The sequence below is a fragment of the Anser cygnoides genome, chromosome Z (assembly GCF_040182565.1).
Source record: "Anser cygnoides isolate HZ-2024a breed goose chromosome Z, Taihu_goose_T2T_genome, whole genome shotgun sequence".
Lineage (NCBI taxonomy): Eukaryota > Metazoa > Chordata > Aves > Anseriformes > Anatidae > Anser > Anser cygnoides.
Genome location: NC_089912.1, coordinates 55,654,924 through 55,727,012, shown reverse-complemented (window position 1 = coordinate 55,727,012; position 72,089 = coordinate 55,654,924). Strand labels below are relative to the sequence as shown.

The 72,089-nt window shown below is 37.0% G+C and overlaps 1 protein-coding gene across 1 annotated transcript; it reads left to right on the top strand.

Moving 5' to 3' along the window:
* Positions 1 to 13,417: 13,417 nt before the first annotated feature.
* LOC136789125 (U1 small nuclear ribonucleoprotein 70 kDa-like) lies at positions 13,418 to 59,414 on the top strand. Its single transcript, XM_066988874.1, has 4 exons — positions 13,418 to 13,515; positions 42,931 to 43,654; positions 57,281 to 57,379; positions 58,921 to 59,414. Exons 1-4 carry the CDS (start codon positions 13,418 to 13,420, stop codon positions 58,942 to 58,944), a joined length of 945 nt encoding a protein of 314 aa, XP_066844975.1. The 3' UTR covers positions 58,945 to 59,414.
* Positions 59,415 to 72,089: the final 12,675 nt, after the last annotated feature.

The following is a 72,089-nucleotide window of genomic DNA, read 5'->3' as shown; positions in this document are numbered from 1 at the left end:
CGCACACTGGAACAGGCTCCCCAGTGAAGTAGTCACTGTACCAAGCCTGTCTTAATTTAAGAAGCGTTTGGACTGTGCACTTAGTCACATGGTCTAAAATTTTGGGTCGACCTGTGTGATTCCGGGAGTCAGACTCAATGATCCTTGTGGGTCCCTTCCAACTCAGGATATTCTATAATTCTATGATTCAATGACATCATATGCCACATTTCATTGTGTAAATGAGCACACAGAATTCTCAGACCTACATGGTGTTCATCTTTCTGTTGAGAGAAAAGAGGTAAAGTTTTCTCAATATTATTGATTTATTCCTAATTTTCATATTCCCTTATGTATAACCTAGTACTTAAAGCATTCACTTCAGAATTAGGCTTTTTGAACCTGAATGGATTTAAGTCTACAACTTCTGCTACACAAGGACAGGTGTTCTCCCCCAAATAAACATAAATTCATGACTCTTGTTGAGGCATTCCTGGCTATACACTGGTTCATCAATATTCATAGGAAAAGAGCATTAAAAAGAAAACATAATTTGGAAGCCTAATGCCTCTGATACTCCACTGAGAGAAAGGATGTCTGTGTTCTAATCCTTGTTTTCCTTATTTATCTCTTAAATTACCAGTCAAAAGGGAAATCTGGGTTTTTCTCATTTCACACTGGTATTTCTATTTCACTGTAGAAGAAAGCTTTTCAGTCTTCACCAAGAACATATTTATTCCTCACAGTCTCATGAATCTATTTGTGTTTGAAAGTGCTGCACTAAAAGGTGTCTGGTATTCCTTCCTTGAGAAAATCAGGGCCTTGCTTCTTGACTGGAGAAATTTTCCCTTTCAGAACTGTAACATTCAATCACAACTAAGCACACAGTCTGGTTTAATTACTTTTATTTTCTTCATTTTTCTTTGGTCAGTAGATCCGTTTTGATCCTGATATTAGGCATTCTGGGAAGCATGTGTGACATCTTGCCGTAAAAGGCTATTTTTTATGACACATATTGATTCTTAAGTGTTCCCCAACCAATGTTAAAGATGTTGAAAGCACCCATAGTCACTATTTGATTAACTTGTACATGTTTCTCTTTTACGTTTAATTTATGTTCCTTGTCCCTTTGGAAATGTCTCTGACATATTCCTCATGACCCCTTAGTGTAACACAGATCTTTGGAATAAATACATTAAAAACTTTTATCCTAAAGTAAATGGATATATCTTGCTCCGTTTCTATTTCCATACTTGGAGGGGTAGGGAAAACAAGTTCTGTATGCTTTTATCAGTCCAATTTGTTTAATTTCTAGTAGAAAGCAATATCTTCAGAACAGTAGCTCTAAATAAGACCTTCAGTTGCAGCTGAGATCATTCTCCAGACTTTTTCTAACACAATTAAAATTTAAGGTAATTAAATGTTGTTGTTGATTTTATATTTCATATATTATTATTAATACCACTACTATTACTTTTGCTTCTATATTTTGTGTTTTCTTTTCATTGTACAAATATCTCAAAGTCCCGTCCTGGAAAAGAAACTTGTGCTTGTCATACAATCACATATTCAAAAGAAAGGTGTGGGAAGATTTTCAGTGTACAGTATCAGTCTTTAAAAACTTTCCCCAGATTATCCAAAATATGAGGAAAGTCAGCAGAGCTAATAAAAAGATATAACAATTGTCCACAAGAAAATCTAGAAATGACTAGGCTGAAATATTCTACAGGAATGTGTCCGACAAATTTTCAACAGGGAGAAAAGATGTCATTGTATCATTTTAAATTATTTTTGGTATAATCTTAAACTGTCACATCATTTTGACATATTAAAAATATTCCTTTTTCTTTTTCTTCATTGCCCTTTATAAATACTTTCTTTTTAGACTTTTCTGTTACATTAAATTTATTAAAATTATATTTACAGGATTCTAAATTATTCTCTGATGAAGAAAGACTGATAGAGCTGGAGATGTTCATTCTGGAGAACAGAAAGCTCTGGAAAGACCTTATTGTGGCCTTTCAGTACCTAAAGGGGGCTTATAAAAAAGACGGAGCACAACTTTTTACATGGGCAGGTAGTGATAGGAGAAGAGGGAACAATTTTAAACTGAAAGAGGGGAGATTTATATTAGATGTCAGAAGAAAATTCTTCTTTCAGTGGGTGGTGAGACACTGGAACAGGTTGCCCAAAGAAGTTGTGGATGCCTCATCCCTGGAAGTGTTCAAGACCAGATTAGGTGGGGCTTTGAGGAACCTGGTCTGGTTCAAGGTGTCTCTGTCCATGGCAGGGGTTTTGGAACTAGTTGATCTTAATGGTCCCTTTCAAACCAAATCATTCCATGATTCTATGATATACAGTCAGTCTACCATTTCATAAATATTTTTGATTTTTTTATGCTATTATGATGCTTCAGTATAAAAGTTGATCAATTAGTGTAATTTTTTGATCCTTAATTTTTAAAAAGAATTGGTGGTGCTCAGACTCAATATCCAACGTCAAGTTTTCCTTTATCTTTGTGTCTTATTTTGTAATCAAAATTTATATTGAAATGTCATAACTTCCTGTAAAATAAATATCATTTTCTGAATGGCTCAAAAGGTAGAGAACTTCACAAAGGTAGTGAACATACTGTTCTTGGAAATTAAAAAAAAAGAAAAAAAAAAAAGATATCTTTCAAAAAAAAAATATTCTTCACTGCTCCTGGGAGAAATCTATGATTTTTGTGACACGGAAGAGAAAATTTTTAAGTTGAAAGACTATGAAGAGATTCTTCTACTATTATTATTTTTAATATATTGTTGAGCATATAAGAATGTCCATACAAAATGTCTGACCCTTTATCTGTCTTCTGGCCCAGGTTGTAGGTGCCCACAGAGCCTGAAATGTATTGAAGGTATGAAGTGATTTTTCCCCTGCCATATCATAGGTTTTCAATAGTCAGTAGTATTGGGATTTCTTGAACTACAGATTGTATACACCATATTCTTAATAACCTTTTCTGTTAAGTCTTGCTAGCTTATATGAGCAACAATTTTTAAAAGGCAGTTTGCCATCTTCTTCAGTGAAAAATGTGTCTTGGTAGGCACAGCTGTGCCTGGTCCTTATGAGGCTTTCATGACTAATTCATGGATGTCTATTTTATCCTATGTTAAACAGATCCTTTTTTGTTATTTAGGTATAGTTGGCAACTTCTAGTCATGCGTGAAGATCATCTCATCTAAATATAGCCATCTGGAAGCTAGGCATCCAGTTTCAAATAACAACATAGGTTCTTTCTGCAGTTAGATCGTTCTCTAGATATGTCTCTTTTTGGCTGAGTAGGGAGTCCAAATAAACAACTTAACCTGGATGCTCTGTTTTCATATGACTGTCTTTAAGAAGACTCTCACCTTTACTGAGAAGAGCAGCCTCTGTTAAGCAACTCTTTTCTCTCCTTACTTCAGTAATGTGACTTTAGTAACACAAGGTAAAAAGCGCACTGCCTTCTTTGTAGTACTTTAACAAATAGTGACTACAGTTATGCTCATAAATGAAATCAGAAGTGAATCAAATCCATCCTCACTTGCACCTACAGATATGAATTTTTCTATCAAAACAAACCATCTGTATCCAGGCTACACACTAGCTCACAATTCTACTAACCCCAGGCCATGTCAGAGTGTAGTCTGAGAGCTGAAAGCCTAGTCTGAGATGGTCTAGGCTGAACCTCACTTGATAATTTCATAGCATGAGTGACTGCAGAACATTTTTTTTTTTTTTTTGGCCTGCTGAATGAGTAACATTTCAAAATTATACTGTGTTTTTGGAATTCATTAGCATGCTAAAGAAGGCTTTGAAGCTCCCGTCTGTTGTGATCTTTACAAGAAAGTCAGCAACAGCTAGGCAGCTTTCATCTTATGACCACAGCTCACCATGCTGTTTCTAATCATTGCGCTCTTGTCTTGTACTCCTTCCATCTGTTTACTACATTCACCTGTTTTCACCTGCCTTAAACTTTATATCTATTTTACAAAATCTAAAGAACAGGAACATGTGTATGTGTGTGTATGTGTGTGTGTTGTGTAATCCCTTACAATGTCATCAAAGCTATTTATTTATTGCCAAAAGGTTGTACAGAGAACTTTAAAAATAAAATATAATAATAATAATAATAATAATAATAATAATAATAAAACATTTTAAAAACAAGCACACACACACACAAAAATCATCCACAGAAATTATTTACAAACAGGTTGGTTCCAAAATAATAAGAATTACTTTTTTTAATGATTTGGGCCATATTTCTGAGCTAGCAAATATTAACTAATAGTAATAATAAAGTTATTGATACATAGTTTTCAATAGCTATCTGAAATTACAGTATTTGAATGCAAAGTAATTTGTTTTCCATGGTTTTGTTCTATGGCCTTTTTATTTTATTTTTATTTTTTTCCAATTTCTAAGGTCAAACCAAAATTATTTTTTAAAATGAAAATAACAGCAACAGAAACAAACAAACAAATAAAAAAATGTTAAGAAAATAATAACATCAACATTTCTCTGGTTCATCAGGAACAAAGAATATTAACTTAAGCTTAGTGAAATGAATGTGGTCTTCACACTTGCTAAAATTAGTTCAAGATACTACTATAAAAGTGTGGAGATACTTTGCCAGGTATCTGAGTAAAAGTAAAACCAACCAACCAAACAAACAACAAAAAATATACTCTCACAAGAATATCTGAAAGAAAAAGGACACATTAGTCAGATGCACACCCTTCACCTCATACAGCAGAGTTCATTAGAAAACCAGAGTAATTTGGTTAGATGGCCCAGTAGAAGGAATATTCAACCTTTAAATAAATACACAATAAAAATAGCACACTGTTACTATAGGGTTACTGGACTGTAGCAGTAAATGAACTGAATAAAATTTTATGGCTTCTTAACATGCTGAGGTTTTGCAGTGTCGTCCATCTTGTAGCCTAACAACATTTCCCAGCCTGCTATCACTGAAAGTAATAGTGCGGATGGAAATTTTATGAAAAATGGGAAATCTACGTTGGTTTTATATTATGTCAGTAGAATGAATAAAGACCATATTTTGGCATTAATAGCTAATGGTGGAAAGAGCAGAGGGAGAGAAAAAGAAAGAACTGCTATATTTTCAGCTTTTGAATTGATGTTTTTTAAAGAGTTGGCTGTAATTATGATATTTGAATGTCATTATCATTAAGCTGATAAATTATTTAGTAAGAAGGTGAACAAGGCAAAGAGATAGTTGGTGTATTCAAGTATCCTAGTTGTATTCCATGCCTCCTTGTGACTCCAAGACTGCTGTATTAATCACGTGAATACCACAGATATGTTCTGTTATTATCTTTCACTGCAAGGTCAAAGTTTCATACTACATAACTTATGGGGTGGGGGCGGAGGGTGGGGAGAGAAGAAATATCAGAATTATTAATCATACTGCAGAACAATGATAAGACAGATTCTTTACTAGCTTAGAATGGATTCTTTAGCGCTTTTCTCAAGCAGAGATGTCATGATGACCTCTATATCACACCTCTTTAGACAACACAGATAACACACAAAGTGGACGAGCAGGAAACAGCAAGCACAACAGTAACAGACAGACACTCAGATGAGGCCTGCTTCCAAGAAGCCTGACGCCTAAGCATGGGAATGTGCTTCAGAAAGACAGCTTTTGTTCTCTTTTGTAAATAAATAAATAAATAATCCATCATGAAGCTGTTGACTTATGAGAAGGACATCAAACGTCATTGTTCCAACTTGTTGAATAAAGAGGAGAAAATGTGGATTTTTCAGAAGATAATCAAAGAGTTCAATATCAACCTCCAGAGTAAAAACAGCACAAACATCCTTTAGAAATCAGAATGACAGTCTTCTTTTAATGGACTATTTTTACCCACCAGATATTAATAAAACGATCAATATCTTCTACACCCCAGTGTTGATTCTTGTGTAGATGATATGCTTTTAAATCTGAAGAATGAATATAAGAATATTGGAAGCTTATACCATAGCAAAAACAAAAGACTGGTATTTTCTTTGTTAAACTTATCAAACACACACACTTAAGAATAATACAAGGTGCTTTTAACAGACCTTTATTAGTCTGAATGCTAGACAAGCATTTTAAGTAGTCGTATATATTCACTTTGTAGTGAAAAGAGAGAAAGAAGAAAAATGAAAGAGAGAGAAAAAGGGTAGGAAAGGGGAAAGGAGAGAAAACAATAGGCAGAAAGAGAGAGAAAGAAAGACGGAGTTAAAAAACAAGTCCAGTATATTACTAACATATATATATGTGTTCACATATACATATATAACATATGTAACATACATAACACACATATATATTTTTTTCACATATCAGTTGTTGAATTGTCATTTCCAGGTGTATCTTTCATCAATACCTATAGACAGAACTTCCATAATTTCTTTAAAATATTCAAATTATGAAATCAGTTGTAATTAAACCCATCTTTAGTGACTTAGCATTGAACTCATCAATCATAATATGATCTCAGGCATGACTACTTGTGAAAATATTACCCCATCCCCAAAACAACACAATTGTCAATACTAATTTCTGAAGAAACATCAGTTATAATGAAATACATATTTAAATATAATTTCCATGAAATCTACTTGATCTTCTGAATATATAAAATGAAGAATTTTGTCTCTGAAGTCTTAGCAAACTCTATGTTATGTCCTGGTTCTCTGCAATATTTTCAAATGTTTTCAAATGAGAACTAAACACCTAGACAGTTTTTACTTTTTTTTTATTTTTCCCCATTACTTTGCTCTTTTCTCAATCATTTTTTTTTCTTTCTGAAAAGACTTTAAAAAGTCAGAGAAATATTGTTAAATTATTTTCATATTTCCTTTATTCTTTAAGACTGGAAATGTCGCTCATATCAGATTCTTAGCATTATTTTCCTTTCTCAGTTCCCAAAAGAAATATCAGCTCAACATCCTCTCTCAGTCTCTCTTATTTTTTATGCTTCTTTATACCTTTAGACTTAAATATTGACAGAATAAAATAAGCAAAACAAATGCACAATTTTAGGTGAAATTCAAAGTGACCGTCATGCAGCATAACAGGCACATAGACCTTATTTTGGCCCAGGGAATAAGAATGACTCTTAGCCTTGAAGAATACAAAAGCAATACTCTTCTCCATATCACCAAAGATTATGCATAAAAGGTTAAAGGATCACTCTTGGGATATGTCAGGGTGTCATTTGGAGAGCTGGCATTATAATAAACTTATTTATCCAGTCATATTTCAATATTTATAATATTTCTTATTGCTATTCCTTTAAGTACTTATGCATACTTATACATTTAACCGTTTGTTATAAATTACTCTTTTAGCCAGAGAGAATTAGTTTATTGAGTAAGTGATCAGCAAGCAAAACAGCGCTGGGCGGCCGGGGAGTCCATGCTCCTCCAAACGGCGCGCGCCCCCCTCCTTTTGCAGTCCCCTTTTATCATCGAGTTCTTCCGAGGTTACGTAGCCCCCCTTCCTGGTACTGCGGCTACGTGGACTGTTGCTAGGTGGTCGTCTCCGGTCCCTCTGGTGGTCGCACGGATGAAGGCAGTAGTCTTCCTCTGCTTGGTATGTGGTGTTTTCACCTCCTTAATTGGTCATGTTGGTTTGTCTTAAGATAGGGCAGTGGGTTATCGGTTTTGCAATTATATTGTTTACATAAAGTTCTCTCAATCTTCTGTCCGAGACTGCAACAGGCAGGGTGCCTCAAGGTTCTTACTGCCACCTGGGTGACTCCCTTTGTTCCGTCTTAATATAGCCATGGGAAATAATGAACAAACATGCTTTATACATCACAATCCCTCCTTTTTCTTTTAGTTAGTTATTTTGTTCATTAATTCCTGGTATGCCCGACTACGGAGCATTAAAGTTTCAGCAGTTTCAGCATCCTCATCCGTGGTTATGGGTTCATATTTAGCACGGATATGCATCAAATGCACTGCCTCTAAACGGCTTTTTACAATTGCGATTACTTGGTTAAAAATACATGGTCCAAAGGTTAGCCCTAACACTAATAACAACAAAGGTCCTGCTATTGTTGACAGCAAAGTTGTAAGCCAAGGTGAATAATTAAACCAAGATTCGTACCAATTCTGCCTAGCCTCATTCTCTCGCTTTCTCTTTTCCAATCCTTCTCTGAGCTTCATCATTGTATCCCTCACTACTCCGGTGTGGTCTGCATATACACAGCATTCTTCTTTCAAGGCGGCACATAATCCACCCTGTTGCAAAAATATTAAATCTAGTCCCCTACAATTTTGCAAAACAACTTCCGATAGTGACCTTACCAATTTTTCCAGGGTTGTAATAGACTGTTCAACTCGAGTTAAGTCTTCATCTACAGCCACACGTAGGGAGGTGAACTCCTGACTTTGTCTGACCAGAGAGGCAACTCCAGTGCCCACCCCGGTACCTCCCAGAATTATCAACGTAGCCAACGTTACAGCCGTGATTGGTTCTCTTTTTGTTAGATGGTACTCTGCTACAGTGTGCCATGTATATACGTACTCTTCAGAATGGTATAGAATTCTTGGTACAATTATTACCTGTATACAGAAATCTTGAGACACATTAAAGAGTTTAAGTGATAAACAAGGGGTAACACCCGTCGATGAGCAGACCCATCTAGCGTTATTTGCGGGTATTAACCACTTTTCTTTACCTCCTGGTGTGACCTTCTCTGTAATACTGCATAGATGGAGCTTTTCACTAGGGACTGTACCTACACGCCTGCCATTCCCAGTTACTTCCGTCAATGTTATTCCTACATCCCTTCCCCAATTGCATTGTGGAGGGTTGGTGTTACTTGAACGGGTGGCCTCTCCCAGATCCCCAGTGGCGTCGTAATATGGAGGCCTTATATTAAGACATAACCAGCAAGGTCTAGGTACGTTTGGATTTGTCTGATTCAATAAGTAATAACTAGCATTCATGATTCTCCACGTGTTATTCTCAGTCATCCCTTCACTTTTAATTTCGTATTTTGACCCACTGATTTATTAATAACCTTTAGTGGTTTTGGGTTATTAGAAGTTTGTATTTCAAAAGCTTGTGTAGGTTGAATCCTTAAAATACTCCCTGATAGTTCTTGGTTTGGTCCAACCCGTTGGGGGTTCTTAGCCTCTTCTTTCTTTATATTTATTATACCTCCCCTATCAGCTCCAAATTCATAAAACCTGATTCCCCAACGTTGTCCTAGGGTCCATCTTTGATCATCCGGTTGGGTTACATTGATGTATGTGAATTTGCAATTCATGTGATCTGACCCGTAGTGCCGTAGACTTCCATCATAGAGGGTGGTTAGTCCGCCCTTATTCTTCCAGTTACATCCTGGTGGTCCGTGCCCCGCCTTCAAACATTTATCTGCTCCAGCCCCGGGATATCTGTGGCTACAGTCTCACAATTCCAATAAGCACAATAGTATTCATTTGGATAATTACAATACAGCCTTCCCGGGTTAGAACTTGGGCACATATAGAAGCTTAATTGGTTAGAACATGTTTGCTATATTTCGACCCCAGGTTACAAGGTCACACAGTAAGACCTTAAAGCTCGGGCCCCCAGCAGTAGTTATCTGCTGCACAACATGGTGATCTTCCCATCTAATTAGACTCCATGTAAAAAGTTTATGAGGGTGCACAGACCCAGGAACAATGAAAACAATCACACCTATTACTATGTATCGCAAAAAGTGGCTAGGGCTCATTTTCCGGAGTTCTTTACCTGGCCGCGCAGTTCCCCACTGTTTCACTCTCTGCCTCACTTGTCAGTTCGGTTGCGGCGAACTACAAGGTGCAGGTTCTTCTCGGCAGCAGTAGTGATCTTCAGGGGAGTTTCTCGGGTAGCTGCGACCTCTTGACCTGTCACCGATCACACAGGGTCCCCCTCCTCCCCCTTTTTACGATACATAGACAGTGACAGTATGTATTATACTTATCGAGTTCATTTCAACGTGAGCTTTAAGTCACCAGGGCCTGCGACCGCTTCCCATTCGCTTGTCTGGATTGGTCCTTTCACGCGACTGGCATGTGTCCACCCCTTCTCAGCCATCCGGATAGCTGTCTCTGTGGTAAGTAAAACAACATAGGGGCCTTCCCACCGTGGTGTTAAAGACATTTCCTTCCATGTCTTAATTAGAACCCTATCTCCAGGTCGTATTCTATGGATTGCTATATCTAACGGGGGACCCTGTGCCACCAAGCCTTTTGCTTGTACTCCCTCCGTCGGTTCATAAGCTGTATTAAATAAGGTGTTAATTGGATATCCTGTACCTGGGGGCGATCAGATGGCGTTTCTAAATCATAAGGCATACCATACAGCATTTCAAAAGGTGAAATTCCGACGTCGGCTCGGGGCTGTGTTCGGATGTTCAATAGTGCAAGCGGTAAACATTTCACCCAGGAGGTCTTTGTCTCCATCATAAGTTTTGTTAATTGTTTTTTAATTTCACCATTCATTCGTTCCACCTTTCCAGAGCTTTGAGGGTGCCACGGAGTATGATATTCCCAATTTGTCCCCAAAGCTTTCATAGTCTCTCGGGACACTTTCAACACAAAGCGCGGACCTTGGTCAGAATCAATTGTTTCTATAATCCCGTATCTCGGGATAATATCTTCTAATAGTACTTTCACCACGGCATGGGCCGTTGTCCTCGTTGTTGGGAAAGCTTCGACAAAATGCGTGAGATGGTCTACAATCACTAATAGGTATTTGTACCTTCCTACTTTTGGAAGCTCTGTGAAATCCAGCTGGATTTTAGCATAAGGCTGGTGCGCCAGTTCCCGACCTCCTAACACCCTTTTCCTCATTTGTCGGGCGTTTACTCTCCTACAGACAAGGCCATCATTCACAACTCATTTTGCTACATTGTATATTCCAATACACATATACCTGGTAGCAAATTGATTCACTAGTGCTTGAGCTCCCCAATGAGTGTTTTCATGAAACCTCCGTAGCACTCTTAAAGCTGCAGACTTAGGGAGCATTTCCCGTCCATCAGGCAATACCCTTTTACCCTCATCTGTCTCTTTTACACCCATTTGAGCCATTTTATCCTTTTCTGGTTGCGTAAAGCAGAGCAATGTATATATGGGCCCGTGTAAGTAGCAATGCGAATTTTTCCCTTCCTCCTCTTCCCAGAACGAGCAACTACATTGTATGGCATCAAAGCCGAAATCCTTCCAACAGGCATAACATGGAAATTCCTTTAAATCTTTTCCACAGTCTGGGCAATCTTTCCTCATTCTTATAATTCATATACTCATTAATGCTGCCCTCTTTGCCTCCTGATCCGCCAGGTTATTACCCCTAACCTGAGGGGTGAAGCCCTTTTGATGCCCTTTTATATGCACTACAGCAATTTCTTTAGGTTCCCTAATAGTTTGTAAAACCTGGGCAATCAATTTCTGATGTATTAAATCCTTTCCTTGTGAATTGATGAGCCCCCTTTCTTCCCATATTTTACCAAATGTATGTATTACCCCATAAGCATATTTCGAATCTGTATATATTGTACCACTTTTATTCTTCAACAGTTTTAGGGCCCGCAAGATGGCATATAGCTCACAAGCTTGGGTCGACCAGCTAGGACTCAGAGGTCCAGATTCTACTATCTCAAATGTTTTCCCATTTACCAGCGCATATCCTGATTTTCGTTTTCCTTCAACTATTCTTGAGGAACCATCCACGTATATTTGTTCACCGATGGGTAATTCCACCTCTTCTAGATCAGGTCTCAGCTTCGTTTGCTCTTCTATATTTCGGAGGCAATTATGTCCTAAGGACTCATTTGGTTCCCCATAAAGAAATTGAGCAGGGTTCTGTAGGGAGGTTGTTTCTAATGTTAATTTCGGAGAGGAAATCAAAATTCCTTCATACTTTAATAATCTGGCATCGGTAATCCATTTCTCTGCCTTTTGTTGCAATACCCCACGTATATTGTGTGGAGATATTACTTTGATTTCCCCCCCAAAAGTGATCTTTTGTGCTTCTTCTACTGACAAGGCAGCAGCCACCACTACCTGCAAGCAATTTGGCCAACCCCGGCTAACTGGGTCCAATAATTTAGACAAATAGGCCACAGGTTTTTTACTCCCTGCCCATTCTTGGGCCAGCACTCCGTATGCCATGCCTTCTGTACTGTTCACGAACAGAAAAAACGGCCTCCTCAAATCTGGCAAGCTTAACACTGGGGGGCGTGCTAGTTCCTCTTTTAACTTGTTCAGCCGTTCCTCACCTTCCCTAGTCCATTTCAGCAACCCGTCCCTAGTGAGTTTTTCATAGAGAAATTTTACCTTTCCACTATAATCTTCTACCCATTGTCTAAAATAGCCTATTAATCCCAGCAATTGCAGTGGGTTATCGGTTTTGCAATTATATTGTTTACATAAAGTTCTCTCAATCTTCTGTCCGAGACAGCAACAGGCAGGGTGCCTCAAGGTTCTTACAGCCACCTGGGTGACTCCCTTTGCTCCTTCTTAATATAGCCATGGGAAATAATGAACAAACATGCTTTATACATCACAATGTTTATATTTATTATGAAATAATATGCTGGTTTGTGGAATTAGTTTTATTAACTATAATCCTTTAAAAACGTTTCAATACATGATCACTGCAGATTATATAGCACTTAAATGAAAGGTGCTTCTCTGGTTTTTGTCTACATTTGCAGGTTTTTGTCAACATTAGCATTATTATATCTAACATAGTTTGGAAATTTTTGATTCTGCCTTTACATTGACTATATGACCTCTGGAGCTCCCTTCTAGTGTGATTTATGGGAATCCATGAATCATATTCTCAACTCTCATTAGGATTAGTAACCTAAAATATGTAATACCACAAACTAGGTCTTCTACATTTCTGCCGTATTTACCATTTTTTCCATTGGTCTGCTAATAATACATTCATTTTGTGAAGTTGTATCTCTACAAAAATCACATCTCTAAGTGTAAGATCCTGCATCTGGGTTGGGGCAATCCCAAGCACAAATACAGGCAGGATGGAGAAAGGATTGAAAGCAGCCCTGAAGAGAAGAACCTGGGGGTGCTGGTTGATGAGAATCTCAACATGAGCCAGCAATGTGCACTTGCAGCCCAGAAACCAACTGTATTCTAGGTTACATCAAAAGCACCGTGGCCAGCAGGTCAAGGAAGGGGATTCTGCCCCTCAGCTTAGCTCTCATGAGACCCCACCTGGAGACCCGCGTTCAGCTCTGGGGCCCCAGCATAGCCATCGGAGGGCCACAAGGGTGATCAGAGGGCTGGAGCTCCTCTCCTATGAAGACAGGGTGAGGCAGCTGGGGGAAGAGGAGGCTCATGGAAGACTTTATAGCAGTCTTCCAGTACTTAAAGGGGACCTACAGGAAAGATGGAGAGGAAATTCTTCACTCAGAAGGTGGTGAAGAACTGGCACAAGTTGCCCAGTGAAGATGTGGATGTCCCATCCCTGGAAGTGTTCAAGTCCAGGTTAGATGGGGCTCTGAGCAACCTGGTCTGGTTCAAGGTGTCCTTGTCCATGGCAGGGGCATTGAAATTAAATAATCTTTAATGTCCCTTTCACCCTAAAGCATGCTGTGATTCTATCATTCTAAATGCATTTCTGGCACAGTAACAAAAAAGAAAAAAGAAAAGAAAAGAAAAGAAAAGAAAAGAAAAGAAAAGAAAAGAAAAGAAAAGAAAAGAAAAGAAAAGAAAAGAAAAGAAAAGAAAAGAAAAGAAAAGAAAAGAAAAGAAAAGAAAAGAAAAGAAAAGAAAAGAAAAGAAAAGAAAAGAAAAGAAAAGAAAAGAAAAGAAAAGAAAAGAAAAGAAAAGAAAAGAAAAGAAAAGAAAAGAAAAGAAAAGAAAGAAAGAAAAGAAAAGAAAAGAAAAGAAAAGAAAAGAAAAGAAAAGAAAAGAAAAGAAAAGAAAAGAAAAGAAAAGAAAAGAAAAGAAAAGAAAAGAAAAGAAAAGAAAAGAAAAGAAAAGAAAAGAAAAGAAAAGAAAAGAAAAGAAAAGAAAAGAAAAGAAAAGAAAAGAAAAGAAAAGAAAAGAAAAGAAAAGAAAAGAAAAGAAAAGAAAAGAAAAGAAAAGAAAAGGAAAAGAAAAGAAAAGGAAAAGAAAAGAAAAGAAAGAAAAGAAAAGAAAAGAAAAGAAAAGAAAAGAAAAGAAAAGAAAAGAAAAGAAAAGAAAAGAAAAGAAAAGAAAAGAAAAGAAAAGAAAAGAAAAGAAAAGAAAAGAAAAGAAAAGAAAAGAAAAGAAAAGAAAAGAAAAGAAAAGAAAAGAAAAGAAAAGAAAAGAAAAGAAAAGAAAAGAAAAGGTAAAGGGTTAAATTATAAAAAGAAAAAAGAGTCTTCATGTTATGCCACCAGCTGTGAACAGACTTCATTTCCCTCTCAAATATTGCCCCAAGGGAAAATCCCAGGAGTGGTTTGTGAAATAGAAGGTTGCAAACATGCGGAAAACCTTATGTAATTTTAGGGCTTGTTTGAAATCAGAAGTAATACTGCCTAAAAGAAAGTGAAAAATAAAAATGTTTAAATGTCATTATATATTAACTACTTAGTAGCCAAAAATCAGACAAAACCAATTATTTATCACCCAGCTTCATGTTTAATGTCAACTCTCTTCTGTTTTCCTCCCTTCTCCGCTCTCATGTTAAACATGGATTATTTTGTGCTTTTCCCCCCTTGATTTCAGCTGTTATCTCCCTGCGTCCCTTTCTTCACTCCTCTTAATTCACCAAAGCAGTTGTGCCTGCTTGATTTGATTGACTTGAACAGGACTTCTCAGAAGCTGTAAGTAAAGTATGTGGTCTGTCCCATTGTTCCTTTTCCAGCTGTGTATGTTCTTATTAACTTTAAAAAACTCCAAATGTCCAGGGCACTGAATGCCTTTAACTCTTTCTGACACAGATAGGAGCTAAGAACAACTGACATTTCATAGCAGTTGCTCAACATTTCACAGTAGCTGCTCAACATTTCACCGTATCGATACGTAAATGCCTGATGGGTCAGATCCAAAGTCTCCTGAAGTCAATGCAAAAATCTCATTGACTCAAACAGGCTTTGGATCAAACCCTATTTGTTTATCTGCCCTTCTATGCTAACCTTTTATGTTTCTCATCTTTCCCTATCAATACCCCTTGCTAGAGGCAATCTTGGCAGGACTAAAAGCACAGTGAAAATTAATAAGGTAACCGCATTATTCAACACATCCATAAATAAATAAATAAATAAATAAAGTTAGCTTGAGTTTACTTCAAATGAGCAAAAGTTTGTAGCTAGAGAGCAGACCAGCATTTAAATTATCAGATTTAGTAAACTGGATTTTTTGTTTCTTCAGCTGCTTAGAAAGAAATTCATTTATGAAATTATATGTAACTGATACAGTATTAAATAGCCCAAAATAGAATGGGAAAAGGCACAGGGGAAGGAAAACAGAAAAAGAGGGGAAACAAACAAATAAAAATTCCCACCTTGTTGTATTATGTTATTTTAATTTTGGATTCTTTCTTCTCTTTTATAAAACATATAACTCAGTGTGCAAATTCTCTGCAGTTTATAAAGAAAACATAAGATATGCTGATGCATAAAATATTGGGCCCAACATCTCAGTATGTGCAAAATTCCATACAAAATTCAGATGTGCGGTTGAATAGGAATTCCTTACTTCTCATCTAGATTAAAATGGGTGCATAATTTATCTGGTGCAAAATATATGCAATGCTCTTTCTTAATAATTTACATTGAAAAGATGTTTTGGCATTTGGTGTCAAGGACAACTCCTGTAAAAGGTGAACAGAAAAACACATGTCAAAAGAGGTTTTTCCTATAAACAAAGGACTTTTTTTTTCTCTCTGTCTCTCACATGCACACACATTTTAATTTAAAAGGCAAAATAAACATTTATTCCAATTTATACCAATAGTATAAAAATTAAATGCCAACCTTATCTAAACACTTAACATATTCAGGAAAACTCTTTGGCATTAAATAAAAAAGCGTGATACCTTATGAACCTACATGAACGTTAATATTAGAGCTATATTACATATGTATCTGCAATTGAAACTAAATCTAGGCTTCTATGAAGCTTTCTTATGATTTAGGTATTTATTAAAACTATAAATAACACAAATACACAGTGGGAAGGATACCATACTACCCAAAGGTCACATAGGTACTTATAAAGCACAGCACTAGGCAAACATCTCATGATGTTTTAAAGGAAGATAAGATTCCTCATCTGTTCACTTGGAGTGAAAGGGAGATGGAGTGATGGGTTGGGGTTGCTCAGGAAGTTTGTGTCTGAGTGCTAAAACTCCCTGCCCATTAAACCATTCTGCCAATAACACACACCTCCCGATCCATTCAGTTACCACAGGTTCCATAAATAGGGTGTACAGTCTAAGGATGGGCACTTCAAAATGTGATCTGCTGTTTACTGAATCTGCAGGCAGAAAAAGAAAAACAATTTTTTTTTTTTTTTTCTATAAGAGTCCCAGAGGAGCGTAGCAAGAACTCAGATTGTTTGAGAGAAACTGTTTGCAATTACGACAGAAATAGCACTAAGGATTGGACACAGCCACAATCTGGTGAGAGGACGAAGCAGACCTACAACGTCACCCTTGTAATGTAACAAGGAATGTGAGCATCTACAAGCTACTGTTAATGGGGAACTAGAATCCTCTTGCCCCTCTGTGGAAAATACTTACTTATTAATTAATAAATCTTGGTGACCTGCAAAGACTGAGAGAGACTGAGGACAAACTGCCTGCGTATATGAATATACATACAGAAAGAGTAAGAGTAATACAAACACCATGTCACTGAGTATCTTGCAACTATGAACCTTTCATCTAAAGGTGTCTTTGTGTAGACGAAATCCCAAAAATAATAAGCTTCAGGCCTGTGAAGCAGAACTTCTAGTTGGGTGGTGACAAAAGTGAGGAATTCATTGACTTTGCAGTCGCTGTACAGATAATGATAAAGTTCATGGATGGTACAATTTTGCACATTGCAATACCTTCATCTATCGATTCCTAGCATATTGGGGACAAAAAAAAAAAAAAAAAAAAAAAAGAAGTAAATTTTCAATTTCTATTTCTTACCTGATACAACTCATTTCAGAGGGAGTAGATTTTCACTGTCTAGTTCTAAACTGAGATTTATGCACTCAGTCTTTATTTATTTATTTATTTAATTTCATAATTATAGATTGGAAGTTTCACAGTCTTCTATGTGACCCTTGTACATACTCTTTTTAAGCAAATTTCTGTACATCTTTAGACATACAAAACATACAGACATACACATGGCAGGATTTAAGGGAATAAATACAGTTTCCACCTTGTGATAAATTTTTTAATTAATACTTTTGTTGGTTTATGAAATTGTAAGTTATTTTTCCCCATCATAGATGATATCAAAAAGAATTTATTATTATTATTATTATTATTATTATTATTATTATTATTATTAATCATTTACATTTTTGACATAAGGCTCAAAACTTCAGATGGAAAGTTATATCTTTATTTGGGCTGAGAGATTTGCTTCACCATCTCAAGTAATTCGTTGATTTGGAAAGTATTCTGACTTGTGGCATCTTTTATCCACAGTATAATCATTTCACAATCTTGAAGTTATGTCTGTCAGTATCTGAAACTGTTGTGATGAAGATTAGTGTTCAACCCACCATTTGTAAATCACCATCCATAACGCCTCCTGTTCTGAATTATCAGCATGGATAAAACTGAAATTTTTCAGTTTTATCTCCTCTCCCTCTGTTTCAGTTTTATCCCTCTCCCACTCTTGAAATCAGACTAAGAGGTTTAGTGATCAGTGATTATGGGCAGTTTCCTGCCAGAGAGATATTATCAACATCTCTGCACACTAAAAATTACAGCTAGAGCCTTTTGCTCAATCTGTGCATAATTTTGCTCAGCTGGTGCTTAAGATCTTGGTGCATAAACAGTGAGTTTGCTTTTGTGCTAATGTATAGGACAAACTGTTTTTATCAGTTCAGATATACATACTATGGCCTGAGGCTCTGCAAAGCTGGGATCTTGCTATTAAAACACTTGTTGATGAAGTTGGAAAGGAACTTCTCTGAGCCACAATTCAGTGCAAGAGGGAGAGAGAGAGACCAGGGAAGAGGGAGCCCCTTGAAAACACAGCAGAAAGTCATGAGAAGACAGGCTGTTATCAACACGTTAGTTTGTAGTGCCTTAACAGGCCAAGAGGGGGTACAAAGGTGGGCCAATCCCTTCAGCAAGAGACAGAAGTGAACTACACCAGATAGTAATGAGGAAAGGCAATGCTCCTGTTGTGCTCATTTCCAGGATGAGATGCAAGACAGGTTCTATAAGATGAGAACTTTACAGATTACCAGTGTTGCTTTATTATTACTGACTTTCCTTGGCTTGCTTGCTATCCTCTTTTAAAACAAAATGCTTTTTGTTTACCTTTTTATTAAGAACCAGCTCATTGCTTCTAAAGAACAAGTGTTGCCTTTAGATGTCCAATCAGCTGTTTAGGCATAATTTTCTGATTGAATATTCAAGCTTCAATTATCTGTTGAGTTTTCAAAAATAACCTTAAAAATATATATATAAAAAAAAATTGTTAGTAGACTTTATTTTTCCTCCTAGTGATGCATAAGAATAATGAAATAAGAATTTAATGAAATTCTTTTCCAACTGAATTCAGTGTGTAATGGACATATAAACTGTACTTTTATTGCCATTAAATTGCTATTCCTCTGCTTAGTGCATTTTACTGATGAACCCCAATAGTCCCAACCCTCATATACACATTTAGCCCACAATCTCATAGATTTTAAAATCATTGGATTGTAGCAGTAGATTCTGTTAAAAACTGACTTTTGCAAAAATGGGGGCAGATAGGATATGAACTGAAGCAGCACAACAAAATCAAAGTGAGGTTTTGATAAATTCAGTCTCAAAGTGTAGTAATTTAGCAGTTTGGGGTAATCAATATAGAACACTGATCGTTATAAAGTGTGACTTTCAGGTCACCTACATATACGTGCTGAAAATATTTACATTTTTGATAATTCCCAAAACAGAATAAAGAGTTTTTTATGGGAACATAATGAATTAACAACTGAAAAACATTGTAGTAAAAGGTTATTTACAATCTAAAGTACTAATCTTTGGCTTAAACACTGCAACAGGTAAACCTACATTTCAGAGAACTACAACAAACTAGTGCCAGTATTCCACTTTAAAAATAGGAAAAAGGAGAGATAAAAAATATAATAACATGCTCCAGAACAACTATCAGAGCACTGTTGGAGGCTGGAAAATAGTTTATATGTTATAGTAAGTATGACTAAACTGATTTTTCCATTATTTAAGAAAGACATTTTGAAACAAAAGAAGACTAAATGGCAAACACATTACTGGGATATATAAACATAAAAGTAGCCTCTGAGATACATGAATTAATCCTCTGGCTTTCATGACAAGGCCTTAGCAAGGGCATGGTATCCAATTCTGAGTGCTGCACTTCAGAGATAGAAGTGGAAAGTGCAGACAGGAAAGCAAACAGTGATCAGAGGTTCAGAAACAAGCTATGAGGAAAGATCAAAATAATTCTGGTCACTTTGCTAAAGTAGAGAAGACTGCAAGAGTAACAGATAATATCCTTTAAATATGTAAATGTCTACTTAAAAAAAAAAAGTAATAATAATAATAAAAATTAATATATATATATATATATGTCCAAGTCCATAATCATTAGGACAAAGTTTTGAATGCACACAAACAATGTGGAGTAGTTTGACTGGAAAAGTTTAGAAGTAGTCAGAATTAGAGGATTTGACAGTATAATTTTAAGAATTACATTGGTAAAGGTAAAACATATGTCATAAGATAGATTAGCTGACTTACTTGCATTTCTTAGCATTGTTTCTGTACACATTTTAACTCTTAAAAAAAAAAGTGTAAAATTAATGCACTTCTACATAATGCTTTTATTTTTTAAACAAGTCATAAAGCAATCATTGCAAAAATCAAACCAAACCAAACACAAACACAACACAACCCAATGCAAACAACCAACCAAAAACCCTCCACACCAAAATATTTTTAAGATTGAGCATAACATACCAATTCACTAGACCTATAATATAAATGTTATCAATCTGTAATAGATCGGTTATATTAGGGAGCAGGTCTTTTCAGGTTTCTAGAAATACTTCATGTTTTCAGAAAAACATTTCTAAAATTATGCAGTTAAGAGCACACCAAGGCAGCATGTGGTTTGAGGCTACAAAAAACTAGCATTTTATTTCTTTAATTATTTTTCAGAATAGTTCTGTAGGGGTTCTATTTGGTTTTCATTTTATGTAAATTCACTCATTGATATTAAAGGAGGTTTCGGTCTACATTTCACATAGATTCTGTCTTTCATGATGGGATTTCTTCATGGACATGGACATAAACAGTCACATCCTTTGAATTTTGCCAGAATTTCTTGACTGGTAGCTTTTTCATCCTGCATTGGTTATGTTTAGTATGTCATTTAGAACTGATGGTGTTGTTCTTGATTTTTTTTTCTATATCCTTTTGGATAGATCTGTTCATATTTTTACGGTGTTTGAATTTTCTTCTTCAAACAAAATCAAAACCATAAAGGAAAAAAAAAGGCAAACAAAAAAAACTCCTTTGACCCATGCGTAATTTTTTTTCTTAACATTCTCTACTTTTTACTTCTAGAAATTAGTCTAGATTATTCACTTATTCCTCACATTTTTGTTCTTCCATATAATCTTCTGCAATTTTTCCATACACAGTGTTTTCATGAATGAAAAATAAAACTCAGCATTACTCTGAATTTTGTGTTTTCGGCTTCAGAGAGGAAACTGCTTGCCTGTTCTCCTGTTTTGTTGTTGGTGGTTTTTTTTTGTTTTTGTTTTTCAGGAAGTACAAATCTTTCAATGATGTTTATACTCACACAAGATTTGCCACAGTATTTTTTCATAGCCAGTGCTCTTAATTTTCAAGATGCTTGAGCCACAACTGCAAAGCACGATTTCTGGTTTATTTTTCTTAAGGTTTTAATCCTTATCCATTTTATTTGCTTTCTCATGACTATAAATTAATCAAAGTTGAAACTTGGTAATTACAACATAAACTACATGTTCTCTTTTCTTCATATTTTCTTTCAGAGCCAATTGCTTGCTTACTTAACTAGATTAGCCTTAAAATGCCAAAAAAAAAGGTTATTAGAAGGCAAAAAGTAAAAGAAGAAAAAGTCTTTTCCCTCAAACACACATATAAATAAACACATAAATCATTAAATTCACATTTTCTTGGCATTTTTTCAATGTTTACCTTTTTAATTTAACCCAACTACAGGAAAAGAAACCTCATTTTAAAATATTTATCTGCTTTTAGATGAATACATTCAAAACTGAGGAAAAAAATGACTGCAATAGTAAAATATACACATAATTAATATGTGTATGATACACATATTGATACACATTGTATGATACACATAATGACCCTCACACATAGAATCCCTAAACTCCTGGGTATTTTTTTTTTTTCCTCGGGGAACAAAGGGTTTTTTAACTGAACTTCCATGCTTTACCTCTCATCCTTTTTTCTGTCTCTCCACAAATTAAGGACATTTATACTTTTAGTTTTTAAGGTCCCCTAAAAGGGGACTTTAGTTCTAAGCAGTCTCAAGCAATGTCATGTCAAAATGTTCCTGTTTTTCACCTCTAGATTTTCTTTTCTTAATGGATTCCCTTAGGCTTTTTTGATAGATAGGATCCAAAGATGAGTTTCCAAAGAAATCAGGGATGCGATTAATTTAACTTCATTTTAGGTATCTGCAATGAGCAGATACTTCTGAACTAGAAAGTATAGGCTTCCCTTACGAAAAGCAGAAATTCCAAAGATAAAATATTTCTCACGTATTTAGACATCTTTTCAGATGAGACAAATTGTACAGTTAGAAGTACCATTTTTGGTCAAATTCCACCCATGGGTATGAATCTATTAGCTATATGAAAGCAAGTCACTGGCTTGTACTACAGTTAGTGGAGAACTAATTGGTATAATCAATGCAGTGTTGCAAATTATTTATCTAACCCAAAATAAATATCAATTTTTAGTTACATTATTCAAGCCTCCTGGGGTGTAAGGGTACCATACTGTAAGTCAAGATTTTTTTTTGCCGTCTCTAGATTTCATTTTCAGTCCTTTCCATCGTATCTTTCATTTCAGTCATTTCCATTGTTAAGGTATATTTTCTCTCTATGACATTTAAGGAAGAATGTCACACCCTGTGAAACTGATATGAAACAATTTAATTTGACCATTTTCATCTTAGAATATGTACTTCATGAAAAATGAACAAACAAACAAAAAAAAAACCAAAAAAACAATAATGACAACTTCTTTACTGAATGAAAAATAGTTTATGTTCCACTGTTTATAAATTTCACTGGAATAAGCAACTGTTAACTTCTTAGCATCTGTCAATCTACCTTCCATACAAGTTTTTCCTTAAAAAATTTTCTCCAGATTCTAAACGTTGAAGTCGTATCAGTGAATTACCTTAGTATTTTTCTTAAAAAGATCTTTTCTTCAAGAGGAAATTAAAAATAATTTCTAATTGTATTTTTACATGGAAATAGTTTTGTTTGTTTGTTTGTTTATTTGTTGTGTTTTGTTGTGTTTTGGTGGTAATCCCAAGGTTGGATCCATCTCACCCAACTTTTGCTTCATAACATTGCACATTTAATCTATGTTTTCATGTAGACTCACTTGTTAAAAAAAGAGAAAGTATTTTCTCTTTTTTATAAAAAGAGAAAGTACCTCCAAAGAGTGATTTATCTGCACATAGAGATAACTGAGATTATTGAGATTAATAGGCTCTCCTCTTAGATTGCTAAACTTGTTCCAGATAATTGCATGATGCTGTGGCAGGGGACATTCAAATTGGATACTATGAAAAGAGTGTGGTTGTGCACTGGAACCGTGTAATTTCTTGGGCAGTCCCAAGCACAAATACAGGCTGGATGGAGAAAGGATTGAAAGCAGCCCTGAAGAGAAGAACCTGGGGGTGCTGGTTGATGAGAAGCTCAACATGAGCCAGCAATGAGCAGTTGCAGCCCAGAAAACCAGCTGTATTCTAGGTTGCATCAAAAGCACCGTGGCCAGCAGGTCAAGGAAGGGGATTCTGCCCCTCAGCTTAGCTGTCATGAGACCCCACCTGGAGACCCGCGTTCAGCTCTGGGGCCCCAGCATAGCCATCGGAGGGCCACAAGGGTGATCAGGGGGCTGGAGCTCCTCTCCTATGAAGACAGGGTGAGGCAGTTGGGGGAAGAGAACACTCATGGAAGACTTTATAGCAGTCTTCCAGTACTTAAAGGGGACCTACAGGAAAGATGGGGAAGGATTCTTTGACAGTGATTGGAGTGATAGGACAAGGGGTAATGGCTTTAAACTAAAAGAGGGTAGGTTTAGATTAGATAAAAGGAGGAAATTCTTCACTCAGAGGGTGGTGAAGCACTTGCACAAGTTGCCCAGTGAAGATGTGGATGCCCCATCCCTGAAGGTGTTCAAGGCCAGGCTGGATGGGGTTTTGAGCTACCTGGTCTAGTGGGAGGTATCACTGCCCAGGGCAAGTGGGTTGGAATTAAATAATCTGTAAGGTCCCCTCCACCCCAAACCATTCTGTCATTCTAACAGGCTCCCTAGAGAAGTGGTCGTGGCACCAAGCCTGTTGGAGCTCAAGAAGTGTTTGGACAATGCTCTCAGAAATATGGTCTGATTTTTAGGTGGTCCTGGGCAGACCCAGGAGTTGGACTTGATGATCTTTGTGGTACCCTTCCAACACAGGATATTCTATGATTCTCGTTTTCTAAGATTAATTTGATTCACAGTCTTGCTGTAATTTGGCACAGCTTCAGTTTTCTACCCTGAAATTGCCAACCTTTGGTCTACCTGAAGGATCCTTCAGGATGCAATTTTCTGTATAAATGTAGATCTTAATTCTCTCCTTATTTGTATAATTTTCTTTGATCTTCACTGCATATATGCAGTGATGAAACCAAAAAGAAAATACCCTTCAAGTTGTTCCTAAAAGTTTGCAAGATCTCTTAAAATCACTAAAGGCAAAACAATTTTAATTGTAAGATTATCTGGTAGTAAAAATTAACATTTTTTCCATTGAAGGCATGGAAGAAATTCTCTAGAAATTCTCTAGAATTCTCTAGAATTCTCTAGAATTTCATCAATTGATATTTACAAGATTCTCATGAAAGGAATCCCATAAGGCCTGAAACAATATGTTCAAGGCCTTGTTGAACAAGTCAGAAGTGGCTGTAATTTACACTAGGAGGAATGTTCTGAGTATTAAATTATCCACAGGCTGTAGTTTAGCAATTCAATACTCAATCTGCTAAAAGTCCAAGAAAATGCTGTTTGCTGAAAGCCCAGCAGAGGCGTGGCCAGAAGGTCAGGGGAGGTGATTGTTTCCCTTGCAAAGGGGAAGTCTCACTCTCTGCTCTGTCCTCATGAGACCCCACCCATAGTACTGCACCCAGGTCAGGGCCCCCAGTAAAAGAAAGGTGTGGACATGTTAGAGTGGATATAGAGGAGGGCCACAAAGAAGACTAGAACACCTCTTCTATGAAGAAAGGCTGAGAGAGATGGGTATGTTCAGCCAGGTGAAGAGAAAGCTGTGGGGAGACTGCATTGCAACCTTTCAATACTTAAAGAGGGATTATAAGAAATGGGGAAGAACTTTTCACACAGGCAGATAGTGATAGAGCAAGGGGGAACAGCTTTAAACTAATCAGGGAAGATTTATATTAGATGTTAACAGTAAATTCTTTACTCAGAGGGTGGTGAGGCACTGGAACAGGTTGCTCAGAGAAGCTGTGGATTTCCCTTCTCTGAAGGTGTTCAAGGTCAGGTTGGACAAGACCCTAGGCAACCTGATCTAGTGGGTGGCATCCCTGCCCATGGCTAAGGGACTGGAACTAGATGATCTTTTAGGTTCCTTCTAATCCAAGCCATTCTATGATTCTGTGATTCTGTGATGTTATGAAATAAAATCACATAAGATTTCTGTTCAGAAGTGTTTTCCTTCTAATTTCTGACATTAAATGACATTTTATCGTAGATCATGTCACATTAACTTAACAAAGGGCAACTAACCTGTTTTACAAAAAGAGAGTGTAATGGAGAATAACAAAGATTTGAGAGGAACAATTCTTCATGAATTATTCTATCAGTTTGGACAGTGAGCAGTCAATCCAAATTTAGCAGGCAGATGGAGACAGAGCAGATGAGTAAGTGTATCCTCTTTATCTGAGGAGTTGGCAGATGCTGTGGTTCACCAACCACCTGAGTTATGTTTTAAATAGTTTAGCATGTATATAATTTACAAAGAAAAGATGTAGTTAGCAGAACAAACGAGCTAAGCATCTGGTTTATGTTGCTAACTGGAGTTGTGTGTCTCCAGGTAGTTTGAAAAGAAAAATCTTAACAAAAACAAACTACAAACAAACGAACAAAAGCATTCCATAATATCGTTCTTCTTTCTCAGAACATTTTTTGACAGAACATTTTTGACAGAGTTGAGCATAAACGATACAGCTCAGTCTTAACTTTGTAATAACTCACATTTATAATCCAGCTCATTTTATGGAAAACTGTAAGTCAGCTTCAGTGAAAGCCTTAATGAAAGTTTCCATCACATAACTCTGAGGTTGTTAAAATCATGGAGTACACCTTGATGATTAAAATTTCTGTAAATTAAACTGCAAATATTTTCAGCTGGACATTCAACATTGATGAAATATCCTAACAAAGGGACTACACTTATTTCAAAAAAGACTCGTCTGGCACTTTTGGGAATATCAAGACATCATTAACAGAAGGGGGTGACTTATTCAATATATGCAGTATTCCTCTTTAAAACATTTCTCGGCCAATATCTCAATGCTATATTAGAACAACGCTGTTCCACAGGAAATACTATTTTTTTTGGATGAGACATAAAACTGAACACCCAATTGCCTGTGCTGAATAAAGATCCCATGAAATTGCCCAAGTCATTTCAAATTATTTTGCTGTGTAGCTGTCATTCTTTGTGCTTGCCAACCTTCGGTTCAGCATTACCCAGAGTTCTGTATATAAATGTCTAATATTTCGAAGCCATGTTTATAACATATGGAATGAATTTTGCTATTTGCATGAATAGTTATTCTCGTTATGGTACGTATGTGTGGAAAGCCATTCCTAGAATAAGCAAGTTTTCAAAATGGGAGAGTTATAAACTGGAGATGAACCAGTATACATGGCTAAATGAGGTTGTAAAGATTAGTTCTGCATAATCAGGATAATGAAGTGTTGTTTCTGTTTTGTCTCAGGGAGAAAAAGATAAAAAAAAAAAATCATAAAAGGTAAACCATTATTCTTGAACAGAGTTGGAGTTGAATTTAGTATAAAAACAACGTCTTTGATTTAAAAGACTGAGAAGCTTTGATTTGTTGTTTTCATTACATTATAATTCATTGAAAAAAAAAAAGAAAAAAGACCTATCTAAATTTTTATCTATTTTTCATATGTAAGCAATAAGATACCGTAGTAAAAATGTTGGTGCTACTTCCTGCCCTGTCATGCATGCATGCATCTTTCTTTAACTGATTTTTTCTGCCTAAATATGATTTTTAACTATAAGTGAGTGTATGTATATCACTTCTTTAGGATGACAGAATCATACAATCTTGGAATAATTTACCCTAAAAGAGACCTTTACAGGTCACATACTCCAACTTCAAAGTGAGAGTTAACTTTGAGGTTAGATCAAATTGCTTAGGGCCTTATCAGATAAGGTTTTTAATATTTCCAAAGATGAATAAACCATGATTCTTTGGGGCTCCTGTTTGCTTGTTTCATTATCCTCAAGGTGAAAAAAAAAAAAAAAAAAAAAAAAAAACCTGCCCCAACACATACCATATAACAGAATAACAAAATTGTTTCATTTCTTATACTGGCTTTTGTTTGTGTGTTTTTTTTATTTATTTTTTTTTATTATTTTTTTAATGTATTTCTCAAGAAATATGGATATGTCTATGAGCAAAGGTTTTGTATCACTTTAACAATCCTAAACAGGGTGTTTATTTTAAATTGGTCTAGTGTTCACTTCCTTCAAAAGAAATGAAATTAATCCAATATATAGAAAGATACTCTATTTTTAGATTATCTACTTTGTTTAAGGAACTCATCTATTAAGAATAATAGTAGTTGACTGGAGGAGATAAATTTAATTATATTTTTAAAAAATATGGAAAGCAAAATAGATTTAAAGAAAAAAAAGTAAAAAAAAAAAAAAAACACTTTATAATGCTAAAAGCTTTTGTGACATTTCCCAGTTTCACTGAAGAGAACACTAAGCACAAAATCAAAACCAAAACAGAATAAGTACACCAAGAACATAATCTACATATGCCTGTATTTTTGTGTGCTTAAGTAATTAAAGTAACCTTTGTTGCCTTGTGAGTTCTCAGAAACCCTGTAGTTGAAATTCTCTCAGATACAGATTCTGTGATCTCCTATTTTTAAGCAATGCCTGAAGTGATTTTGGCATGGTAACTGCTGCAGTTTTCCCTTTTCAATAGCCACTTTGCAGCACCTATATCCCAGATGAATAGCCAGCTAGATCAGTTTTTTCCTCCCTTCTCTTGATAAATGTTTCCCCTTTTCCACTTGGCTGGCAGAAAGACGACCATTAAACGTTCATTTGTTTAAGCTAACAGACTGTGGTCATCTGCTCCCCGGGGAGGGCAGGAATCCAAACAGGTCTAAAATGGCATCATTTAGGAACACAATCAATTCATTATCTTTTTCATAAAGTTCGCATGTGCACACATTAATCATAATGGAGTGGCACTGGCCAGAAAGTTCTTACCTAAGCAAGTTCTGTGCTGCAGCATCTCTTTATCATTTAACTGCCTCTTGCAGTTAGGCTTTTATTGTCTGTTCATTCAACTGTTGTTTTATGAGTGCTGGTGTGTCTTTTGTATGCGCCAGTTGAACAACCTCCAGTGAATCTTCATGCAGTGGTCCCCACATGAGTCTGATTGTTCTGGATGCAGCATATTGCCCTAGTAATGCTGCATCATTCCATATATTCCATTATATCCATATATATATATACCATATATATTCCATATATATTCCATATATTCTATTTTTTACAAAAGGGTTTTTTTTTTTTTTTTAATAGATAGTGTTGCTTTGTATGTCCTTCTTGACCTCAAGTTTGACCTCATGAAAAGAAATACAGGCATTTCATTTTTGATACTTATGTGGCCTTCATTGCTGTTTCATCTGGCTCTCTAAAAATCTTTATTGTATTTGCACAAAAAAAAAAAGGTCGTTCCTATTTCCTGTTTTATAAAAATACTAAAAACCTTTTTTTTTCTGCTGACCTTTCTTTTTGGCCAAAAATATTTGTCTATAGTGTCTTTTCCAAGGATTTGGGAGCTCATTGCTGAATCAGACTGAATTCCTTCATCCATAGCTTTACTGTTTCATAAATGAGAGTTTGAATTAGTAGGTTGTTTAGCTAGTGAACATAATCAGAAAACTAATTCATCAATCTCCCAACTAATTGCTCTAAAGTTAACAACTCAAGTTAGGATTCGTCTTGTCTGGTATTAAATATCTAAATATGTCTGTAAGACATTTCACTTCAGTATGGGATAAAATTCCCGCAAGGAAACCAATTTCTCTCCACTTTCTATAGACAGAATACAGAGGATTTCCTTAGCAGACATAACTTTTACACAAAGTTTCTCCGAAGTAGATCTTAAATGAAAAAAGATTAGCTTTTTATGGTTAGTAACTACCTCAGTGTGGATGTTGCACTGTGTGAAGTTCGCACAATGTTGTTCAAACATTGATGTAGGTATTCAAAGTCAATCCCAGGAAGGGATTTTAGTGTTGAGCTTACCTGGTCAAAGTGTTGTAAGAAGCACATATAACTTGTCCCAGTGTGATTTTACATTGACATAGCTGTTTGAAAACGTTACAAAAAGCTCTCTCGAGGAAACAGGTTTTTTGTTTGGTTGGTTGGTTTCAGTAGAACATGATGAAGAAATAGTTAGATTTGTTTGTGTCACATAGACAAAATAAAAATTCTTTAAATGTACGAGATAAATGTTACTAAAACTGCAGAAATTTTGTATTTTAACTACAAATTTTTCTTTCTAATACACATATACACATATTGTCAGTAATCAGTACCTTGGAAATATGAACTGAGGTTACATTTCAATGACATTGTTTCAATGGATAAGAATATCTGGGAAAAAAAAATCATCAGGTATTAAATATAATACTTTGGATTTAAAACTATAAGTACCAGTCTGTGTCTTTTGCTTCCTTCCTTTCTTTTACTCCTTGATATTTTGTGACCCTTTTAATCACGTTTTTAAAGAAACCTACTCTGTCAGTGCTCTTGAGGATAATACATTCTGTCAGGTGGCTGGGACTTAACAGCAACAGTTAAAGTGGCTTTTTCTCTGTGTTTTCAGTGTGTGTCATGGAACATCAAGGAAAATGACACGAGTGATAGAAAACTGATGCGATTCAGACCATTTTCAAGGGGAAAATAGTACCTATTCTCTGAAGATTTTCTTTGCCCTCAAGAAGCCCCCAATGTCTTTGAAAATACCATATATGGTCATAAAATGACAGGAAAGATGCCAGAAATGGAGGGGTTAATATATATATCTTCTATAGTTGTTCATATAAAATATAACAAAACAAAAACTGAAAACTCATAAGTTCTCCATCAGAAAATGTCATTTTAGGAAAAAGGTTCCAGAAAAAAACCTTTTCATTTGAAGTTTTATCTGTTTTGATAAAATTTTGTTTAGAATCAATTCTTACTTTTAAGCATTAAAGACTGGAAAATTGAATTGTGTATTCAATTGAAATGTGTATATATCTTTTGGGGGAGTTATTTTTTAACTTTAATTTAGTTTATAGGTTTATGCTTTAATGAAAACACAACTTTCTGAATGTTCTTAAAACTGTTTCCCAAAACCTTTACTTTGGAGGTTTATTTCATATTGTATTTTTCCAGTTTTCAAGACAATTTTAAGAAAATAAACAGATTCTACAACTTTCCATGTAACGTTTTATAAATGTTAAATCTATAAGTGTAAATATATACATCCTAATGTAAATATATACATACTAATGTAAAGACATACATTTGTATATATACATATATGTATGCATTGTTTTCTAGCATATCATGCTCCTGGGTAATATATGAGGTACAGTTACTGAGCCAAAAATAAATAAAAATAAATAAATAAATCATTATTTTTAACAACTAAACCCAATAACAAATACTTGTAACAAATACAAATATTCTTATCCACTGAAACAGTGTCATCTCTTTGTAGATGCTAGAAGAGAGCAGGAACATAGTGTTTATGCATTGACTATATTTTTGCTCTACAGTTGGCAAAGACAGAATCTTATCTATAACCAGTGAAAAAGAACATCACCTTAATTGTCATTAAGGCAACGCACAATTGAAAGACCTCCCTGATTTTCTGTTTACAGTCTAAGTTCCTGAATCATGACAATTTCCTCTTAAAAATGTGTTTAGTTAGAATAGCAAGTCATGGTGTATAAATATATATATATATATTCTGTATGATTTTTTTTTCTGGTGTTCTCTAAGTTTTTTATTATTATCTATCTATCTATCTATCTATCTATCTATCTATTTAGTTTTGCTATTTACTGATAATAAGTATACTGAGTAGTATGCCAATTTCAAGATTATGGTTTGTTAGTTTTATTTTCCACTTTTAGGAGTGGAGGGAAGAGAGCATTTCAATGCTTCTTCAACAGTTTCTGTTTAATAAATAAAAGATCTAGCTGAGCAAACTGTGATGTGAAAGCCCATGATAGAAGGAAGACAGTGGCAAGAATCAAGAATTTTATGAGGGAAAAGCCACCCTGGAATAGTTTAGGAAGTGCTGGTAAGAAACTGCCAGAACTTTGAAAGAAAAATTATAGCCAAGCAACTTTTCTAAACAATGTATGAGTTTTGACACAGATGACTCCTATGTTCAATGTGTGTTACCTTCACATTTACTTTTAACTTCTCAGTAAATCTCTTGAACATGTCACTACTGGGTTGTATTTTGTGGGAAGTTTGGGAACATCAGATCTTTTCCATAATGGATATCTTAGTTACGGAAAGTTCTAAAAAGGATGTAGGAGAGAGACCCATGATTAAATAGTCAACCAAAGCATGAATATTATTTTTTGCTGTCAACACAGATTTATCAACATCAGCTTTACGAAAATAAGTGCTCCTCACATCTCCCTTGAATTTAGTTTTCCTCATAGGCTAATATCTTTTCTTAATGGTATCCATCGTACCTGTGAAACAATAATAATTGTTCTAACTGGAAACATGGTTTGTTTAACTCCACTATCTGCTTTGGGAGCTATTGGAACTACTTTAAGTAGTTTGTGACTGTTCAATCAAGTACATTTTTTGCATTTGGATCATTTAATTTGGAACTAATTTGTCCAAGAATGGAAATCTAACGTGTAACTGTGTATATCTGGGCTAGTTGTCCGTGTATTGTCAACAAAATGAAAAAAGCGCTTTTGAAGTAAAGCGCTAATCTTATCCTTAAACAGATTTTGCTAATACATCATATAAGTCTTACCCTGATTTATTTTTTTTTTTTAATTTTATTTTCTAATTTGACTATAAAGAATGACTAAATATAGACCTGTATAGTACAGGCACCTCTATTTATATGATATAAGTATTCCTTTCGGTTCTTTTAGATACAGATGCTCTTCCATGTGTAATCCCACAGAAAGGTAGCAGAAACAGCACACAGGGACAAAAAATGACCATAGTCTTTACTGACTGATTTAGCAAGATATTACCAGAAGCTCCCACCATGACTGAAACACCACTGCAGTAGGCACAGGGTCAAAAATTACCTCTATTGTGGAGAAGTTTATAATCTAAATAGGCAAGTGATAGATTGTATGACTGCATGCATTTGATCTGTAACAACTTTAGGAAGTTTCACAAGCTTGTTTGAGAAGGATCTATTTCCAAATTTAGCTTGCTACTAAGTGTCTATCTACTTTAAATTTGTCCTTATATCCTCCTAAGGAGTAGGGGAGGGCTAACATTCACACTTTTATACTATTCAGTTGTCCTGGTTCCAGTTAGGACAGAGTTAAGTAGCTCATAGTAGCTGGTAGGGTGCTATGTTTTGGATTAGGATGAGAAGAGCGCTGATAACATGCTGATGTTTTAATTGTTGCAGAGCAGTGTTTACACCGGGCCAAGGACTTTTCGGCTTCTTGCTCTGTCCTGCCAGCGAGCAGGCTGGGGGTGCAGCAGGAGCTGGGAGGGGACAGACCCAGGACAGCTGACCCAAACTGGCCAAAGGGGTATTCCATACCATCTGACGTCATGCTAAACAATATATAGGGGTGGCTGGCCGGGGTGGGGGGCCGGCTGCTCGGGGATAGGCTGGGCATCGGTCAGCGGGTGGTGAGCAATTGCATTGTGCATCACTTGTTTCTTACACATTATTATTGTTAATACTATTACCATTATCACTATTATTATTATTATTGTTATTATTATTTTCCTGTCTTAATAAACTGTCTTTATCTCAACTCACAGGCTTCACTTTCCCGTTTCTCTCCCCCATCCCAGAGAGGGAGGGGGGAGGGTGAGCGAACGGCTGTGTGGTGTTTAGCTGCCAGCCGGGTTAAACCACAACAGTCTTTTTGGCGCCCAACGTGGGGCTCGAAGGGTTGAGATATCGACAAATCTGACCAGAGTGTGTTAAACTAAAATTGGTATAAGTATTGGACCTGCTTAATAGTTGCTAGTCACGATGTTGATTGCCTTAATCTCCAGTCTGCTGTACCTGTATTCCAAATTGAGTTTTATGGTGCGTTACTTTCTGTATGTGCTCCCTGTTGCACTGTTTATCCTTTCCGGGCCCTGGTTTAAGATTGTTATGGTACTGTGCGGTGTAGCAATGGCTTATGAAATGATGAAATATCTGGTCACGACTTTAACCTGGTATTTGTACTCAGCACTGACATTGACTCTATACTTTGGAACCCATATCTCGGAAACTATTAGCAATTACACCTATTGCCTGTTTTCGTTAGGGAGCCAATCTGTGAAGGGGACAGGGGAAGACATGTTTCCCTACCTGTTCACTCTCCCTTTCTCCTTCACCACCACCCTCTTATCCCCCGAGCTAGTTACGGTGGTTCTCCGAGATGTTGAATATCCTTGGGATACTCAGACCAGCCTGCTCGTGTTGTTATGTCTCCTGAATGCGCTTCAGATTTTGTGGAGGGTTAAACAACTACTTAGGAATCTCATCCGGAGATCTGTCTTGAGGCGGGATAGTTGCGAGTGGCAGGGAGTGTGGGAGGATATGGGCAGGTTTCTAGAGCAGTGGTCACCTCCAGTGTTTTGGACATTCACCCCTGAACAACTGCAAAATCCTAAAAAGCTGGCAGAATGCTTGAAAAAAAGGTGTCATGACTCTGGCAGTTCCAAAGTGACACAAATCACTGTAGCGTGCTGGGGTCTGGCTTGTGCCTATCGAGCTGCAATTGATGCTATTAGCAACCTAGCTCCTGCAGCCGCTCCAGCTCCAGCTCCTGCAGCCGCTCCAGCTCCAGCTCCTGCAGCCGCTCCAGCTCCAGCTCCTGCAGCCGCTCCAGCTCCAGCTCCTGCAGCCGCTCCAGCTCCTGCAGCCGCTCCAGCTCCAGCTCCTGCAGCCGCTCCAGCTCCAGCTCCTGCAGCCGCTCCAGCTCCAGCTCCTGCAGCCGCTCCAGCTCCTGCAGCCGCTCCAGCTCCTGCAGCTACTCCAGCTCCAGCTCCTGCAGCCGCTCCAGCTCCTGCAGCCGTTCCAGTTCCAGCTCCTGCAGCCGCTCCAGCTCCTGCAGCCGTTCTGGCTCCTGCAGCCGCTCCAGCTCCAGCCCCTGCAGCCGCTCCAGCTCCAGCTCCTGCAGCCGCTCCAGCTCCTGCAGCCGCTCCAGTTCCAGCTCCTGCAGCTACTCCAGCTCCAGCCCCTGCAGCCGCTCCAGCTCCAGCTCCTGCAGCCGTTCCGGCTCCTGCAGCCGCTCCAGTTCCAGCTCCTGCAGCTACTCCAGCTCCAGCTCCTGCAGCCGCTCCAGCTCCTGCAGCCGCTCCAGCCCCTGCAGCCACTCCAGCTCCAGCTCCTGCAGCCGTTCCGGCTCCTGCAGCCGCTCCAGCTCCAGCCCCTGCAGCCGCTCCAGCTCCAGCCCCTGCAGCTGCCCCAGCTCCTGCAGCTGCCCCAGCTCGTGCAGCTGCTCCCACTCCTGTGGCTGGGTCAGAGAAACGAGCTGTAGCAGTGCAAGTTGACCCCGCAGAGGGTATTCCAACCCCTGTGGCAGACCCTGCGTCTGGGTCAGAGAAACGAGCTGTAGCAGTGCAAGTTGACCCCGCAGAGGGTATTCCAACCCCTGTGGCAGACCCTGTGGCTGGGTCAGAGAAACGAGCTGTAGCAGTGCAAGTTGCCCCTGTAGACAAGGTGAAAAAATGGTATAGAGGCTCAGGTCGTTTAAAACGCAGACAGTCTTCTGCTAAGTCTGGGCGTAGTGAAGACGAGGCTGGGCCATCAAAGGTGCAGGAGACTGAAGATGAGGATGAGGATGGCGAAAAATCAACACTAACTACCCGGACTCCATACCAGCCATCAAAGGTGCAGGAGACTGAAGATGAGGATGAGGATGTCGAAAAATCAACAGTAATTACCCGGACTCTATACCAGCGTGAGCTACGAGATGTGCGAAAAGATTTTGGTCGCTGTATAGGCGAGCAGCTTGTCACCTGGCTGCTCCGGTGCTGGGACACGGGAGCCAATTATGTGGAATTGGAGGGCAAGGAAGCCAGGCGGCTGGGATCCCTTGCTAGGGACGCATGCATTGACAAAGCAATTGGAGATGGAGCACAATCTCGCAGCCTCTGGAGGCGTCTCCTGTCAGCTGTGAAGGAAAGGTATCTCTTCAAGGAAGAACTTGTATGTTTACCAAGCAAATGGACCACCATGGAGAAGGGAATTCAGTACCTGAGGGAATTGGCCATACGGGAAGTAATTTATAAGGACCTAGACGACGCACAAACATCCGCAGATCCAGATGCAGTCCGGTGTACACTACCCATGTGGCGGAAGTTTGTACAGAGTGCCCCATCATCATATGCCAGCTCATTGGCAATGCTAGCCTGGAAAACGGAGGAGAATCCCACAGTGAATGAAGTGACTAAAATACTCCGGCAGTACGAAGGAAATCTCTCCTCTTCCCTAAAGGCCTGTGTCTCAGCTGTGGAGAAACTCTCTGAAGAGGTCCACCAACTTAAAGAGAATTTATCTTCCCCTCCACCTGAACGAACCAGTGTCCACCAGCTAAAAGAGAATGCTTTAGAGAAACTTTCTGAAAAGATCCACCAACTTGAAGAAAGATTATCTTCCCCTTCACCTGAACGAACCAGTGTCCACCAGCTAAAAGAGAATGCTTTGGAGAAACTTTCTGAAAAGATCCACCAACTTGAAGAAAGATTATCTTCCCCTTCACCTGAACGAACCAGTGTCCACCAGCTAAAAGAGAATGCTTTGGAGAAACTTTCTGAAAAGATCCACCAACTTGAAGAAAGATTATCTTCCCCTTCACCTGAACGAACCAGTGTCCACCAGCTAAAAGAGAATACCTTGGAGAAACTTTCTGAAGAGATCCACCAACTTAAAGAGAGTTTATTTTCCTCCCCACCTGTACAAACCAGTGTCTCAGCTATTAGGGGTAAACGTTCATCTATGCAAGGAAGACAATATGGTGGGCACACACACCGCGCCACCCTGTGGTTTTACCTACGTGACCATGGAGAGGACATGAGAAAATGGGATGGAAAATCTACTGCGACCCTAGAGGCACGGGTACGTGAATTGCAAAGGAAAACAATTGGGAAAAAGGAGTTCTCTGAAAGGTTTGCTGCTCCAACTTCCAGCAGGCAGTCCTTTAAACACAGAAATGAAGATTCTGACCAGGACTAGAGGGGCCCTGCCTCCAGCCAGGGGGAGAAAAGGGACAATCGAGTTTATTGGACTGTGTGGATTCGATGGCCTGGCACGTCAGACGCACAGAAGTATAAGGCTTTGGTAGACACCGGTGCACAATGTACTCTAATGCCATCAAGCTATAAAGGGCCAGAGCCCATCTGTATTTATGGTGTGACGGGGGGATCCCAGCAGTTAACTGTATTGGAGGCTGAAGTGAGTCTAACCGGTAATGAGTGGCAAAAGCACCGTATTGTGACTGGCCCAGATGCTCCGTGCATCCTTGGCATAGACTATCTTAGAAGAGGATATTTCAAGGACCCAAAAGGGTTCCGCTGGGCTTTTGGCATAGCTGCTTTGGAGACAGAGGACATTAAACAGTTGTCTACCTTGCCTGGTCTCTCAGAGGACCCTTCTGTTGTGGGGTTGCTGAGGGTTGAAGAACAGCAAGTGCCGATCGCTACCACAACTGTGCACCGGCGGCAATATCGCACCAACCGAGACTCCCTGAGTCCCATCCATAAGCTAATTCGTCAACTGGAGAGCCAAGGAGTGATCAGCAAGACTCATTCACCTTTTAATAGTCCCATATGGCCAGTGCGAAAGTCTAATGGTGAGTGGAGACTAACAGTGGACTATCGTGGCCTGAACGAAGTCACGCCACCACTGAGTGCTGCAGTGCCGGACATGCTAGAACTCCAGTATGAACTGGAATCAAAGGCAGCCAAGTGGTACGCCACAATTGATATCGCTAATGCATTTTTCTCCATCCCTCTAGCAGCACAGTGCAGGCCACAGTTTGCTTTCACTTGGAGGGGAGTCCAATATACTTGGAATCGGCTGCCCCAGGGGTGGAAACACAGCCCTACCATTTGCCATGGACTGATCCAGTCTGCGCTGGAGCAGGGGGAAGCTCCTGAACACCTGCAGTACATCGATGACATCATTGTGTGGGGTGACACTGCAGAAGAAGTTTTCGAGAAAGGGAAGAAAATAGTCCAAATCCTTCTGAAGGCTGGTTTTGCCATAAAACAGAATAAAGTTAAAGGACCTGCACGAGAGATCCAGTTTTTAGGAATAAAATGGCAAGATGGACGCCGTCAAATCCCAATGGATGTGATCAACAAAATAACAGCTATGTCTCCACCAACTAGCAAAAAAGAAACACAAACTTTCCTAGGTGTCGTGGGGTTTTGGAGAATGCATATTCCAAATTACAGTCTGATTGTAAACCCGCTCTACCAAGTAACCCGTAAGAAGAATGCTTTTGAATGGGGCCCTGAGCAACGACAAGCCTTTGAACAAATTAAGCAGGAAATAGTTCATGCAGTAGCCCTCGGGCCAGTCCGAACAGGACCAGATGTAAAGAATGTGCTCTACACCGCAGCCGGAGAGAATGGTCCCACCTGGAGCCTCTGGCAGAAAGAACCTGGGGAAACTCGAGGTCGACCCCTGGGGTTTTGGAGTCGGGGATACAGAGGATCTGAAGCCCGCTATACTCCAACTGAAAAGGAGATATTGGCAGCATATGAAGGAGTTCGATCTGCTTCGGAAGTGGTCGGTACTGAAGCGCAGCTCCTCCTGGCACCCCGACTGCCGGTACTAGGCTGGATGTTCAAAGGAAGGGTCCCCTCTACGCATCATGCAACTGATGCTACATGGAGCAAGTGGGTTGCACTGATTACTCAGCGGGCTCGAATAGGAAACCCCAGTCGCCCAGGAATCTTGGAGGTGATTATGGACTGGCCAGAAGGCAAATACTTTGGGATATCACCAGAGGAGGAGGTGGTTCGTGCTGAAGAAGCCCCCCTGTACAACAAGCTACCAGAAAATGAGAAGAAATATGCCTTGTTCACTGACGGGTCCTGTCGTATTGTGGGAAAGCATCGGAGATGGAAAGCTGCTGTATGGAGTCCTACACGACGAGTTGCAGAAGCTGCTGAGGGAGAAGGTGAATCGAGTCAGTTTGCAGAAGTAAAAGCCATTCAGCTGGCTTTAGATATTGCTGAACGAGAAAAGTGGCCAGCTCTCTATCTCTATACTGATTCATGGATGGTAGCAAATGCCCTGTGGGGGTGGTTACAGCAATGGAAGCAGAACAACTGGCAGCGCAGGGGCAAGCCCATCTGGGCTGCGGCATTGTGGCAAGATATTGCTGCCCGGGTAGAGAACCTGGTTGTAAAGGTACGCCATGTAGATGCTCATGTGCCCAAGAATCGGGCTACTGAAGAACACCAAAACAACCAGCAGGTGGATCAGGCTGCTAAGATTGAAGTGGCTCAGGTGGACCTGGACTGGCAACATAAAGGTGAATTATTTATAGCCCGATGGGCCCATGACACCTCAGGCCATCAAGGTAGAGATGCAACCTACAGATGGGCTCGTGATCGAGGGGTGGACCTGACCATGGACACTATAGCACAGGTTATTCATGACTGTGAAACATGTGCTGCAATCAAGCAAGCCAAACGGTCAAAACCTCTTTGGTATGGAGGACGATGGCTGAAATATAAATATGGAGAGGCCTGGCAGATTGATTACATCACACTCCCTCAAACCCGCACGGCAAGCGCCACGTACTTACAATGGTGGAAGCAACCACCGGATGGCTGGAAACATATCCTGTGCCCCATGCCACCGCCCGGAACACTATCCTGGGCCTTGAAAAGCAAGTCTTATGGCGACATGGCACCCCAGAGAGAATTGAGTCAGACAACGGGACTCATTTCCGAAACAACCTTATAGACACTTGGGCCAAAGAACATGGTATTGAGTGGGTGTATCACATCCCCTATCATGCACCAGCCTCTGGAAAAGTTGAACGATACAATGGACTGTTGAAGACTACACTGAAAGCAATGGGTGCTGGGACATTCAAAAATTGGGATACACATTTGGCAAAGGCCACCTGGTTAGTCAATACCAGGGGATCTGCCAACCGAGCTGGACCTGCCCAATCAAACCTGTTACGCACTGTAGAAGGGGATAAAGTTCCTGTAGTGCACGTAAGAAACATGCTGGGTAAAACAGTCTGGGCTACTCCTGCCTCAGGAAAAGGCAAACCCATTCGTGGAATTGCTTTTGCTCAGGGACCTGGATGCACTTGGTGGGTAATGCAAAAGAATGGGGAGGTCCGGTGTGTACCTCAAGGGGATTTGATACTGGGTGAGAATAGCCCATGAGTTGAATTGTAGTATGTTAATTATTATATAATAATGTATGTCATCACTACCATGATTGCTATATATCATAGATGAAAATGGTGATTAATTAGAATGTATTGGACAGAGTGTAACCTGAGCATGACATAAATGGTATGGAATAAGGGGTGGATAGCTGTCCTGGTTCCAGTTAGGACAGAGTTAAGTAGCTCATAGTAGCTGGTAGGGTGCTATGTTTTGGATTAGGATGAGAAGAGCGCTGATAACATGCTGATGTTTTAATTGTTGCAGAGCAGTGTTTACACCGGGCCAAGGACTTTTCGGCTTCTTGCTCTGTCCTGCCAGCGAGCAGGCTGGGGGTGCAGCAGGAGCTGGGAGGGGACAGACCCAGGACAGCTGACCCAAACTGGCCAAAGGGGTATTCCATACCATCTGACGTCATGCTAAACAATATATAGGGGTGGCTGGCCGGGGTGGGGGGCCGGCTGCTCGGGGATAGGCTGGGCATCGGTCAGCGGGTGGTGAGCAATTGCATTGTGCATCACTTGTTTCTTACACATTATTATTGTTAATACTATTACCATTATCACTATTATTATTATTATTGTTATTATTATTTTCCTGTCTTAATAAACTGTCTTTATCTCAACTCACAGGCTTCACTTTCCCGTTTCTCTCCCCCATCCCAGAGAGGGAGGGGGGAGGGTGAGCGAACGGCTGTGTGGTGTTTAGCTGCCAGCCGGGTTAAACCACAACATCAGTATTATTCAATATTTCAGTATAATTCACTATTATACTATCATAATTTAATTGCTGATTTTTCCTGTACTATTACCTAGCAGTATGTGGTTCTACTTCATTCTTTTTTTTTTTTTTTCTTTTTTCTTTTTCTTTGTATTCTTTTCTTTCTTTCTTTCTTTCTTTCTTTCTTTCTTTCTTTCTTTCTTTCTTTCTTTCTTTCTTTCTTTCTTTCTTTCTTTCTTTCTTTCTTTCTTCCTTTCCTTCTTCATTTCCTTCCTTCCTTCCTTCCTTCCTTCCTTCCTTCCTTCCTTCCTTCCTTCCTTCCTTCCTTCCTTCCATTCATTCTTTCGTTCTTCCGTTCTTTTGTTCTCTCTCTCTCTCTTTCTCTCTTTCTCTCTCTCTTTCTTTCTTTCTCCCTTTCTCTCTTTCTCCATTTCTCTTTCTTTCTTTCTTTTTTTCTTTCTTTCTTTCTTTCTTTCTTTCTTTCTTTCTTTCTTTCTTTCTTTCTTTCTTTCTTTCTTTCTTTCTTTCTTTCTTTCTTTCTTTCTTTCTTTCTTTCTTTCTCTCTTTCTTTCTCTCTTTCTTTCTCCCTTCCTTCCTTCCTTCCTTCCTTCCTTCCTTCCTTCCTTCCTTCCTTCCTTCCTTCCTTCCTTCCTTCCTTCCTTCCTTCCTTCCTTCCTTCCTTCCTTCCTTCCTTCCTTCCTTCCTTCCTTCCTTCCTTCCACTTTCTTTTTTAATCAAAACTTTAAATTTGTCCATAATTCAAAATTTCTTTTAAAATAATCCTTGGTTATATTGTTTTTGTCTTCACCGATAGCCTATCAGTTTTCCAGGGAAACACAGCAAGAATCAAATTGGTCATTGATTTGAAAAGTAACAGGAATATGACAAATAAATGCAACAATATGAATATAGTGAAGTTCTTTGGATACTTTACAGTCACAGCACAAAGATCCTGATCTTCTAAGCTGCCATTATTATATGTCCTGCTGGCTGGTTGAGCTGTAGTTATGGACCATAAAGTGGTTCTGTTTTTCATATCTCATACTTTTATCTCTGCCTAGGCTTGACTTCTTTCTTTTTTATTTTATTTTGCATGTTTAGCACTGCTTTCCTCAGGATATACAATGAGGTGTTTTATCTCAGTTGGTCTGGTTGCTACCTCTCTTAGTAGTTAACTTTTACTGACATAGTGGCACTCTTGACTCTTTCTCTCAGTAGATAACCTGCCATTTTTATGAGAACACACTTTCTTTAGGGTTAGATCTATTTTTTCCCAACAATATTTCCTATTAATAATAATAACAATAACAATAATAATAGTAACTTGTCTTTAAATAATCCTGTTCTAAGGAAGGGAATCTTTGCATCGAGAACTAAATGCAAGCTCTGCATTGCAATTTTGGATTAACACAAGCCCTCTTCCCCCTCTCCGCCCAGCAAAAAACAGAACTTTTGTCTGATTTTTTATGGAGATACCAGATTTATTAAACCATTGGTTTAACTGAAGTAAAATTTACTTCAGTTTCCTTTCCAGTTGCTGGCTGCTGATAGGTGTTGACTGGACATCTTTTTATTTTTCTTTCTTTTTTCTTTTTCTTTTTTCTTTTTCTTTTTCTTTTTCTTTTTCTTTTTCTTTTTCTTTTTCTTTTTCTTTTTCTTTTTCTTTTTCTTTTTCTTTTTCTTTTTCTTTTTCTTTTTCTTTTTCTTTTTCTTTTTCTTTTTCTTTTTCTTTTTCTTTTTCTTTTTCTTTTTCTTTTTCTTTTTCTTTTTCTTTTTCTTTTTCTTTTTCTTTTTCTTTTTCTTTTTCTTTTTCTTTTTCTTTTTCTTTTTCTTTTTCTTTTTCTTTTTCTTTTTCTTTTTCTTTTTCTTTTTCTTTTTCTTTTTCTTTTTCTTTTTCTTTTTCTTTTTCTTTTTCTTTTTCTTTTCTTTTTCTTTTTCTTTCCCTTTCCCTTTCCCTTTCCCTTTCCCTTTCCCTTTCCCTTTCCCTTTCCCTTTCCCTTTCCCTTTTCACCTTTTTTTTTTGTTGTTGTTTAAATATTGACTTATAAATTCTTGATCATGTTGACTTCCATGCTAGGAATTTTGCTTGAACATCTGCTTCTCTTCCTTCATTCAAAACAGCATTTTAAATGGAATCTGTTCCATTTAATGGGAGTTAGTTAATTAAATAGGAGTCAGTTCCAGATTAAAACATCAAAACTTGTATACTTAATATATAGGTGTTTATACATGAGTTAATGACCAAATGCTCATTATATTCAGTGGAGACTTAGGGAAGAATTACATAGCTGTTGTTATCAGAGATTTCTAGTGTTCTTTTGGACACTGTTGAGTGTTGTCTGCCCTCTGGTTAACATTCCAAAAGGATGTGGATCTCCATTAATTTTGTGTCATATCTACTGGTCCAGTTCAGACTGACTCCTATTAAGTAATGTAATTTGAGAGATGGTCATATATAAGTTTTACTCTGGGATATGAATTTATTCATTCTGGTAGCTGGTTTGCCTAGATCTCCTTTGAGTACAATGGGACTTTTTATTATTATTATTTATTTATTTATTTATTTATTTATTTTTTATTCCTCTGAAGACAAGGTAATGAAGTTGCAAATTTACATTTATATTTGGTTACCTAAATTTTAGTTGGCTAGTATATAGTGAGGTAAGTTCAGTTGTATGAGGGTACCACAATGGTACAAAGTGGTAAATGATAGAACAGAAGTCTATATTCAAAGTGTTATATGAGTTTCTAAATTTGAACAGTAAATATGGAGATAAAAAGCAATTAATGACATGTTATCAGTTCATAAAGGTGCCCTGTGAGTAAGCAGCAGAAGTAGTAGTAGAAGAAGTAGAAGAAGTAGAAGAAGAAGAAGAAAGAAGAAGAAGAAAAGAAGAAGAAGAAGAAGAAGAAGAAGAAGAAGAAGAAGAAGAAGAAGAAGAAGAAGAAGAAGAAGAAGAAGAAGAAGAAGAAGAAGGAGAAGAAAGAAGAAGAAAGAAGAAGAAGAAGAAGAAGAAGAAGAAGAAGAAGAAGAAGAAGAAGAAGAAGGAAGAAGAAGAAGAAGAAGAAGAGGAAGAGGAAAAAGAGGAAGAGGAAGAGGAAGAGGAAGAGGAAGAGGAAGAGGAAGAGGAAGAGGAAGAGGAAGAGGAAGAGGAAGAGGAAGAGGAAGAGGAAGAGGAAGAGGAAGAGGAAGAGGAAGAGGAAGAGGAAGAGGAAGAGGAAGAGGAAGAGGAAGAGGAAGAGGAAGAGGAAGAGGAAGAGGAAGAGGAAGAGGAAGAGGAAGAGGAAGAGGAAGAGGAAGAGGAAGAAAAAAACAAAAACAAAAACAAGAACAAGAACTTGGGCTTCGGAAGGCTGACTTTGAGCTGTTCAGGACACTGGTTGGCAGAGTCCCCTGGGAGGAGGTTCTGAAGGGCAGAGGAGTCCAGGAAGGCTGGGCACTCTTCAAGAAGGAAATCTTAATGGCTCAGGAGCAGTCTGTCCCCACGTGCCCAAAGACGAGCCGACGCGGAACTAGACCGGCCTGGCTGAACAGAGAGTTGTGGCTCAAGGTTAGGAGAAAAAAGAGGGTTTATAATCTTTGGAAAAGAGGGCGGGCCACTCAGGAGGACTATGAGGCTGATGCAAGGCTATGCAGGGACAAAATCAGAAGGGCCAAAGCTCATCTGGAGCTCAATCTGGCTACTGCCGTTAAAGGTAACAAAAAACATTTTTACAAATACATCAACACAAAAAGGAGGACTAAGGAGAATATCCATCCTTTACTGGATGCGGGGGGAAACTTAGTTACAAGGGATGAGGAAAAGGCTGAGGTGCTCAATGCCTTCTTTACCTCAGTCTTTAGCGGCAAGACCAGTTGTTCTCTGGATATCCAGCACCCTTAGCTGGTGGAAGGGGATGGGGAACAGGATGTGGCCCTCACTATCCACAAGGAAATGGTTGGCGACCTGCTACAGCACTTAGATGTACGCAAGTTGATGGGGCCGGATGGGATCCACCTGAGGGTACTGAGCGAACTGGCAGAGGAGCTGGCCAAGCCACTTTCCATCATTTATCGGCAGTCCTGGCTATCAGGGGAGGTCCCAGTCGACTGGTGGCTAGCAAATGTGACGCCCATCTACAAGAAGGGTCGGAGGGTAGACCCAGGGAACTATAGGCTTGTTAGTTTGACATCAGTGCCAGGGAAGCTCATGGAGCAGATTATCTTGAGTGTCATCACGCGGCACTTGCAGGGCAAGCAGGCGATCAGGCCCAGTCAGCATGGGTTTATGAGAGGCAGGTCCTGCTTGACGAACCTGATCTCCTTCTATGACAAAGTAACATGCTTAGTGGATGAGGGGAAGGCTATGGATGTGGTCTACCTACCAGCAGGTCTAGGGAAGTGATTGTCCCCCTGTACTCGGCTCAGGTGAGGCCGCACCTCGAATACTGTGTTCAGTTTTGGGCCCCTCGCTACAAGAAGGACATCGAGGTGCTCTAGAGAGTCCAGAGAAGGGCGACAAGGCTGGTGAGGAGGGGTCTGGAGAACAAGTCTTACGAGGAGCAGCTGAGGGAGCTGGGATTGTTCAGTCTGGAGAAGAGGAGGCTCAGGGGAGACCTCATCACTCTCTATAGGTAGCTTAAAGGAGGCTGTAGCGAGGTGGGGGTTGGTCTATTCTCCCACGTGCCTAGTGACAGGCCGAGGAGGAATGGGGTAAAGTTGTGCCAGGGGAGGTTCAGGCTGGATATTAGGAAGAACTTCTTTACTGAAAGGGTTGTTAGGCATTGGAATAGGCTGCCCAGGGAAGTGGTTGAGTCACCATCCCTGGAGGTCTTTAAGAGACGTTTAGATGTTGAGCTTATTGATACAGTTTAGTGGAGGTCTTGTTAGTGTTAGGTCAGAGGTTGGACTGAGTGATTTTGGAGGTCTCTTCCAACCTAGACAATCCTGTGATTCTGAGAAAAATTATATTAAAATACACTTTAACATGAATTCCATCAGTACCATCTTTATCCTATAATCAAATATTTAAATATTTTATGGTTCATAAAATTATAGTATAACATATTTGAAATGCTTCCTTTCTTTCTCTATAGGCATATATTTTTCCTTTAAAATGTATATTTGTCCACATATATGATCTTGGAACTTATGATTCACTACTGATCATACTAATTCTACTTCCATGCTAATGAGTAAAGAATGACTGTACTACATTTAGTAGAAGAAAGCTCCTTCTGGCAACAACCTTCAGGGCTCCTACATGTGTCAAACTCTTCTGCTTCTACAGTCAGAGAAGAAAGAAATCAATACATTTGCTAGACTAGTTTTTACACTATCTGGTGTCTGTACATCATAACACTGGTCATGTTGAAAACTCATTGTACAAATGAAAAGCCCTCTGTACTGTCAGGTCCATTCGTCCAGCAGATGAGTTCATATCAGCCATGCATCTTCCTGACAAATGTAGCTTCCCAATGAGGCCTAGTGAAGTACTCAGCAAAATGGGTGTACAAAGTTTTTTTTTTTTTCCCTATATATATTTTTATTTGTTTATTTATTTTTCAGAGCAGATGAATGGAATGTTATTCCTTCCCTCTTTATGTTTTAACTTATAACATTATGTCTATGTAGTTATTAGAGGTAAATCCTACACTTCTCATCTTGACTTCCTCTTTGCCTTTAGATCTCCAAATTAACAAGTTGCTTTTGTTTGTTTTTTTGCCAGTTCTGATGTAGTATGTGGGTACTTGAAGCAGGACAGAGAGTATGCAGTACCAGTAGAAGGTGTCATTCCTCACTGTATGTCATCACTTGCATAAATAAATTTACATAATGACTAATACTGATACAGTTATATTGATAAAAACAATCATAGATGATTTTAACCAAATTGTTTATATCAAGTCCAATAACTCACCACAGGCAAGCCCTTAAAGGACGGATAAATTAAATTGGCTTTGATAGAATAATGAATCTAAATATTTTATTTTTAATAAAAGAGTGGATAATAGCCATTCAGCGCAATTCCACATACTCTAAGCTTTGATCAGTTGTGTAAGACTAGGAAGCAATGACTTTTCTGTTAATGTTTTTTCTTTACTAAGTACTGTTTCATAAACTATATATGACTGAACTTGATTCTAAATTCTAGCTGGGAAAACTGGTATTTTGGCTTCTTTATTGTTTGGCTTACAGATCTGTATTTTAAAACTGAATACATGCAAAACGTCATTACTACTTCCAGCCTTTTAAACTTACCCAAGAAATTAGAAATGAACTTATTTTAAAAATAATTTTTCTCCTTTTACACACAATGATTCCTCATGTGTTAAGATCAGCTCTTCCCTACAGCTATAATCTAATTGGCATGCAGAGCTCTGATTATGAAATACAAGCAAATTGAGGAAAATCTTAATTTAATATTTATTAACAATTTTAGTTACTGCTGAAAGATTCTAAGATGGTCCTTAATTCAAAAAAAAACAAAACAACAACAACAAGAACAACAAAACTATTTTTCTGTTCTGTGCAGCTGAGATATACTTTTATTCTGCTTGTGAAACAGACAACAACAATACAAACTGCGGAGGTTTTTAAAACCCAAAGGGAGAGAGTAAAAGAGAAAACTGTGGATGGGTGAAGACCTTGTTGTGTATAAAAATGTACAGATCCAGTCAGGGCCAACACCAGGTAAACATATTCTTGTGATATAATTAGGGACTGTTTAACTGTGCTGGTAATAAATAGCCTCGGTAAATTGTAAGCTTCAAAAGATGATACATTTCAAGCTAGATAATAATTCTAAGATCTCTGCTAATATTTCAGACTCTTAGCTTAAGTATGGAAACTGCTTAGTGTATAATAAAATAAATACTACAACTTTATATCCACTGATACATTCTCTCCATCAGGTTTCAGTTGCTACAAATCTTTTGCTGCAGTGGCATCTCTGCTTCAAATAAGACTGATTAAAATGAAATTACTCAGACTCCTGACCCATGGCAAATTTCATGAGCTGCAATTTGTCTAGTAGTTCAGCTGTGAGTACAATCTGATTGGCTATAATTTAGGTTTATAGTTTTTTTTTTTTTTTCTAACATAGTAGACAGCAGTGATTTTGAAAAATAAATACAGAAATAGAAAAAGGAAAAGAAAGAAAACAGAGAAAAAAGAATGAAAAAAATCAAATCAAAACAAAACAACATAATGGTTACCTTTTTGAGCTGCAAGAATGGCATTGTAATCCAGACCTCTTAGATAAAATATTCAGCATATTTGTAGATTTTAACTTAAATCAAACTGATGATGCCTTCAAGAAAATAAAGTGTTCCTATATATGATAGTTTCAAACTTGACTTCCTTCCTGACACCAGGATTTATTTATTTATTTTTTTATCTCAATGTCCTCAGTAAGTACTTTCTAATTCTGAAGGATACAGAGAAAGAGATAACTAAATTTCCTTCTTGAAGCAAGTGATTTAATATGTTAGAATTTCGCCCATAGAATATGGGCACACGTGGAGCACTATTTTCCTTTATAAAAGCTCTTTTTAAAGCTCCTACTGATGATTATTGGATTCAGTAAGTTCTGTCCAAAGAAGATTTTGATTTTGTACCTTCCTCCACTTAGTCCTTATGGGTAATAAAAAGTGCAAATGATTAATTCTTCCAATGTTATTTAGACTTCCAGTATATTGCTTTGTGAGGAGAAAGGAATACAAATACTTGACTAATTCACTTTTGTTCCCAGAGGCTCTATTTTTAGAAAAGAAACAAAGACATAGACCTCACATCTGTGGAACATTTATTTGCCACAATGTGTATCAAACTGGTTGCATTAATACTGAATATCTAATTATCATACTTTCCCTCACCTAATCACAAGAGTTCCTGCTGCTTCTGATGCTTCATCATCAAGTACCCTTGTAACCAACCCCTGGATTCCAGAAAATTCCAACAGTTTTGCACAAAACTGTCTTTGTACTACATGAAACTCGAGAACAGAACTGTTCTGAGAAGCACTTAGTGTTCTTCTCATGTCAGCCTCCTGACAGCGCACATCATAGAAAGCTGGTTGTCTTTTCATACATTCAGCTCCAGAGGACTATAACAGAGAAGAATTGTTTATTTCACTCAAAAAATTAATTTTATATAATAATAATATAAGAAATATATCAATGCACCACAATGTTAGAAAAAAAGTGACAAAAAATGACATTTCTGAAGGACCAAGTAAGTGTTTGTAGCTTCTGATCAAACAACACCTACATCGTCCATTTCATTTTCATGGACAATCTCCAAACTTCTTCAAGTGGTCTTATTCCTAAGAGGAGATGAAAGCTGAGCATCCACAATGCTTTGGACTCATTTATATATATATATATATGTATACATATTTGCATTTACATACAAGTATAATATACATATAAGATAAAAAATAGACATAAATATGCACATATATATATGTGTGTGCTTTTTTTTTTTTCTTTTGGTGACAGATTTTTTATTTATTTTATTTATTTATTTATTTATTTGTTTGTTTGTTTGTTTATTTTTACTGAAAAACCTGGAAATGTGTATTTTCTTTTTCCACCCCTCTCTGGGTTTTCTGTTGGCAATTTAGTCTTAAAAATATCCTATCAAAACAGAATAAAGTTGATAGTACTGTGCTACCTGATATTACAGGTAGGCTTTTAAACCATGCAAAGGGGTGTTTTCTGGTACTACCTACTAGATAGCTCTTAGTTCATTAGATATAGTACCTTGCAGAAGACATACTACAGCGCAGGTGGCAAAAGATGACAGTGGCAAGATGATGTGCCTAGGGGAAAACAGGGACAGTATCTCACCTTGTAAACATTCTCACTTTAGGATTTCATTACTAAATCAGTTTTATACATCAAGTAGTCCTAAAGCTCTGTGAGAAGTCACAAAATGTCATTATTGCAGGGTAACTGTGGCCCATATACTAATTTATCCTGTGCTGAAGAAGGTGAAAATCAGCTAGTCAAATTGTCCCCACACCTTAACTTGATGATTTTAACACCCCGTTTCTGAAACCAGACATAAATAACATGACTGCTAATATTGAAGCTACTGCCAACAGTGGAGTTAGGGGTAACTGTTATCAATAGTTTCAGCACACAGTTTCATTCGGGAGTATGGCAGTTCCTCCAGCCACAGACAGCAGATGCTCCCTCTATGCACACCTCCATTTCTCCAACTCAGATAAATGAACTCTCACAGGCAGAACTCTCACAGGCTCTCTTCATCTTTCTACTAAAGAAATGAATGTCCTCCTGGGGACACCAAAATGCTGTTGCAACTATACTGATGAAATGTCTTGAACAATCTCTGTCCCTAGGCCAGTTCTCTGCTTTTTAGTTCTGAAAATACAAGGTTCCCTTTCAAACTGCCTTTGACCTCATCTGGAATATGAGAGATGCTGGACAGCATAAGCCCAATTTTAAACATCTCTAGTGCTAGATGTTTACAGCTATGATATACTTGTGTAAGGCACAAGTCATCTGTTGTATTTTAGATGTCTGTTTCTCTTTCAAATATCTGAATTTTAATTTTGACTGCAAAGGTGTTCTAAAGTGGCCAGTGCAGGCATAGAACTGAATCAGATGTATGTTGTTTGCTCATGTGCCTGTCCATTTAGTCTCAGTTATAAGTAAAATAAAATGAAATAATGAAATAACAGAATGAAATGAAATGAAATGAAATGAAATGAAATGAAATGAAATGAAATGAAATGAAATGAAATGAAATGAAATAATGAAATGAAATGGAATGAAATGAAATAATAAAATAAAATAAAATAATAAATAATATAAAATATAAAATATAAAATATAAAATATAAAATATAAAATATAAAATATAAAATATAAAATAGAATGAATATAAAATGAAATATTATTCTGATACTATGATCTAATTTGATGGAGAAGGAAAAGAAATATATGTGTTCTCCATAAACATTCTCCCTCAGACGAGGTTCACTTCAACCATGCCTAAACTGCCTTTAAAATAGTCATTGTTTCACTAGATTCTGATGCCTTGCAGGCATTTTGATACCTTAAAATTCACAGTATCATTGCCTTCATCTACGGAAACAGATTTATCAGGAGCTGAAATATAACACATTGGTGTTTTAACTTTGCAAACTGTAGGGGGGGAAGATACCAGTCTGAGGGAAAACCCACAGTTTTGTTTAATGTTTAAATACCATTTTGCATAATTAATGGATAATAAAATAACAACTTAATAATAATAATAATAAAGATGAAAAAATGCTCAAATAATGAAAAAGGACAATTATTGCAAGTTAAAATATCCAAGAGATGTACTTCATAAACTCATGCATAAAATGTTGTATTTAGTTATTTTCAGTATTTGAACTGTTACATTTCTAGGGATTTGTTATCATTCATATTTCAGAACCAGGAAACTCTAGGAACTTTGTAGGAAAGCTGTCATGCAATGTTTCTACAAGTGCATAGGCTTTTAATACACAAAATATGGCTTACTTAGAGAGGCAGAATTGAAAAACTAACTGTCAAGAGAGAGCAAGAATAAAGAAATACTTTCTTCAAAGTGAAATATCTTAAAATTCAGGATTTTAATAACAAATGCCAATGGCCAAACTACCAGGGACTGAAGATCTGTCTTTCAGAATTAAAAACATGAGCTGCTCCAGGTCTCCAAAGCTGTTATGAGCTTATATGATCTGTTGATTAGTCATTCAGGTATCTTCTTACAGATGTCCAAATACAATTTTCAAGGACAATATTGGCACTAAGGAACTCCAAGTTATTAAATTTGTTTTTATAAATCTACTATGAGTTGCAATGGGAAAAAATGAAAAGCTCGTAATTTTGATGTGTGAACATTATTATAACAATTGGTGCAGCCTGTTGAACAGGGACGATCACATGAGGTCATGCAGAAAAATATTTTTGAAGGTAGTCTCTGATGAGACTTTCTTTCAGTCTAATAAAATGTTTTGTACTTGTCTAGATAATGATCACCATTATTACCTAGATATGGATCACTGATCAAAACTCTTCTCTCAACTTCTGCAAACAGTCTCCCTATTTGGAGACTTGGGATGAAAAAAGGGCAAGTTCTAATTAGGCAGTGGAAGGGACACTCCTTTTTCCAGGACACTGTGAAAAACATTAAACTAAGATAAAGTGCTTTAAGATACTTGAAAATAAGATGTCACAGAAATACACTGGTATATGAAAATAGTATAATTACTCTTATATATTATATAGCAATACCCTTGCAGAAAGGATGAGATCTTAAAGTTCTGTGTCACTAACATGATACGGATGTTGTTTTTTTGCAAAGATATCCATTTCTTGGTCTTAATCTTGAACTGACCTAAAACATGTTTTGTGCAATCAAAATATTTTATAGTGCCTTTTCAGATATTTTTAACGACTTTAGTAATATAACTGAGATTTTAAAATTATTATTATTTTTTTAATTAATCTGACCTCAAAATACAAACAAAAAGCAATCTATAAAGATCTGGTTGTGTCTTTTGGCAAAGAAATTGGATGAACTAATTTTATTCTAAAATTTTGTCTTGATCATTATGTAGGATAACAATAACAGGGAATTAAATAAATCATTAGTATGAAGCTAAGATAGGCTTGTGGTTCAAGGTAAAAATACTTACGAAGAAATAGTACTAATTATATAGTTTGTTTATTCTTTTTTTTTTTTTTAATAATAAAGTATATTTGTTATTAGAGTTTTGGTTAGCTAAACTGGCATTTGTGTGCCCGTATGTACTCAGTTTTCTTGAAACACTGAAAGATGAGTGAAAACACATGAAAGAAGTAGGAATACACATCCCTGACTTCTGAGACCTACTGATGTTTCAACATCTGAAGATCCAGGTTTAACAAATGCTCCTGCTACAGCTCAGCCTAAGCATAACAGGAACATGTTGAAATCGATGGCTTTTTTAAGAATGCCACAGTTGTTAAAATTACATTTGCTGCAAATATTACAACAATCCCCAGTGCTAGGCACCACCACCTAAATTCTAAGAAAGGTGTTATTTCTACACTAGAGGTTTTCAGGCTTCAGTGGGGAGATCCCAGTACTCTGTAGACAAACTGTGTGCAGGTTGTGTAAATTGCACATATAAACTCTCTTCATCTTTTGAGGACATCTTAACTTCCAACTGAAAATGTTTACAGGGCGAGAACTTGAAAGTCATTTCCCTACTCTGAAGGAGTTACAGATGACCACTTTACAAATATTCTGGTACGGAAGTTGTCAAGGAACTGTAAATTACTTCTTTTTAATACTAGTACTGCAGAGATAATCAAAGGCACAAGACAAAATCAGTTCTTTCTGATATTGGACATTTTAGGTGTAATATCCAAACCTTAACTTGTTGTCTGATATATTTTTACTGAAACTCATAAACTATTATACTGATGTCAAAAATGTAATACATGGCAAAATGAGCCAATAAACCAATACCATCTAATTGCTTTTAATGCAGTATTTTTGACATATTCATAAACATCTACTAGAGTGAATCTTATGTTGAGGATAGGTACAAAAGCATTAACAACAGTCCAGTCTCAAACAGACCAAAAATGGAACTTGCAAGAACATGAAGTTATACAGACTGACCACACAGTTCTCAGGAAGAATTTTGAAAATACAGCTAAACAAGAAACTCTATTGGCACACCATGGCTCCCTATGGTCTCTCTGCCTGTATGAGATTAGGAAATCAAAGCATTCAAATGTAAGAGGCACTCACCTCCAGCCATTTCCCAAACTCCACATGTCAGGAGACCCAGGTAGCCTTGCCGATCTGCTTCCACAGTCTCCTTGTTAGGTGATGTACTGACCCAGACAAGTTCTGGGACCAAAGTGAGTGTGATTTCAAAGACCTAGGACAAAGGAATCACAGAATTATTGATGTCTGTGATCCACACAAATATCAACTTCCTCAGTCAGTCAAAGGTCAGTGAAAATCTCTCAGATCTCATAAAAGAAGTTCTACAGGCTAATTTACCCCCTTCCTGAGTAAGGAAGTTTCCCTTCTCTCCCAGCCTGTGTATCAGCAGGGAAGAAAAAAGTTTTGAAGATAAAAGCTTCTGTGCAGCAAGTGGAGAGGAAAGATGAGAATTGGCTGGTGAAATAAATGTGTATCAAGTATACATTAAAAATAAAATAAAACAAAAAATAATAAAAAATCCCGTTATAATATTTCCTACATTTACATTAAAATAATTTCAAATAAGGTTATAATCAAATGATAGTAATTTACAGTTCTTCAAATCAGCTATTAAATGACAAAAAGTAAAACAACCCTTTTACCAATTCTCACATTTTTGTAAGTAAGTAATTTCCTTTTATTAGGTCATTTTTCAAACTCCAGTCAAGCTTGTGCTTTATTGGCAGATAAAAAACCACCAACAACCATTTTTTCTGGAATTAATTTTGTCAATACCGTCTGTTCTTTTATTATGCAATTTACAAACAAATAAACCATTTTTTTAAAAAGAAAGTAACTTTGAAGATAAAAATTCTCAGCTACTGTTTTTTGTTTATTTGTTTGTTTGTTTGTTTTGTCTTCCCTTTAAAAAAGACCTAATAAGGAAATATAATTTTATTACATTTGTTATTGGTGCTATAAAGCTGTATTTCAATGGCTGGGGAATACAATTTAATTGATCATGTTTTTGAAATGCATTAATATGAGTTACTGTATTTCTCATATGTAATTTGAAATTATGTAAAGACATAAAACTGTCCTATTGCATAGTGTAAATCTGTGAGTTACTGTTTCACTACATTAAATTAAACATGTGTATGGTCAGATAGGTCTGAAAATAAGATTTTGACCCAAATGTTTTAAATACCTGGAAATGCTTGACTGAACTAAAATTAACTAAGTAAACAAGACTGCTTGTTATCATTTTAGACTTCACTGATGTGAAATACTTAATTACAGCATTTGACCTTTATTCCTCTCTCCATTGGCAGGATTTAAGATAAGAAAAATAATAATAATAATAATAAAAACAAATAAAAGAAGAAAAGGAAAAACGTTCATAAAAATGGTCATTTAGTAGTAAAAAAATAAAGGACTTTGCTGCACTGAATGACTGAGTTAGAGACAGTTTAATGACCCCTTAAAAGGAAGTGTTATTACCAAAAAAGAAACTGATTTTAGTTTCATCAGCCTCCACATAAATATGGAAGACATATATATATATATATATATATATATATAAAGATATATAATAGGTGAAATAGCAAGGTGTGTTGTTAAAGTACAAAATAGAGATATAGATGAGCTATAAAAAGAACTATATTGGAAGTGAAATTTTAGAAATTAAATATTTTGATAGAAAAAATATATTTTAATAAACTAAATGAAAAACATCTTTTAATGATGTTTTTATTTTTGCTGTTTATTGTTTGACAAGTTTTCTATTTTTATGATAGCCTCCAAATATTAAAATTTCCGTTATCATTTTCCCTCTTTTTTTTTTTTTTCCTTTATTCACACTTTCTTTCCTCACAATAACTTTCCAGTAGCATGATGAAGAAAATAAGAAGAGAAATTTGGAAAAATAAAGTCAAAATGCTTGCTTGGAATGCTTGCAAGAACTTTCCTTTTTCAGAAAACATTTAATAAAAAAGTACAATAACAAGGAAAAAAGTGAATAGTTATCAGAAAGAGACTGGAACAAACAGACATAACTAAGAAATTTGGTCAAAGTACATTTTCCAGACAAAATTTTTGGAACCAATAGAGAGTAGCTGAATAGATCATAAATGGCAAAATTGTGGAGGTAGAGTAGACAACAAATGAGGAAGGATATTTCAATTTTTATTATTTTTTTTTAAGAGTTCTTGTTCAGATCTGTCAAAGACTCATTGTCATTCACCATCTATTTTACTTTGTTCATGTCTGCAATTCCTTGTGCTTTGTTTTCAGGATTTTTGTTTTGTGATTTTTAGAAGCTTAGTCTACAATTTTCCAGTGGCAAACATAAACTGGAGGTGGAAGAGAGAAGGAGATAAAGAAGGAAACTAGGGGTAGTGTTGTCTGACTGCTCTCAACCTCATCCTCTTTCAATAAATCTATTGGTACTATTGCTAACATAAAGTGCTTGATTTGACTAACTACATCCTCATATTCATTCTCTCAAGACACACAAATCCAGCCACCCCATCACAGTCTATTATCAGTGTGCACAGGATATGCCAGCCATAGTAATACTTTTTACCCCATGTCACGTTTTATGCACATTTAATGCTGTATTCAACAGAAATGACACACAGGACTTTGCTTTAGCAGCTATTGTGGAGAATGAAGGACTCCTTCAGGTGGTTTCAAATCTTATTTCGTAAAGTGCACAAAGTTTGTCATTATGGGTGTTTGTGTCAAAGAAGGACAGGTGATTACCTGCCTGTTTGTGTCCTGTTTTGCAGCACAGTTTCATCCTAACTCCTCTCATGTTCCCCTTTTTCCATGCCATGAGATATTAATGACTACTTTAGAGAGAGAATAGCTGCCTCATAGGACCGATATTAAAGCAAACATAGATACAGAAGCAGAGCCTTATTTCTGCTTTACAAAGTGATTTTGTTAATTCTTACTCTCATGTTCCCCACATCTCTGGATAATAATCACAGCTGCTTTCTTCACATCTCCCTCTCTCTCCAGTGGCATCCTTCATGACCTTGGGGTTCGAAGCAGTTGATATTTTTGTTCCCATCCTTTCCAACTCTGATACAATTAACTCCCTGTGCTACATGTGCTGTTTGGACCTGTGACTAACTCCTGAAATTAAATTCTGAATAGAGCCTGGTGTTTTGGGTTGGCTCTATGCAGACAAATGATCAATACTTTTTCCCTCACAGTTCCTTTTTTATCAGAGTAGGCAGACCCCCACTAAGGTTCACAGCCTTGGTGGTCATGTTTCATCCTGAACTGTCTTTGATTATAATTTTACATCACACAAATCTCATTCTATCATCTCCAAAACATAGCAAGGCTGTGACCAAAGCTGTCTCAGGATGATGCCAAGTCAATAATTCATACCTTTATTACATCTCTGCTGGGTAGCTGTAATTCAATGTAGTTGTTGTAATTGTAGTATGCTAGCACCTGTAGATTGGTGTGCCTGAAGCAGTTCCATGTCCAACAGTTGTTCCATGTCTTTTATAATCATATCTACATGTCCAATGCATCTGTAATATATAGGAAATACCTACCACACCTTTGCAGAGACAAAGAATATATTCCACTTAAGATTTTAAATCCTTCTTTATGAAATAACCCGGCTGAAAGGTAATTCTTTTAGACCATCAATTATACCCAGGTTTGTGTTCTGTTCTGCTCCACTCCTTTCTTCTCTCGACTATTAGAATCAGTAGTCTGGACTCACAACTGGAATATGAGATATCATTAAACAGCAGAAAAGCATTTAGAAGTATAAAGGGACACTACCTATCTTGAATTTTTTCTTTGTGACCTTACCTCAGTATGTCTTTTTCCTGCTTTCTAGGACAGTTGCCACCATAAAATCACTGGTGGAATAACCTTAAAAAAATAAATAAGTAAATAAATAAATAAATAAATACATACATACATAAATATAAAATAAACATAAACATAAAATAAATAAATAAATATATAAATACTTATTAAAGCCTATTGTTCCAGCCTGTGTAGGTTTGTCTGAACTTCCAACTGGACAGCGTCCAGGAACATGCTGAGAGAACATTCTCCCCCATTGTCCTGTAGTATGTAGGACTCAGGATGATCCTTGCAGTTACTGTCACTGTGAATGAAAAACAACCTGCAACAAACACTCTAGCAAAAACTAATTCAAAACAAAGCGAAGAAATAAACCTGTGAATCAATATCCCTCTGGGATTTTTATTTATTTATTTATAGGATTATTTCTTTTTAGCATATCTTTCTCACTTCTGTGAGGTAACAGATGTTCAACCACAATGTTGAAGCTTCATGGTCCACAACTAATTTATCTACTGTAGTACATTGGAAGACCTGCTTTCCATGGAAATGTCACCTAGTTGCAGCTTTGTATGGAATTAAATTGAAATGCAGACCTGAATCAAAATAAGTTAATATTACTTTATGTTCAGGTTTAGTTTCTTCTTTTTCAGCATTATCATAGAATCATAGAATATCCCAAGCTGGCAGAGACCCACAAGCATCTTCAAGTCCAACTCCTGGCTTCACATAGAACCACCCAAAAATCAAAGGTAGGCTTGGTGTCATGACCACTTCCTCTGGGGAACCTGTTCCTGTGCCCAGCAACCCTCTCAGTAAAGAAGCTTTTCCTAACATCCAGATTGTTTCCTAAGATCCACATTGACCCTCCCCTATCCCAGCTCCATGTAACAACTTGGGTCCTGTCATTGTCACCAGAGAGCAGAGCTCAGCGCCTGTCCCTCTGCTCCCTTCATGAGGAAGCTGCAGGCCACCATGAGGCCTCCCATTAGTATCCTCTTCTCTGGGATGCACAAACAAAGAGACCTCAGCTACCCCTCATCCATCTTCCCCTTTAGACCCTTCATCATCTTGTTGTTCTCCTTTGGACACTCTCTAATAATTTTATGTGCTTCTTATATTGTGGCACCCAAAGCTGCACAGTTTAGACAACCTCTTCTTCGTGTGATGAGTTTATCTCTTACAAAATTTATTTCACTTCTTATATCTGTGCCTCTCAGTTATATGTGGTTTTCTGACAGTAAAAATGTGTCTTTTTGTTTGTATAAATTTATATTCATTATCATTATGGGAAGAGACTGGAAAAATGTGCACTAAAAGTACCCCTATATATAAAACTAGCAGGAAAAAAATAAAGTTTATATTGTTGTTGTTGTTGTTGTTATTATCATTATTATTATTATTATTATTATATAATTATTGATGATAATAATAATATAATAATAATAATAACAATCATGATTTTGAATAATTTTATACAATTTAGTGTGTGCATGTCTGGAGTTGGTAACTGTGTCTATTTAGAAAATTACGTGATAGCCCTTGTTACAACTAAGTATGAGATTAGTGCTCCACTTTTAACATAAGGAAACTTAGTAAGTTGCCAAAGAAAAGTCATGGAACAGTCTGGGCTTACAACAGGTTTCCTTTGCTCCAGAAGCAGGTAAAATGCTGACCTTTCTGTAGTAACCAGAATAATATATCAGAGGAACCCAGACTCCCTGTGAATATATCCACAGTATATCAGCAACAAGCAGTTTATATTTTAAAGCATATTTATCACTACTGAGTCAAAAAGGGCAAAATTCCTGAACCAATCTATAATTTACAATCCAACATTTGGAACCCTGGCAACTCAGTAATTATTTGGCTTCTGCTTGTGTGTGTATGCATGTGAGTTTATTATTTTACTTATTTATGTGAAATGTGTGCACATGAGTTTTATTCTGGAGGCTTATGATGTAAAAGCTCTGCATATAATTTATTAAAAACAAACAATGTAACAAAAAGAAGATTATATTCCCCTTTAATGGGGTGCTTGCCAGGGCCTGGAAACAGAATACAAACTAGTAGCTTTATGGAAGCTGCCAGCTGAAGAGATGTTCAGTCTTAGAAGGCTTTCCTCCGGTTTTAAACGGGGAACCTATTCATTAGTACATTTTGTACCTTTTAGATTTTTTATTTATTTATTTTTCCTTGCTTGGTGAGGCTGCACTGAGAAAGCAGAAAAGAAGCAATGAGCAGTGAAAGAGGAAAAGAGCAATGGGTCTAATGACACGTCTGTTGTGGATAGGGCCTTGTAATTGCTGGTTTCTGATGGACTGATGATCATCTAAACCAAGGAAGAAGCATACGGTTTCCGAAGACATGCAGTGGTGCCTTCCTCTGTGTGAAGGAGTACCCAAGCAGGAGACACGTGGAACTAGGTTGCAGTAAAACAGCTTGGGGTCACTCAAGGGATTCAAACATTCCAATTCTGCATTCACCGAAAGTGCCGATTGTGTTGAGAAACCTTTGATGAGGATAAGGGGAAACAATGGAAACAGAACAATACTTCGGTAAATGTCTTTCTCAGTTTTTAACCTTGTGTATGTTCTTAACATTCTGAAGGTACTGGGGGAATTGGATCACAGTGGAGAGTCACAGCTATGATGCCATTTCAATTCATTTCATATCTGAAAAAGTTAATAGAAACACTCAAATTTTTCAGTCTACCAGCCTTTCTTTCAGCTCTGTCAAATATAATGCCAGATCATGTAATAATTAGCATTATAAAGGAGTGAATCTGTCTGGTTTCAATGGGATCTTTCTCAGATTAAATCTTCCATAATCAGAAATAGAGCTACCTGTTTCAAGGACCTTGAAGTAAAGAGGGAAGAGTTTAAGAAGAACCATAGGCATTGTGATTCTCTAAACTGCTTAGAAGTAGAGCACCTGGCTCCAATGGTGGAAATGGTAATGCTGCGGTAGATTACTGTGTTTCTCACACAGAGTGAGGACATTTCTGTCCATAGGACTTTGTTTATAAGGACCAGCACTCTAGGAGTGGGGATATTTAGGGCAGACAGCAATACCAGACACAGAAGAGGAAGCCATTGCTGAAATTTCCTTCCTTCCTCAAGCTAGGTTACTTTCCCTAAGTTTGCCTTACATACATTGGGACTCAGAAGCTGAGCTATCCTACTTTAACATACAAAGCCAATCTACATATTATCTTATACTGACCTTAGTTATTTATTGGAATTTATTTATTTAAATGGCAGTAAATACTGGGAGATGTCTTCTTCAACTCCTTCTGCATTCTGCAGATGGAACTCTAAACTTCCTCTTGTGCTCTACAGAAGTCTGCTTTGAATATATGATTAGAGTTTTACAGGTGTAAAGAAAGGGAGAAAAGATTCATCCACATTTTTAAATTAAGAAATGGTTCACAGTGTGGACAAGAATGCTATGGTAACACAGCTGGGAAAAAAAAAAAAAAGAGTAAAAGAAGAAAAGTGAGATTGATATGCTTTGATAAAAACAGTTTAAGATACTCAAGTGAAAGATAGTAAATACAGTGATATATTTCTTTATCCTCATATACAAAATTGATCAATCCAATGAGAGACTACCTTTTGTGGTCTAACCTGTCAGGCTGCTAAACACAACAAAGCCATTTGCAGCTCCCCCCTCCAGTTGGGATGGGAGAGAGAACTGGAAGAAAAAAAAGAAGTATCACAGAATCACAGAATCATCTAGGTTGGAAGAGACCTCCAATATCATCTAGTCCAACCTCTGACCTAACACTAACAAGTCCTCCACTAAACCATATCACTAAGCTCTACATCTAAACGTCTTTTAAAGACCTCCAGGGATGGTGACTCAACCACTTCCCTAGGCAGTCTATTCCAATGTCCAACAACCCTTTCAGTAAAGAAGTTCTTCCTAACATCCAACCTAAACCTCCCCTGGTGCAACTTTAGCCCATTCCCCCTCGTCCTGTCACTAGGCACGTGGGAGAATAGACCAACCCCCACCTCTCTACAGCCTCCTTTAAGCTACCTATAGAGAGTGATGAGGTCTCCCCTGAGCCTCCTCTTCTCCAGGCTAAACAACCCCAGCTCCCTCAGCCGCTCCTCATAAGACTTGTTCTCCAGACCCCTCCTCACCAGCTTTGTTGCCCTTCTCTGGACTCTCTCAAGCACCTCCATGTCCTTCTTGCAGCGAGGGGCCCAAAACTGAACACAGTACTCGAGGTGCGGCATCACCAGAGCCAAGTACACGGGGACAATCACCTCCCTAGACCTGCTGGCCACACTGCTTCTTATACAGGCCAGAATGCTGTTGGCCTTCTTGGCCACCTGAGCACACTGCTGGCTCATATTCAGCTGACTATCAACCAGTATTCCCAGGTCCTTCTCAGCTAGGCAGCTTTCCAACCACTCATCTCCCTGCCTGTAGCGCTGCTTGGGGTTGTTGTGCCCCAGGTGCAGGACCGGGCACTTGGCCTTGTTGAACTTCATACAGTTGACCTCAGCCCATCGGTCCAGCCTATCTAGATCCTCCTGAAGAGCCTTCCTACCCTCGAGCAAATCGACACACACACCTAACTTGGTGTCATCTGCAAACTTACTGAGGATGCACTCGATCCCCTCATCCAGGTCATCGATAAAGATATTAAAGAGGACTGACCCCAGTACTGAGCCCTGGGGGACTCCATTAGTGACCGGCCTCCAACTGGATTTAACTCCATTCACTGTGACTCTTTGGGCCCAGCTACCCAGCCAGTTTCTAACCCAACGAAGCGTACGCCAGTCCAAGCCAAGAGCAGCCAGTTTCTTGAGGAGAATGCTGTGGAAAATGGTGTCAAAAGCCGTACTGAAGTCAAGAACAGCCTAAAAACTCAGGGGTTGAGATAAAGTGATTTTAATGGGATAGAAATAGGAGAAAAAATAATGATGGTAATAATAATGACAAATATATATATACACAGATATATATAAAACAAGTGATGCACAATGCAATTGCTCACCACTCACTGGCCAATGCCTAGCCAGTCCCTGAGCAGCAATCTCCCACTCATGGGCCAACTCTCACAGTTTTTATAGTCCTACATGATGCCATAAGGTGTTGAATATTCCTTTGGTCAGTCTGGGCCAGTTGTTCTGGTTCTGTCCCTTTCCACCTTCTGGTGCACCCCTAGACCCCTTGCTGGCCAAGTAGCACAAGAACCTGAAAAGTCCTTGACTCTGTGTAAGCACTGCTCTGCAACAACTAAAACATCGGTGTGGAATCAGCATCATTTTTCCCCTATTCTCCTAAATCCAAAACATGTCATATGCCAACAACTATGAAGAAAATTAACTTTAGCCTGCCAAAACCGGGATGCTACCATATGACTGAAATGTCCAATTTTTGCTGATAATTTACACAGTTAGTGTAATTAGTGTAAATTAGTGTAAGTTATCTGCAACAAAAGAATAAAATATAAAGCAAAAAGGAAGGTTGAAAATGTATTTTCACTGTAACTTTCTTTTGTTTCTCTTTACATATTTGTAAAAATAAAAATAAAAAGATTTAAATCAATTACTTTATCTGCATGGGACATACAGAGTTTTAATTTATCTGAGATATTTGAGTGGAAGGAGAAGAAAAAAAGATTATTACTACAATTGCTATTATTACCATTATAGTTATTATAGTCACAATCAGCATTGAATACGTAACAAAAAGACACTAGCCAATAATTTTGATAGCTATGTTAAACAGGATGTCGAGTAAACAGGAAAAATAAAACTCACCATCTGCTTAATATAGTGCTTTTACTTAACATTCTAGTGAAGAAAACAGGATTCCTGTACTTCCAGAGCTTGTCTTGTAATGGATTCACTAACAAACAATCTGTATTAATTACACATGCACTATATCATTTCATTGATGACATGCTGGAGACATGATATCTGGAGATATTGATATCTTTAATATCAATATTGAAATATATTCAATAAATTAACTTGTTACTTGCCTTTATATGTTGATTTTACCTGATAAAATGCATGTAGGCATCTTCAGAGACAATACTGACACTAATATAAGTTAAATTTGGAAGTCTGACCAGTACAGAACTATGCCTCTAAGTGTAAGAACTTATACATATATTTCATAAAGAGTTCATCCTCTCACAATAATTTACAGATTTAAGATGACCACAAATATGTCAATATATTTCTTTAATTAATTAACTTAAAATATATTTATATTTTGATGCCATATAAACTTTGACAGGACTCTTTAAAGCCTTAAATTGTTCATAGTTTTTAGTTTGTTTGTTTTCTGGCTTAATGTCATGATTAATCAAACAAACAAAATATTTTGAGGAAGCTGTTTAAATAAGAATAAACTTCAAAAAAATTAAACTCCTGGTATTAGATGACATCTTCAAGATACCAGAAATAAAATATTGCCAAGGCAAATTTTAACCAGTTGATAGATCAGCAGATCTGACAGAAGTGTCAGATGACATGGAAGTGTTATCACTCAAAGGTGTGGTGAATGGGTTTTTGTTTGGGATGTTTATTTTTAAATACTGTTATTGTTTATTTATTTATGTTGAGGCAGGGAGTCTGTGGAATACTCTAAAGGTTACAGATATTCTTAAACTGGATAATGCACTTGCCCTAAGTCTGTCATCAGTTCCACCAGTATAAACTAGGATCATTGATAAAGCTGATGAAGGTACAGTGGTACAAAATTACAATAAATGAGAGTAGAATATGCCTCTCCCTTTGACTAAAATTGTAAAGATCATCACCAAAGGCTAACTGCCAGTATTTTAAGGTATCGTTCTTTTTATTTATATTCATTTTTCATCTTATGTTTTCATGGTTTATGTCCCCAAATTCTTGATCTACAGCGACTAATCCTATACTTTGTTTAGATAAGTAAATTTGAGAGTAAATTTGAGTTATGAGACTCTACAGCAGTACGTATACATATGCTCTTCAAATAGAAAACGTGCACTCTGTCTTCTATTTCTCTATCTGTCTCTGTTTTATCAGACTATCACTGAAATATATGGATGTTGTTATCAATACTTTTGAAATTCCATAAATTTCACTCAGAATATTTCCCAGAAGCCAGGAGATCTTAGCTACCAGTACATAAAAAAGGGACAAGTTTCATCAGTTGTCATTTTGATCTTGGAAGCATGTCCACTGTCAATGACAGATCCTAGCAGCACAATTACAACTTAAACTAAACTGATATAGACTAGATCAAGAGCCAACATTGCCTGCCAGGAACTATGATTTCCTTTTAAGAAGATTTCTATAACGAAATTTAATATTACTAGCAGTGGTTGAACTGAGGTAGAACCCAAGGTTTTAACTGAGATCAAGGCCTCATATTGCTGGACATAGGATTTCTTTTTCCCAGAGTCCAAGCCCCTAACATACTGAAATCCATAGGTCTGTTTTGCTTGTCTATATTTCATTTTATGTACTTCAGGTCATTGCACTTCCCTTTTTTCTTGCCTCACTTGCAAAGGAGTGAAATAATGGCACTGTGACTTAGAAAGAAATATGCCTTGCAGCTTGGTCTGATTTCAGCAGTCAAGCACAGACTTAAAGCCTCTCTTTGTGATTCACAGTAGAAATGCAGCTTCCGTAATATAAGGTGATGATAAGAAATATGGCCTTGTCATCATGGATTCAAAGATGACTATTTAATCCATTTTACTCTTTCATTTCAGTTATGTCTTTCATTTCGATTTATCAGACTTTTTTTTTTTTTTTTCCAAACAAGAAAGAAAACACAGCAGAAAAATACACCTGGACAAAATAAAAGTATGGTAAGGACCATGATGGTCATTTGGCTAATTTTGAAATGCCTGGTTCCTGCTAATGTATTTGTTCTCAGATTTCTGTGGGAAATATTACCTTCACTTCTTTTTATTGAAAAAAAAAAAAAGCTAGAAAAAAAAATAAGTAAAATAAATGCTTAGTTATAGACTAAATAACCATGTATAATCAAGACAAGCTTCTGATTCTAACCTTAAAGAAGGAAAATTACATCTCAAATCCTCTCTGACACAAGTAGGTTTCTCAATACTTTTCAAATTTCATGTCTTGATAAAGAAAGTTAGATTAAGTAGAATTAACTTTTAGAAAATTAAAATACTATAAATAGATTTGCAAAAATTACTTTCCATCTCAGTTAAAAGAAGAATAAACAAAAGATAAATAAAAAGTAAAATAGGTAGATGAAGTTAAATCTGAAAATCCAAATTCCCTCCTCCTCCCCTTCTTCTTTTGATTCTGTAAGTGAAATATTACATCTGTTTTTAAAGTTAGTTTCCAGATACTTGGAAGAAGAGTTGAGGACATTATAAAAAATTTCCTCAGAGCTGCTTTTTCTTTTTGCCCAAAAGTTCAGTGACTAGAACAGCTTCAATCCTCTTCCCTCTTTGACAAAATTTGAGCAATAAATCTTACCTCTTAAAAGAATGTTTCAACATTTTTATCTCCTGGATAGGTGGAAAAAGATTTCTCCTCCTATCCTGATTCTGATTTTGGTCTGATTGCTCATTTTTGTACAAATAACTAAAATTCATGTATGTAACTGAACCACAAATTTGCAGAATTCCTCTCTCAGATTGTATTTAAAAAATGCTGTTGTTGGCCAGTTCCAAGAGGAAGAAATACTGAGGGAAATTCCCCTTGCAAACCCTGCCATCAATATGGTGAGAAGCAGGAATCAACCACTGAGTCACCCACTCTGCTGATTTAAGACTTTGTTCCAAAGTGTTTGCTCACTGTCTTCCAGAGCAGTGACCTATTTACTTCTAAATTCTTTCAAAATATGTAGAAGCTTCCTTTCAGCATCATTATTATTAAATGAATAATTAGTGACTATAACAATAATTGCTAATCCAGTTAGACGTCCAAGTTCCACTGTTTATCTGAATTATTTTTCAATTAATTATAAACATGAAACAATTTTCCACACCCTGACGTTATTATTTTTTTTTTTTTGGTTATAAAAGAAGCTTTCTGAAGATGAAGGGAGGTTTAATTACTTTCAAACTGGAAACATGAAGATCCTGAGAGGCAGGTCCTAGCCAGCAGCTATACCATTTAAGAAAAAAACACTTAATCTGTAAGTTTTAGATTTTTTTTTTTTTTTTTCTGTCGTGAAAAGAAGTTTGAACAAAGATGAGTGAAATTTGGGGCTAAGATAAAAAATACTATTTTTGAGGTGGAAACTATCAAAAGAAATTTTCAAATGTCACTAACTTTATGGAGAACAAACGTCAAAATATTTTGCTATCATGAAGATTAAAAAAAGGAGTAAATGCATGCATTTTTATCATTCACAACCGCAGATTCTTCTCTTACCTTTAGGCCTTTGTGTTTCCTTTCATTATGTTATCTTTCTAATTTATTTGTTTGTTTCCTAAGTCATTGTACATCCACACAGTTAGTTTTCTAAATTCCATATATTTTCATTTTCTTTTCAAATGCTCAGTAGGTATTCTTGCCAACAGTCATGTCCAACTTTGCTCCAGCCCTGATATGTTTCCTTTTTAGAATAATAGAATATCTGAGCTGGAAGGGACCCACAAGGGTCATCGAATCCAACTCCTGAGTCCCCAGAGGACCATCCGAAAAATCAAACCATATTTCAGAGAATGTTGTCCAAATACTTGTTGAACTTTGGCAGGCTCAGTGCCACAACCACTTCCCTGGGGAGCCTGTTCCAGTGCCTAACCATGAAATCTAAAATACAAAACAGCCATCCTTTTTCTTATCTCACCTGTAGCTTGAAAATAATACCTTAATGGTCAGCAATGGGCAGTAATGACGTTAAGCTGCTCATTAAGTCTGGATATTGCTGTTTGTGAAACCTAGGCAAGAGATGACAACGCACACCTGATTACAATGCTTGAAAATCCTGTTCTGCTTCTCTCTCTTTCTCCTTCACTTTCTCCCTTATCTTGACACTCTTCATTCACCCTCCTTCTTTCTCACAGACAAAAGCTTTTACATTATTCAGGTCTTCATTACACACCACCTTTTATTTATTTATTTATTTGTTGTTGTTTGTTTGTTTGTATGTGTGACTTTGAAGATCTGTAGTTCTTTTCAACATTCAAGGTCTTTGGACCCCTTACCTGTATGCAGTGCTATGCTACTTGAATTAGTATTACCCTTTCAAAGCCCAATATTTCACAGCAACAGCAGCCTCTGTGTACTGAGCTCTGTTAAAGCTGCTATTGCCAAAATGTCTTTCTGTTTTCAGATATTTTCTGCCTTTGCGACCAAAAGAAATGTTTGATTGGAAAATTGCCATGTAGTCAGCAATGAATTTTGCATTTCCTTAAAAGAACAAGAATTAGATGCACTTTTGGAGAGCTTTTGTTGTTAATGTTGTTGCAATTTGTTTGCTTAATGAGCAGAGCAGGAAGTCTGATTTGGTAGCTGCCACATCATGGAGTCAATAGAAGAAAGAAACCACGAGTATGTAGACCTTTATGCACAAAAATATATTAAATGGTTAAATGCTCAGATTACTGAAAAAGAAGTGTCTCCGCATTAATTAAATTGCTAAGGTGTTCTCCTGAATATGGATATTCTTTCTTTTTTTTTTTCTTTTTATTTCTTTTTTTTTTTTTTCCAAATGAAAAACAATAAATATCATAAATATCTACTAGTGGAAGGTCTGCATGTAATTCTTAATGCAATCTTAAGTTATAGACAGGAGTTAACAGTTCCTGTAAACAGGAACTTTGATGGGGGTTATGATTTCAGTTCTTGAACAAGACCTCTTTATAAGCAATGAATCCCCTCTACTTTTTTTCCTTGTCCTCTTTTTTTTTTTTTTTTCCCCTTTCCCCTTTCCTTACCTCTTATATCTGATCCTGAAGCATCTGGGTTTAAAACATAGTTAATTCAGCAATTATATATTTTATTTCCTTTCAGACTATCTGGTCCTGATGATCTGTTACTTTTTACTGGTATGTCTCAAATCTCCTCTGCTGACACTTCATTTTGAGAATGACATTCAAACATAGAGACGCAACAGTTTCCCTTCCTTCTTTACAGTGAATATGGATATGAAGAATTCATTTTTCTTTTCTGTTATGACATTATCTTCCTTGTATTATTCTTGTACATCTTGGTCATTTGTAAATCCCATAAACTCTCTGTCAAGTTTCTTGCATTTGATGGATATGAAAAACTTTTCATTATTACTTTTATTTTAGAAACTTTAGCAGCTTGCTTCTCACACTAATCTTTTCATCCTATTTCATTATGTTTTAACATTCACCTTGTCCACAGTCAAGTTTTTGCTGTTTTCTTTGAATACACACAGCTTCCACTTTTGAAAGATATTGATTTATTTCTAAAGTAAACTGGGAGGAGGGGGAGGAATGCTTCACTTCAAAGGATGACACAAATGAAAATATATGGGAAAATGGAAAAGAAAAAAAGGTTGTTTTTTTAAAGGGATGAATATCAGTGGACAGAAAAATAAGGAAATAGGAAATAGAGAAGATTAATACTTGAGTTAAATTTACACTATTTCTAATATCAGATTAGGAATCAAACACATGCTTCAAGGATGTGTTTTTTTCATCTCACTTCAGCATTTACAGCAACTACTCTCTCAGATAAAGGCCACTGTCTATGCCGTATTCCCTCCCATAACATTATTCCCTGTAACATTCCCAATGGCAGCTTGAACAAAACTCTGTGGTAACACAGAGATGTGTGTCCGTAAGAGAGATTTTCTAGTCCTGCTTTACCAAGTGGATCATGTGCTACTTCAGAGTATTTATACTTTATATTCGGGTTGTATTATTCATAATATTTTGTAGTAGCTCCAAGCTCCTGGAAGTGAGTCAGTCCATCCAGAACTAAATTTAACAACAATGTGGAGCCTGGAGATCAAAGCTGACAATTTTTAAGTCTGTTTGGAAAGATCTTTGCCTTTTTTTTTTTTTTTTTTTTTTAACTTTATGCAGCAATTCCTCATCAATGGAGAGGAAACAGTTTTTGGAAGGAGAAATTAATTAAATCATTAGTGGCTATCCCCAGAGACTGAAGGGAAACCTGATGTTTTCTTATGTAGAATGCAATTCTGCAAAACAGAATTACAGTTGAAAATCTGCAGTTTTCTAATTCTGACAGCTACTCAGCTACTGACTTTTTTTTCTTTTCTTTTTCCTTAAAGTCCTATTTTATTCAGCAATATCTAAAATAGTGTCATAAAGCTTGTCAGTACATGCTAGCATTATTTTAGAACTCTTATCTCTCTCTGTTGTGTATCCAACTGGAAGTGAAAACATAAACAATTGCATATAAATGTAAACTTTTTTTTTTTTTTTCCTGGATGCAGGATTTTAAAGGCAGGCATTAAAATCGCATAAAGAAACAAACTAAACACCCACATTTTCTGAAGGTTTAAGCCCTTGTGGCTCCTCATTGTCTTGATGTAAACTGTGAATACCTGGTGGTTCCTCAGAAAATCAGTTCTCCTGTTAATACTTATGATGGGCATGGGGCTCTTGCTTTGCGATTTGTATTTTTTGAATGTTAGGGAGAGATACTGATAAAATTTCTTGATATTTCAAAATGTTCTGTCATTCCTATTGCAATCCTTAACTGAAGAGATTATCATTATTATTGTTGTTGTTGTTATTTATTCCTCTAGATACTAAAGAATGTAATAGATTTGATGCCCTCTCACCCTGTCACTCCCTGTGAGATATTTCCTTCATGGGAGTGTTCTATTATGAGGTGGTTAAAGGCAATTCATGACATTTATCCTGCCTTGCAAACCTCACTGAAATCTATGTGTTCCTGCTTTTGCAGAAAAAATGGGCTAGACCTAGAATATCATGTACTCACTACATAATAGGATGAGTGCCTATGAGTCTGAGTGGGAAATGGGAGACCTGCTTGAGCAGTGGAGGATGCACTGTTCTTGAAAGTACCTGCCATTGATTACAATTACATCCTTTCTGTAAGAGAAAATAGTTGGGGTTTTTGAACTTTTGGAGCAGATAATATAACTTGCTAATAAAACCTATTTCAATTGAAAACCGTTGGTAAAAGCAGACTATTATCTACATTTACATAGATGTTTTCACAATGGTTGCTCTGAGGCTTTTTACTAATGCCAAAAATAAATAATAAGATGAGGAAAATTAATGTTCTATGGGAAATACAAGTACCTCAGTATTCATATTTTCATCATGAATCAAAATAAATACAGAAATAAATACAAACAAACAAAATCTGCCTGGAATGATTTTTTTCCAAATATAATGTTTTAGAATGAAATATTTGATAATTATTTATGACTTTATTATTATTTTTTTTTATCATTAAGTCTGAAATGCACAGTTTCATGTTTCTTGCCTTTATTTACTGGACTATACTAATTCCAGGTATGGGGAATTTCTTCCTTGAAATGGTATGTACTCTTCCAACAGACTGCATCTTCATAATGAACCAAGTGATATGTGATTGCCGAAAAATTGCACTACTCATAGCCTCCATTCATTATGAAGCTCATTAACATGTAAGAGACTATAGGATAATCAGAATTATACTTTCCAGTATGCCAAGAAAGAAACACAAGGAAAAGGTTTCTTTTAGGAAAACAAACAAACAAATGAACAAACAAACAAAAAAATACAAACCAGCATGACAAGTATAAATTATAATCATTGAATGACAGGCAGGCAGTATTACAGTGTCTATGATTTGACAAATCTTCTTCTTGACTCTTCTGATTCTGTAACATATGTTTTTTTGGCAGTGCAATAGAGAGATGTGGAAAATTCATATGTGTAATCATATGAAGATTTTTTTTTAAATCATTCTGGTAACTGATACACTATATTTATTTGTATGGCAATTTTCATAGTGATATCCAATTTAAATGGGACTTCCTAAGTGATACTATGATAATCAAGAGATATCAGCGAACTACCAGCAAGTAAATGATGAAAGAAGGTTAAGTCATTTTCAATAATAGGAGATAAAAAAAAAAAAAAGTAAAAAAAAAATCCCTGTAAATCTTTCAATTTTATTGCTAAATCCAAGTAAATTACCCCCACACATAAGGGACAGAACTGCTATATGTTCCAGGACTTTCAATTCTGAGGTTTGCACCTGAACAACAGCACAACCCTTTCCCCCATCCTTGGCATTGACTGTTGTTCTTGTGATTTTCTTCTATGTTATGAGTCTTTTTTTCCCCATTCCCTATAAAAAATAAAAATAAATAAACAAAAAAAATTACAGCTTGTCTCTGTAGAAGATAAAACCCGAGGAACTGCTGTACCATAGAAATGCAGCAGGTTTACGCAATAATACGAAGAAGGGAAGATATGTGGCTTATGGGCAATTAAATACATTCAACACAGCAGCCCATTGGAGAGCCACTTATTTTTAACTCCTTTTAGTTATTTCTCTTTAAAAAGGGTTTTAGCCCTCCAGCTTTTCTCTGAAGAAACTTTGAGACTAGCCATGACAGGACTCACATTGTTAAGCCCGCTGGGTAGCGCCAGTACAAAACGTGATGACAGAGTTACCCACGGAGAGAGCTGTCTTATTTATCCCCATGCTCCAAACTGATGCACTCCTAGCAGTAGTAGCTTTCCCTGTAATCATTTGTATTATTATTTATAACAAATTACATGTCAAGGACACAATGGCAGATTGGTGCATCCCATTAATTTTTGTATGAGGGGTGCGGGGAATAAAAGGCTATGAACTGTTACTAGGCACACACTGACAATTTATTTTACCTGTGAACTGAGAAGTCCTTTGCATTTAAACTTTTATGAGGCAGACAGAGAAGGAAATAGACAGGCTCAGGTAGACTTGAGAGATGGAAAGGGAAAAAGGAAAAGTGAGGCTTGGAGAAGTGTCAGATATGGATATGAATTAAAATGGTACCTTCAATTCCACTTTTACTAAGAAAATGTTTTCTGAAAGAACACTTATTAAACATATATGTTTCAAGAGATCAGTTGAGGAACATTTAGGGTCTGGGGGACAACCTCTAGTGGCAAAACACTAGGAGATGATATGCATTTTTTAAGAGCCTGTGGCGACATTCTCTGTATTTAACAAGCAATAACTGTAAGTCCTGTTAGTAGAGAGATTTATTCAGGGATTATTCTGTGAGAGATTTATGGCAGTAGGACGTCCTAAACAAGAAGAAGTGAAGGCAGAGACAGTACTGAACAAGGTTTAATCATCAGAATGAGTTTAGCAAGCAAGCGCAAAAGAATAATGTGAAAACATTTGAGAAAGAAGTAGGGGTAGGAGAATGAAAGCTTGGATTCTGTGGCCTGTGTAATGTAAGAGGTCACACAAGATGATTGTAATTGTCACTTTTGGCCTTAAAAATCCATGAATGTATGAACCAATGAATGAATCTATGATTCTGGGATAAAAACTG

Coding starts and splice junctions, on each gene's coding strand:
- LOC136789125 (XM_066988874.1), top strand. CDS start 13,418: ATGGAGAGGAAATTCTTCACTCAGAAGGTGGTGAAGAACTGGCACAAG. Junction 13,516..42,930: donor CTGGAAGTGTTCAAGTCCAG/GTTAGATGGGGC, acceptor CCTGTGAGTAAG/CAGCAGAAGTAGTAGTAGAA. Junction 57,380..58,920: donor GAACCACCCAAAAATCAAAG/GTAGGCTTGGTG, acceptor TGTTGTGGATAG/GGCCTTGTAATTGCTGGTTT.